The sequence below is a fragment of the Pristiophorus japonicus genome, chromosome 1 (genome assembly GCF_044704955.1).
Source record: "Pristiophorus japonicus isolate sPriJap1 chromosome 1, sPriJap1.hap1, whole genome shotgun sequence".
NCBI classification, from domain to species: Eukaryota; Metazoa; Chordata; class Chondrichthyes; family Pristiophoridae; genus Pristiophorus; species Pristiophorus japonicus.
This window is the reverse complement of record NC_091977.1, coordinates 398,704,615-398,776,703: the sequence shown is the minus strand read 5'-3', so window position 1 is coordinate 398,776,703 and position 72,089 is coordinate 398,704,615. Positions and strand designations below refer to the sequence as shown.

General features: G+C 43.7%; 1 protein-coding gene across 3 annotated transcripts; it reads right to left on the bottom strand.

The window, feature by feature from the left end:
* Positions 1-23,223: 23,223 nt before the first annotated feature.
* vcpip1 (valosin containing protein (p97)/p47 complex interacting protein 1) lies at positions 23,224-68,569 on the bottom strand. 3 transcript variants are annotated; one of them, XR_011595601.1, is made up of 5 exons: positions 65,764-68,569; positions 51,579-51,665; positions 36,648-37,598; positions 24,901-26,280; positions 23,224-23,899 (listed from the first exon to the last, which is right to left on the bottom strand). XR_011595601.1 is itself a non-coding variant. In XM_070891461.1 (4 exons), exons 1-3 carry the CDS (start codon positions 68,369-68,371, stop codon positions 36,679-36,681), a joined length of 3,615 nt encoding a protein of 1,204 aa, XP_070747562.1. In that variant the 5' UTR covers positions 68,372-68,569; the 3' UTR covers positions 23,224-26,280; positions 36,648-36,678. The 3 variants fall into 3 exon arrangements, 1 of the variants encoding a protein (XP_070747562.1); XR_011595604.1 differs by having other exon boundaries at positions 23,224-25,067; positions 26,167-26,280; XM_070891461.1 differs by having other exon boundaries at positions 23,224-26,280.
* Positions 68,570-72,089: the final 3,520 nt, after the last annotated feature.

The following is a 72,089-nucleotide window of genomic DNA, read 5'->3' as shown; positions in this document are numbered from 1 at the left end:
AAGACGTGCAAGGCAAAACAGCAAGGTCATGGCTGGGGAAGAGGACGCAGTCAGGGATACAATTCAGCCAACAAACCAGGCTTGTCACAAGATAACGACTTCATAGAAGCATTTAAGCGACTGACAATACAACAACAGAAAGTGTTACTTGGGATAGCAAAAAACGATTAGAGCCAACCCTGCCCCCCCTCCTCGCACTAATACAACAGAGGGGAGATGGGCTATATATAACTGTGAGGGTGGGCGATAGGGATGTGGACTGTCTTTTAGACACAGGGGCGGAATTAACATGCTTACCTCTACAATATGGAGACTTTTTGCCGTTGGATGGTAGGGCACGTATGGAGTTGGGGGCCATAAAATGGAAATTAAAAGGACAACACCGGTACTTATAGGGCTGGTCCACATGAACTAACCACGCCTGTCTGGATAGGCCCAGTAGATAAACCCCTTTTGGGAATGGACGTTCTAATCCAAGTAGATTCATCGTTGCATTTCGAGGATGGTCGGATGACTTGGTCAATTAGAACTTTGAAGAAAGAAGAATTGAAGGAACACCTGATATGGGCTAAAGATAAGAACGATTGTGGCCTACTCCAGATGGAGCCTGCGTCATTTACCGGGACCAAGCCTCCCTGCACTAAACAGTATCCCATCAGTCCAACTGCCATCACGGGAATCTTATCGGTTATTCAGCAATTGGAGAAACAAGGGGTGCTTATTAAAACGCATAGCTCCTCCAATAGCCCCGTGTGGCCGGTACAGAAATCTAATGAGACTTGGCATTTGACTGTTGATTATAGGAAAGCTAACCAGTGTATTGATCAAAAAGCTCCTTTGGTCACAGATCCCTCCACCATTTTTAATGCCCTCAAACCGGAACATAAATATTTCTCGGTTATAGATATGGCCAACGGATTTTGGTCGGTGCCTCTGGCACCGGAGGTTTGACAGTGGTTTGCTTTCATTGTCCAAGGACAATAGTATACTTGGACCCGGTTACCACAGGGTTTCCAGAACAGCCCTACGGTATTCCACATGGCTTTACAAAGCCATTTGCGAGAATTACCTCCCCTGTCATCCACAGTCATCCAATATGTAGACGATATCCTGCTAGCTTCAAACACGGAAGAACAGCATGAACAAGATTTACGAGCTCTGCTGGACCACCTTTTGCTGAAAGGACATAAAGCCAGCGTCGACAAAGCACAAATATCCCAAGAAGAGGTTGTATACCTGGGACAAAAGATTTCACAAGGAAAGGGAGAACTTGCCCAGGATAGAACTACAGCTATTCGGGCTGCTAAAAAAACCCACTACTATTCAGGAACTTAGGTCCTTTTTGGGATTGTGTAACTTTAACAGAAATTGGATTGACTCCTTCACACAGCTTGCTCAGCTATTGAATGATATCTTAAAGGGGAAACGTGCCTCTAAAGAAGCCATCACCCTCACTAAGGAACAGCAAGAGGCCTTCCTGAGTTTGAAAACGGCTTTGTGTTCGGCACCGGCTCTGGGAATCCCCAACAGTGGTAAGCCATTTACCCTGTTTGTCCATGAGAAAGAAGGATACATGACAGCTATACTGACACAAGAACATGGGGATTGACAAAGACCTATTGGCTATTATTCGGCAAAACTGGATGCGGTAGCCCTCGGATGGGGAAGTTGCCTAAGGGCCATGGAAGCTACATGTCGAGCGGTAATGATCACTGCAGGTCTAGTCCTCGACCAAAAGCTGATTGTCAAGTGTCCCCACAGCATACATGCTTTGCTGTCTATGAATAGAATGTCTCAGGTGACGGCAGCTAGATGGACCCGCTGGTCAGCAGTTTTGGAAGCTCCTAATCTCCATATCGCCCGGGCCAGCCCGGTTAATCCCGCAACTATGCTCCCGATGTCAGAATCGAGGGAGCAAGAGGGGGGAGAATGTGAAGTGCATGACTGCATGGAGATTTTAAAAGAAACAGAAGAAGCAGCCTTAGCAGCAGAGGAGCCTCTACATAACCCTGACCTCATCCTGTTTACAGATGTTTCCTCCTTTGTGGACAATGGTACCAGAAAAGCAGGATGGGCAGTTACAACCTTATATGAGATAGTGGCAAAAGGACGTTTACCCTCAGGAACGCCAGCACAACAGGCCGAGTTACGGGTCCTGTCAGAAGCATGTCGAATAGCAGAAGGACAGACAGCTAATGTCTACACAGATTCGCGTTATGCTTTTGGAGTCGCTCACGACTTTGGTCTGTTATGGCGGAAAAGAGGATTCCTCACTGCTGCTGGTACACCTATCCGAAATGGAAAAGAAGTCCGAGACTTACTAGAGGCCATACAATTACCTCAGGAAGTGTCGATCCTGAAGTGTAAGGCCCATGCCAAGGAAAATACCACGGATGCACAGGGAAATGCCCTAGCCGACCAGGCAGCTAAAGATGCCATTTCACAGGGTGCTCCCTCAGAAGAACCAACACAGATGTGCAGATTGAAAGCACTCAGGACTCTGACACGAGACCTTCAAACAATGCAAGGCGAGTGCTCCCGAGAGGAAAAATGGACATGGATTGAGGCAGGAATTAAGCTATGCGAAGATGGTGTCTGGAGACAAAGAGTTACCAACAAGCCAGTCGCGCCACAAGCGCTTATGCCTTTTTTAGCCCAACAGATCCACTCGTGGGGACACTTGGCCTCACAACAGATGACGGCACGGTTCCAGAAAAGCTGGTGGGGTCGGGGATTTAAAAAACACAGCCAACTGGTAGCAGACCGTTGTGTGGTCTGCCAGAAAAATAATTCTGAACCCATCACGGTAATGCCCCAATTGAGGCCCCCTGCCCCTGTCGGACCATTCCAGCATCTGCAGGTTGATGGTATATCCTTGACATGGAGGGAGAGATATATAAACATTCTTGTCATGGTCACAGATTCTCTAGATGGGTAGAAGCTGACTCAACTAAAAGAGCCACAGCCAATCACACTGCAAAGGTCTTGTGTAAGGATTACATTCCCCGATGGGGAGTCCCGAGTAGCATTGACTCAGGTGCTGTCTGCCAAGAAGTCTGTAGGTTACTGAACATTTCATGGGATTTACACTGTCCTTATCACCCACAATCATCAGGACAAGTAGAGCGAATGAATCGAACTCTGAAACAACGGCTTGCCAAATATCACCAAGAAGAAACACCATGGCCCCAGGCACTACCAATAGTGCTATGTAGCATTAGGGCAACCCTGAACAGAACTACAGGTCTAAGCCCATTTGAAATTATAACAGGAAGACCCATGTCGCTGCCAGGAACTATCGATTCACGGAAAGCTGATGGTCACTTAATGAGTGACACTCTGTTATCATACTGTCAGAACCGAACCAATGCTATTAGTTCTGTTTCCCGACAGGTATCGGCAGTTTGGGGTAATCCACCCGAAGGAGGACACGACATCATCCCGGGAATCTGGATGTAAGTGAAAAAGTTGCATAAAGAATCTTTGGGTGCCAAGTGGGAGGGACCTTACCAAGTGTTATTGACCATCCAGGCAGCTGTTAAAGTCCAAGGAAAGAAAGCCTGGATCCATGCCTCACACGTTAAACAAGCACTCGTAACTGAAGCTGAAATCTGATAAGGACAATTACTTTTTGCCAAAATGTATAAATTTACTGTACTGCTGACTATAGGTATTCTAGGCATTTGCCTACTTCTTACTAGCTGACCCTCTGCACCAAAGGGAAATAGTAGAGTACCCAGGGAATTACATGTAAATACATTTTTATATATGTCATACATTTATGCCAAACAAAGTAACATTTCTAGTTGTTGGGTGTGTGCGCATATTCCTATTCACTCAAAAGGGAGGGATTCCCTTGAGGCCAGTTCCCTTGAATATCTCGGAAATAGCTGAGTGGATAATTAATCAAAACAAAACAGGCAATGTGTTTCAGGATATGGAAAACTGGGCACGTAAATGGAAGTCAGCAGGTTACAATCTGACTACCTTTGAAGGGGGGTACCAACCGTGCTACAATAATTCCAAACGGCCCCCATTTTTTGTAATCACTAATACAACAGGGGTAGGAAGACCCGGGGGAATCAGTCTGTCTGATTAGAAACATCAAAGGAGGCCAAAATATGGGATATAGTAACTGCTCCTGGAATTATAATATAATCAAGCCACAGAACCGTCCAAACTGGGGTGATGTGGGTGTCCTTAACGTAATGGGGATTCTGAATAAAACAGATGGAAAAGCCTGGACAGGCCCCGGAGTGTTGCTGACAAAGAAACAGCGAACATTCATTGCCTATAATGGCATCTATTGGGTGTGTGGCCACAAGGCCTACCCTTGGCTGCCCCAGAATTGGACGGGATCCTGCTATTTAGCCTACATTGTGCCATATATGTATCATATAAAGTCACTGTCGGAACATCTACACCGTCCTAAGAGAGCTATCACAGAAACAGAGAGGTTCTTTGCCATTCTGATCCCCGGGTATGGGACCGCCAAACTGGCAAGGGAATCCATTAACATGGCATCCGTTGGGAACGGGTAGCCAATGATACTTCAGAGGCCCTAGCTAAAATCAATGCAGAAATGGTAGCAATCCGCACAGTAGCCCTACAGAATAGACTGGCCCTTGACTACATCCTGGCTGAAGAGAGGTACTTGCGCCCTACTCAGAACTGAGTGTTGCACATATATCCCAGATAGCTCCAAAGAAATTACCCACTTAACGGAGCATATCCAAAAGGAGGTAGAAAAACTTAAGCAACCCCCATCATTCACTTTGTGGAGCGGAGCCACCGGATGGCTAGGTTCAATAGGAACTTCATTGGTGGAAGGTTTAATTCTATTCGTTGTAATTATTTTACTTTTATATTGTTTGTTTATGTTGATTAAATGTTGGTGCAGGTCCCAGCAGACCATCTGTACGTGGCACAGGGGTATGTTATGCGTAAGGGAAAGTTGTTTACTGGTTGAATTAAGATATTGATTTGGATTAAATTGGAATGAGGTTAATTAACCTACTAAAACCAGACTTCCATTGTGGCCATGATGGAATTCAGGTTGTTGTAAATTTGTGTGGAAGCTACTAGTCCGAACATGTGGCGGAACACATCAACAAATTTTAGAAGGAAACTCTATTAACATGTATGAAATTATTTTGTAGAATGTTTAACCAGTGATACCTGATGTTTTATGATTCAGTTTGTGAAAGAATCAAAGGGGGGATTGATAGAGAATTCAAACAGGCTGCAAAGTTGAGAAAACACAGACCCTTGCCTACGTGAGAGTTAGCACAATGCCTTAAGCATCAATCAACTTAACATTTCAGGACTTTTGGCACCGAGCCAATTATGGGCTAACAACATATCAATTGAGCCAATAAGGTCAAAGGGGGCGAGGTCACGATTGTAAATTGATCCAGGATAAGTACAGCCATTTTTTGCCATGTGTTTCAGAAGGACAAAGGACCTGGCATAAAGCCAGCAGTTTGTTGCAGCTGCCAGAATAAAGTTATGTTAAACTATCACTGGAGTTCGCATCTCATTGAAAATTAAGAGATCTAACAGCCTCCCACAGCTCTGACACTGATTTACCATCAAGTAGCTGTTTCCAATCCACTTTGGCCAAATCCCAACTCAGCTCCGCAAAATTGGCTTTACCCCAATTGAGAACTTTTTTTCCTGGTCCACCGTTGTCCTTTTCCAATAACTACCCTAAATCTTACTGAATTATGATCACTAGCACCAAAATGCTCTCCCACTGAAACCCCTTCTACCTGCCACTCTTCATTCCCCAAAACTGCCCCCTCCCTTGTTGGGCTTGTTTCACACTGACTAAAGAAATTCTCCTGAATGCATTTTAGGAATTCCGCACCCTCTATACCATTCACACTACCTTTTTCCAAGTTAACATTAGGGTAGTTGAAATCCCCCACTATTACAGCGCTATACTTTTTTGCACTTCGCAGCAATTTGCCCACATATTTGTTCTTCTATCTCCCTCTGACTGCTTGGGAGTCTATAGTACACTCCCAGTACTCCAAGACCCTGAGATCCTACCCCAGTACTGCCGGATTCTGGGCTTCCTTCTCAGTGTTCCCAGATCCAAGGACTGCCCAGAATGCTGCTAACTTAGGTGTCAGCCTGGGCTCAATGGCAACACTCTCACCTAAGTCAGAAAGTCATGGGCTCAAGCTCTATTCCAGGGACTTGAACTCATAATTTAGGCTAACACAAGTGCAGTACTAAGGGAGTGCTACACTGTCAGAAGTGCTGTCCTTCAGATAACCACCTCCCTTTGAGATTCAATGGCATTACCATAATCGAATTCTCCACCATCAAGATTCTGGGGGTCACCATTGATTAGAAACTTAACTGCACCAGATAAATACTGTGGCTACAAGAGCAGGTCAGGCTGGGTATTCTGCGGTGAGTGACTCACCACCTGATTCCTCAAAGCCTACATCTACAAGGCACAAGTCAGGAGTGTGATGCAACACTTTCCATTTGCCTTGAGTGCAGCTCCAACAACACTCAAGAAGCTCAATACCATCCAGGACAAAGCAGCCCGCTTGATTGGCACCCCATCCACCACCTTTATACATTCACCCCCTCCACCAACAGTGCACCATGGATGCGGTGTGTACCATCAATAAGATGCACTGCAGCAACTCGCCAAGGCTTCTTCGACAGCACCTCCCAAACCTACCATGACCTCTACCTCCTAGAAGGACATGGGCAGCAGGCGCATGGGAACATCACCATCTCCAAGTTCCCCTCCAAGTCATACACCATCCTAACTTAGAAATATATCGCCGTTCCTTCATCATTACTAAAATCCTGGAACTCCCTACCTACCAGGATTGTGGAAGTACCTTCAGCACATGGACTGCAGCGGTCACCGCCACCTTCTCAAGGGAAATTAGGGATGGGCAATCATCGTCATAGGCAGTCACTCGGAATCGAGTAAAACTTGCTTCCACTCTTAAAATGAGTCCTTAGGTGGCTGAACAGTCCAATACGAGAGCCACAGTCCCTGTCACAGGTGGGACAGATAGTCGTTGAGGGTAAGGGAGGGTGGGACAGATTTGTCGCACACTTTTTCTGCTGCCTGCGCTTGATTTCTGCATGCTCTCGGCGATGAGACTCGAGGTGCTCAGCGCTCTCCCGGATGTACTTCCTCCACTTAGGGCGGTTTTTGGCCAGGGACTCCCAGGGTGTCGGTGAGCATGTAGCATTTTATCAGGGAGGCTTTGAGGGTGTCCTTGTAACGTTTCCTCTGCCCACCTTTGGCTCATTTGCCGTGAAAGAGTTCCGAGTAGAGCGCTTGCTTTGGGAATCTCATATCTGGCATGCAGACAATGTGGCCTGTCCAGCGGAGCTGATCAAGTGTGGTCAGTGCTTCAATGCTGGGGAGGTTGGCCTGGTCGAGGACGCTAACGTTGGTACGTCTGTCCTCCCAGGGGATTTGTAGGATCTTGCGGAAACATCGTTGGTGGTATTTCTCCAGCGACTTGGTGTCTACTGTACTGTACACAACAACAATAAATGCTGGCCTTGACAGCGACACCCACACCCCATGAATGAATAATTTAAAAAAATTAGAAGCAAGCAAAAAGCTACAGAAAAAATGATAAAAGTGCTGAAAACAAATGTTTTAACGTGTGACAAAGAGCTGCAATACCCAGGTTTGAGAAGTAGTCATGACAAAATTATAATAGTGTGTGAATTGGACAGTGTGTCATACAGAAAGCATTTCTTCTTTTTTGGCAGTCTCTCAGAGTTGAGGATGACTTGCTTCCACACTAATATGAGTTCTCAGGTGACTACTGAGTCCAATGAAGGACATACAATCTCTGTAACAGGTGGGGCAGACGGGGTGCTTGGGTTGCGTGCGCTCCTTCCGCTGTTTGCGCTTGGCTTCCGTGTGCTCCGGGCGAAGAGACTTGAGATGTTTGGCGCCTTCCCGGATGCTTCTCCTCCACTTTGAGCAGTCTTGGGTCAGGGATTCCCAGGTGACGGTGGGGTTGTTGCACTTTTTCAAGGAAGCTCTGAGGCCTTGAAGCGTTTCCTGTGCCCACTTGGGACTTGCTTGCCGTGTCAGAGCTCTGAGTAGAGCGCTTGTTTTGGTATTGTTTTGGATACCGCTAGTATCAGGCATGCAGACAGTCATGTATCCTACATGGCTACTGTTGGTACTATCTTAAGGTGTGTCACCAGAGGGCACAGCAGTGGGAGATTCGTAGGTTATTTGTACAGGTGTGCCTGTCCTAGTATAAAAGGCAGGCCACCAGGTGTGATCCTCACTCTGGAGTTAACTAATAAAGGACTAAGGTCACTACAGTTCAAGTACAACACATTGCCTCGTGGAGTCATTGTGAGAGCATCTAAGGACAGAACAACTGGCGACGAGATTACGAACTTTCACGCGGAAATGGCTACCCTTGGTACGTTGCAGCAGTTCACCGATGGTGATGATTGGGCCGCCTTTGTGGCGAGGTTAGAACACATTTTTACAAGAAATGACCTGGCAGGAGACGACCCGGCCACACTGGCTGATAAGCGCAGAGCTATCCTGCTAACCAGTTGTGGGCCCAACGTCTATGGCCTCGTCAGGGACTTGCTGGCACCAGCAAAGACAACAACAAAGTTGTACAAGGAGCTCATAACCCTGATCCAAGAGCAACTCAAGCCCAAGAAGAGCATTCTCAGAGTCAGACACCGGCTCTATACCCACCGACGGCCCAAAGGCCAGGAAGTCGCTAAGTACGCCGCAGACCTCAGGAGGCTGGCGGCGCCATGCGAGTTCGGCACCCACCTCAACGAAGCGCTGCGGGACATTTTTGTCATTGGAATCGGCCATGAGGGCCTTCTTCACAAGCTACTGTCGGCGGATACCACAGTCACACTGCAGAAGGCCATTTCTGTGAGCCAGGCATTCATGACCTCGACCTGCGGCTCTAGGCAGATGTCTCACCCTCAGGACTCAAACCCGGCAGGTACTGTGCACAGAATGGCACCGTTCAGGAGCTGGACTGTAGAGCGCGAATACTCTCAGGGAAGAGAGACCCTTAACTCCGAGTCCGCCGAGGGGGGCGAATCGAGTAGCACCATGCTGGCATTGCAGAGGGAATCACAGTGCTCACCAGTGCCGTCTTAAAAACTATGTTTGCAAAGGCTGCAGCACAAAGGGCCACCTCCAGCGAATGTGTAAGAGAAATAGGACTCACTGTGTCGATGAGGAGTCCGCAGATGGCCATGAATCCAGTGTGGATTATGAATTGTTAGACAGAGAGGCAGCCCAGTTCCACGGGGAGGTACATAGCATGTTTACCTGCACCATCGAGTGTTCCCCGCTGAAGATGGAAGTCGAGATAGAGGGAAGTCCAGTCTTCATAGAAGTGGACGGGGGAGCGAGCCAGTCAGTGATGAATCAAGAAGCCTTTGAGAGGCTATGGGACAATCCGGCTGAACGACCCGAGTTGGCCCCAGTTCAGGCAAAGCTGCGCACCTACACCAATTAATTCATCCCAGTTGTTGGTAATGTGAATGTAAAGGTACTCCATGATGGCGCGGTGCACAAGTTACCTCTGTGGATTGTTGCAGGTGATGGACCAACGCTGCTCGGCAGAAGGTGGATGGACAAGATCCATTGGAAGTGGGAAGACGTCACCCCTCCAGCGATCGAATCCCTCTGCGCTCAATGGCAAAGCAAGCCCTCACCTGAGGGTGGACCCGGCCCCGGAGAGCTGACCAGCACGGTACCCGAGACACAGACCGCTCAGCACAACTGCGTGGAGATGATCCAGCAAAGACAACCTGAACGCACCTTCCAGGCTCCAGTGGCAGGACTCAGGAGGGAGAAAATCGGATCCAGAAGTGACTTCCCAACTGCAGAGGCAGAACCCAGGGAGAAGAGGATCACCGCAGTCGACATCATGGATGAAGAAAAGATGGCGCCCGAACCACTAGGTGATGCGCTGAAGACAAAGATGGCCGCGGCCAGACCACGAGGTGCAGCGCTGATGGAGCAACACGTGACACCAAACGGAGAAGCTGATTGGGATAAAGCAAGCAAGGCTCTCTTAAAGGAAGCCTGCAACCCACTACAATTAAAGGGACAGTTCCACACATTTAAGCAATATAACAGTAATTGTAAGTTATTGACTAAGGGTGTAACGGATTATGTAAAGCGTGTAACTGACCATGTAAAATGTGTAACTGATAATTGGAATTGTATACATGCAACCAGCGAGGCAAAGTCGCGCGATCGTAATCGGACCTCCAGAGTGTCCATCATAAGTAAGGAAAAGCTGTGTGATGCAGGATTCCCACTGCACGCAGCCAATGCAGTGGGAAGACACCCATCAGGTGCACACAGGTCCAGCGAGCTACCCAATGCTGTAGCCTGCGTCCCGGGGACCAGAGTCATGCACCACGAAGTGTGGCCACAAGCAGCCAACACACACGAGCTGCAGAGCAAGCGACCTCAGCAGGGCAACGGCAACAGTAGTGATATCATGCCCTGGGTCGGCTCCATCTCTCAGGCAACCGATGGCACCAACGGCCACGCGCCTGAAGGAGCAGACTGCACCAAGGCCATACCCCTAGATGTAGGGTCACCCACCACTGTTCCCCCAGAGGAAACAAGCACCAGCCAGGATTTCAAACCAAGCGACGCTCAGGCCAGCGAGTCAGCAGTTCCCTGTGCACTGCTAGACGACAGCTCCTCAGGGAGCAGCTGGGACCCAGGGCATAAAGAAAGGACGGGGGGGTTACAGACATCTGTGAACCTGCCTGACGCTAGGGACCACGGCAACAGCCCCGAGAGCAGGCTACGCGAGCCAACCGGCTTCCCACTGCCAGCACCGGGCACTGAGCCGCCACCAGACTGCAGGACACCACCCAGCAGCTCCGGAACTAGCTTGTCCTCACGCACCGGTCACCGCATCGACAAGACATCTAACGCTCTTGTCGCACCATGGAACCACACAAAAAAACCCGCAAAACCCACTTATCTGAACTTGAATGTATCATGAAAGTCAGGAGCCCCTGCCACACCAATGGGGGGGGAGGGGGTGGGGGGCGGTGGGGGGAAGAATGGAGTGGTCAGGAACACACACACACACAAACAGTAACCACCAGCATACTACGGCATCAACTACCCACCCAAGGTTGAGCTGGCCTGCCAGAAGTCTACCAGACAAAACCCATATAGAGCTAAGTCCAGAGCACAGTTAATGCAAAGGCGATTTGCACTGAGGGTTCAGGGGGGAGTGATGTCATGTATCCTACATGGCTACTGTTGGTACTATCTTAAGGTATGCCACCAGAGGGCACAGCAGTGGGAGATTTGTCGGTTACCTGCACAGGAGTGCCTGACCTAGTATAAAAGGCAGGCCACTAGGTGTAATCCTAACTCTGGAGTTAACTAATAAAGGACTAAAGTCACTACAGTTGAAGTACAACACACTGCCTCGTAGCTAAGTTCAGACATACAAAATTGACCGACCTAAAAGCGATAGGGGGACTATGAGCTCCCCCCTAATCACTAATCAAGGTTTTTTTTTGAGGACCAGAAGGTGATGATGATAGTTTTGAAAAGGGATGGGGTCAACACATAAAGATATAGAACCATTTACAATGTCAGCTGGCATGGGCCAAGAAGGTATGTTGGGTCGTCATCAGTTTAGTAGGAATGGAGTCAAGAGAGCAATCGGTGGGTCTCATGGACGAGAGGTGCTCTTTACTAAGTGGCTCATAATTCATTAAGGACAGAAACATAAATCAGTCATTCTAAAGCATTTAAGAAATAAGGTTACCAATGTCTTGAAGTCTATTTTATTTATAATATACATAGTCTTGATTCTTGTTTATAATTTGTAATTATTTTTCCCGCTGAAATTCAAAGTGAATTAACAGTAAACTACGCATTGGAGTCTATGGGCTAGAAATTTGCTGACTTTGAGACCGGTCCCGCTGTACTGCAGCACTTTGCAATCTTTCTCCATTTAAATAATAACTTGCTCTTTGATTTTTTCTGCTGAAGTGCATGACCTCACACTTTCCAACATTATACTCCATCTGCCAAATTTTTGCCGACTCACTTAGCCTGTCTATGTCCTTTTGCGGATTTTGTGTGTCCTCCTCGCACATTGCTTTTCCTTCCATCTTTGTATCGTCAGCAAACTTGGCTACGTTACACTCGGTCCCTTCCTCCAAGTCGTTAATATAGATTGTAAATAGTTGAGGTCCCAGCACTGATTCCTGTGGCACCCCACTGGTTACTAATTGCCAACCCGAGAATGAACCATTTATCCCTACTCTCTGTTTTCTGTTTATTAGCCAATCCTCTAACCACGCTAATATATTATCCCCAACCCCGTGAACTTTTATCTTGTGCAGTAACCTTTTATATGGCACTTTGTCAAATGCCTTCTGGAAGTTCAAATATACCACATCCACTGGTTTCCCTTTATCCATCCTGTTCATTACATCCTCAAAGAATTCTAACAAATTTGTCACAACACAACACAGACGATGTGGCCTGTCCATTGGAGCTGATCGAGTGTGGTCAATGCTTCGATGCTGGGGATGTTGACCTGAGCGGGAACACTGACGTTGGTGTGCCTATCCTGCCAATGGATTTGCAGGATTTTGCAGAGGCAGCGTTGGTGGTACTTCTCCAGTGCTTTGAGGTGCCTGCTATACATAGTCCATGTCTCTGAAGCATATAGGAAGGCGGGTACCACTACTGCTCTGTAGACCATGAGCTTAGTGCCGGATTTGAGGTCCGGGTCTTCAAATACTCTCTTCCTCAGACGACCGAAGGCTGCACTGGCACACTGAAGGCGGTGTTGGACTTCGTCATCAACATCTGCCCTTGTTGACAGTAGGCTCCCGAGGTATGGAAAATGGTCCACGTTGTCCAAGGCCTCATCATGGATCTTGATAATCGGGGGGCAGTATTGTGTGGCGGGGGCAGGTTGGTAGAGAACCTTTGTCCTACGGATGTTTAGTGTAAGGCCCATACTCTCGTACGCTTCAGTGAAGGTGTTGACAATGGTTTGGAGTTAGACCTCCGAGTGTGCGCAGACGCAAGTGTCGACTGCATACTGTAATTCAATGACAGAGGATGGGACGACCTTGGATCTGGACTGGAGGCGAAGGAGGTTGAACAATTTCCTGTTGTTCTGTAGATTAGCTCCACTCCAGCGGGGAGCTTATTGAGGGTGAAATGGAGCATTGCAGCAAGGAAGATCGAGAAGAGCGTTGGTGCGATGACACAGCCTTGTTTGACCCCGGTCCGCATGTGACTGGGTCTGTGGTGAATCCATTGGTCAGGATCATAGTTTGCATATCATCGTGAAGCAGCCGGAGGATGGTGACAAATTTTTGAGGGCAGCTGAATTTGAGGAGGACACTCCATAATCCCTCACGGCTTGCAGTGTCGAAGGCCTTTGTGAGGTCGAAAAAGGCCATGTACAGAGGTTGGTGCTGTTCCCTGCATTTTGCCTGAATTTGATGCACAGTGAAGATCATGAAGAGGGTACGGTTAGAATTGGTTTTCCTTACCCCTCTCTGACGATCACACCTCCCCAGGTGTGTCCTTTCCAACTCTGGCGTTAAAGTCGCCAAGGAGGATCAGCTTGTCGCCCGTTGGAACTCGGGACAGGGATTATTCAAGGCTGGAGTAGAATTCCGCATTGGTCTTGACAGTAGCTTCCTGTGTTAGGGCATACGCACTGATGATCGTAGCACACTGGTTCTGGGCTAGAGTGAGCCGAAGGGTCATGAGGCATTCGTTTATCCCACAAGGGGAGTCTCTGAGATGTCCAACTAGCTAATTTTTTATGGCGAAGCCTACTCCATGGAGGCGGCATTCTTCTTCTGGTTTAACTTTCCAGAAGAGGGTGTAACCACCACCTTGTTCCTTGAGCTGGCTTTCCCCTACCCACTGAGTCTCACTTAGGGCAGCGATGTCTATGTTAAAATGTCTGAGTTCCCGGGCAACGATAGCAGTATGTTGTTCCAGTCTGACGCTGTTGGGGTTGTCCATGAGGGTTCTGACCTTCCAGGTCCGGAATTCATTTTAAAGGGAGGAAGATGCTTGTGTGTGAATTCATTTAACGTGGGGTGGCCATTGCACATCAGTTACCACACGGGCTTGGCAGAGCAAGGTCTTGGTCCAATGGCAAGGGGATCCAAGACGACTGGAGACCAGGCTTCACTCCATGACCCTAGTACACATACACACACACACACACACATTCCTACTGTCCTCTCTCCCTAGGTTTCATAGGCCTCCCGACCTCGCTGTTGGCCAGTGCTGCACCTTCCCTGGACCCCGACCCGCTGCTGGTCCACGCTGCATCACTCCTGGTCCTTGATCTCGTTGCTGGGCTCGACCTCGCTCCTGGACCCCGACCTCGTTGCTGGGCTCGACCTCACTGCTGGGTCCCAACCTCGCTGCACCTGTCCCAGGTCCCGCTCCTTCCGACCTTGCTGCTGGGTCCCGACCTCACTGCTGGGTCCCGACCTCGCTGCACCTGTCCCAGGCCCCGTTCCTTACGACCTTGCTGCTGGGTTCCAACCTCGCTGCACCTGTCCCAGGCCCCGCTCCTTACGACCTCACTCCTGGGCCCCAACCTCGTTCCTGGGCCCCAACCTCGCTCCTCCGGACCTCGCTGCTCCTCCCAACCTCACTGCTCTTCCTGACCATTTAATGTACTATTGTTCTCTATTTTTTTTGTTTTTATGCCAAACTGGAAAGGGGGAATACAAAAGCAAAATACTGTGGATGCTGGAATCTGGAATAAAAACAGAAAATGCTGGAAATCTCAGCAGGTCAGGCAGCATCTGTGAAGAGGAAGCAGAGTTAACATTTCGGGTCGATGACCCTTTGTCTTATAGAAAGGGGGGAATTATTGCCAAATTTGCAGATTGGCCAAAATGCAGAAATCCATTTTCTTCCAGTAAAAGACATTCCTGGAACCAGAATTTTAATATTGGCAACTATGTTGGTGATTAAATTCTGTAGCTTATGTCATATATTCTGTGGAAGAGCGCAGGAGGCCATCTGCCTACTCATCTCAATCAGTTTATACAATACTAGATGCCTTCCTATCAAGGTGTAGTGAGTAATGTCAAACTTGTACGACCGTTAACCAATCCATTGGCCTTCTGGCCTAGTATCCTGGGCAGTGAAGCTCAGATACCAACCTTTCTGATAGTTCAGGTAAACATAAAAGAGACCAAAATACAAAAGCAAAATACTGTGATAGGATGTAATAGTTTTCAAGCAAGTAAAGAGGCAGGGAATTGAAATTGTTGAACAGATCATAACCTCTGCCCTCATTTTTTTGGACGGTAGCTGTTGCTCATGATTTTGATATTCCCATTTACACCTCCTCTAGGCCCATCTTTTATTTCTTTACTTGTCCCATTACCATCTCCTTTCACCTTGCATCAACATCTCTTGTCATTTAATCTCTCCTGCCTTTCAACTATCACAGACCTTCCCTTTTGTTCTTTCCTCCCTGCCTCTGTACTTGCTTGAAACCTCATACATCTCTAACCTTTTCCAGCTCTGACAAAAGGTCACCTCTGTTTCTTTCTCCACAGATGCTCTCTGTCCTGCGGATTATTTCCAGCATTTTCTGTTTTTACTATAAAAGAGAATGTCAAGAGAATAGGTAATTTTCCTAGTGTCCTGGTCAACTTGAGAACAGCCACTGCTCTCCGACAACCCAGTTACCCTTCAGTACTTCCATGGCCACACCTCAAGCCCCTGTTGCACAATTATAGAATCTTATGACACAGAAGGCTTATCGTGCCTGTGCCAGCTCTTTGAAAGAAGTATCCAATTAGTGCTACAACCCCGCTCTTTCCCCATAGCCCTGCAAATTTTTCCTTATCAAGTATATATCCAATTCCCTTTTGAAAGTTACTATTGTATCTTCTTCCACTATCCTTTCAAGCAGTGCATTCCAGATCATAACAACTCACTACAACAGTGCATTCCAGATCATAACAACTCATAAAAAAAAAAATTCCCCTCATCTCCCCTCTGTTTTTTTCCTTTTATTTATATGCATTTCAAAAGACCACGTTAGCGGATGAGGTTAATGTGGTAGATATTTCTGAACTTTTAGAAAGCTTTTGATTAAGATACCTCACACGAGGCATAGAATCATAGAAAATTACGACACAGAAGGAGGCCGTTCGGCCCATCATGTCCGTGCCGGTCGAAAATGAGCTACCCAAACTAATCCCACCTTCCAGCACTAGGTCTGTAGCCCTGTAGGTTATCACCCTTTAGGTGCATCATCCAAGTACTTTTTCAATGTGATGAGGATTTCTGCCTCTACCACCCTTTCAGGCAGTGAGTTCCAGACCCCCAATACCTTCTGGGTGAAACATTTTTTCCTCATCTCCCCTCTAATCCTTCTATCAACTACTTTAAATCTATGCCCCCTGGTTACTGACCCCATTGCTAAGGGAAACAGGTCCTTCCTGTCCACTCTATCTAGACCCCGCATAATTTTATATACCTCAATTAAATCTCCACTCAGCCTCCTCTGTTCCAAAGAAAACAACTCCAGCCTATCCAATCTTTCCTCATAGCTAAAATTTTCCAGACCTCGCAACATCTTCATAAATCTCCTTTGCATCCTCTCTAGTGCAATCACATCTTTCCTGTAATGTGGAGACCAGAACTATATGTAGTGCTCAAGCTGTGGCCTAGCTAGTGTTGTATACATAACTTCCCTGCTCTTATATTCTATGCCTCAGCTAATAAAGGAAAGCATCTATATGCCTTTTTAACTACCTTATCCACCTGTCCTGCTACCTTTAAGGATCTGTGGACATACACTCCAAAGTCCCTTTGTTCCTCCACACATCTCAGTATCCTCCCAGTTATTATGTATTCCCTTGCCTTGTTACCCCTCCCCAAATGCATTATCTCACACTTTTCCGGATTGAATTGCATTTCCACTTTTCTGCCCAACATTTCATCGATATCTTCCTGCAGTCTAAAGCTTTCCTCCTCACTATCAACTACACAGCCAATTTTTGTATTATCTGCAAATTTTGTTATCATGCCCCTTACATTTAATTCTAAATCATTAATATATACTACAAAAAGCAAGGGACTGAATACTGAGCCCTGTGGAACCCCACTGGAAATAGCCTTCCAGTCGCAAAAACAGCCGTCAACCATTACCCTTTGCTTTCTGCCACTGAGCCAATGTTGGATCCAATTTACCACTCTCCCTCAGATCCCATGGGCTTTTACTTTTTTGATCAGCCTGCCACGTGGGACCTTGTCAAAAGCCTTGCTAAAATCCATGTAGACTACATCAAACGCATTACCCTCGTTACCTCCTCAAAAAATTCAATCAAGTTAGTCAGACACAACCTTCCCGTAAGAAAACCATGCTGACTGTCCTTGATTAATCTGTGTCTTTCTAAATAAAGGTTTATACTGTCCCTCAGAATTGATTCCAATAAATTGCCCACCATTGAGGTTAAACTAACTAGCCTGTAATTAATCAATTTATCCTTCCCTCCCTTTTTAAACAATGGTACAACATTAGCAGTTCTCAAATCCTCTGGCACCACTCCTATAGACAGGGAGGATTGGAAAATGATGGTCAGAGCCTCTGCAATTTCCTCCCTTGCTTCTTTTAATAGCCTCGGATATATTTCATCTGGTCCTGGCGATTTAGCTACTTTCAAAGATGCTAAACCCCTTAATACTTCCTCTCTTACTATGTTTATCCCATCCAATATTTCACTCTTTTCCTCCTTAACTTCAACGTTGGCATCACCTGCCTCTTTTGTGAAGACAGCTGCAAAGTTTTTTATTAAGTACCTTACCCACATCCTCCGCCTCTACACATAACCATTTTGGTCCTTAATAGGCCCTACTCTTTCCGAAGTTATCCTCTTACTCTTTATGTAATTATAAAACATCTTTGAGTTTTCTTAGATACTACTTGCCAGTATTTTTTCATGCCCTTTCTTTGCTTTCCTAATTTCCTTCTGAATTTCACCCCTACATTTTCTATACTCTTCCAGGCTTTCTGCAGTATTGAGCTCTCGATATCGGATATAAGCTTCCCTTTTTGCTTTATCTTATCTTGTCATCCAAGGGGCTCTAAATTTGGCAGTTCTACCCTTTTTCTTTGTGGGAACATGTTTACCCTGAACTCCACGTATCTCCGTCATAAATGCCTCCCACTGCTCTGATGCTGATTTAGCTTCAAGTAGTTGTTTCCAGTCCACTTTTTGCTAAATGACTTCTCAACCTTGTAAAATTGGCCTTCTCCCAATTTAGAACCTTTACTCCTGTTTCATCTTTGTCGTCATCCATAATTATGCTCAAACTAACTGAATTATGATCACTACCACAAAAATGCTCTCCCACTGACACTCTTTCCACTTGCCCAGCTTCATTCCCTAAAACTAAATCCAGAACTGACTTCCCTCTTCTTGGGTTTGCTACGTATTGGCTAAAAAAAAGTTCTACGGAATGCAATTTAGGAATTCTGTGCCTTCTATACCTTTTACACTGATAATATCCCAGTTAATATTAGGGTAATTGAAAACCCGCGCTACTACTGCCCTATTGTTTTTGCACTTGTCAAAAACCTCGACAGGATTGAATCGTGTGAAATTAGTGGTAATCTGCTGTGGTAGATTGAGAATTTGCTGAATGCCCATGGACAGAAAGTTGTTGTCAATGGATTTGGATCTGCTTGTTATTGGGAAATTATTTGCGTATTTGCGAACACTACCAAGATATGGTAGGATTGTAGAGGATGCTTAACTATTGCAAACACATATTGATGTATTGGAAGAATGGGCCCATGTTTGGCAAATTATGTTTAACGTAGAAAAGTGTTGTGCTTTAAACTTGGGCGGATGAAATGCTGAATATACTTACACCCGATCAGGAGCAGAATTAAAACCAGTCGTGAAAGAAAAGAGATCTGGGTATTTTAGTGCATCATCATCATTTGCTACAGGTTCACGACCAATGCTGTGAAGACATAGCTTAAAGCAACCAGACTTCTCGGTTGTATTCACATGTCGATTCACTATAAAACAAAGCATACCATTTTGTCCTTGTTGTAGAATTTGGTTAGGTCTCAGTTAGAATACTGTGAGTGAGAAATTCCAGATTCGTGAAAAAAAGGTGGCCGCTCTTGCACCAGCTGGAGGCTGTCCCTTTGGCGGCCACCATATTCATGGGTCCCATTTGCACTGCCGGTAAAGAAACATGCTGGCGTAGTGACACTCAGTCGGCATGCAACGCCGACTGAATGGCACCTACGCCAATTTCGATCCTAACGCTCAATTTAGCGCTGGGTCCTAAGCATGCCAGGTTAGGCTGACAGACGCCGACAGAGGCAATATCTGCAGCTGTTAAAGGGACACACACATAAATCAGGTATGTTTGAATGGAAAGGTTTGGCCTTGGTTTTTGGATTTTCATCATCATCATAGGCAGTTCCTCGGAATCGAGGAAGACTTGCTTCCACTCTAAAAATGAGTCCGAAGGTGGCTGAACAGTCCAATATGAGAACCACAGTCCCTGTCACAGGTGGGACAGATAGTCATTGAGGGAAAGGGTGGGTAGGACTGGTTTGTCGCATGCTCTTTCCGCTGCTTGCGGTTGATTTCTGCGTGTTCTCAGCGATGAGACGCGAGGTGCTCAGCGCCCTCCCAGATGCACTTTCTCCACTTAGGGCAGTCTTTGGCCAGGGACTCCAGATGTCAGTGGGGATGTTGCACTTTATCAGGGAGGCTTTGAATACTAAGCAGTTCACGTCTCAGTCAACATGTTGCATGTCCACTGAGTATTTGCCGCATTTTATGCTGTCATTTCACATTTACAGCGTCCACTTGCAGGGGGAAGAGGAAGATGCAGAAGAGGGGGAAGCTGAAGACGAGGAAGCTGAAGAAGAGCAATCAGACAGAAGGATACATCCTAGACAGCCTCTATGTGGCTGGCATATCCGGATTGGAATCATCCACCTGCTGTCCAACCGGCTGGGCAGGATGCATTTTTTGGGTGTATGAAATCAGGAAGGCACAAGGGTGGAATTGTGCTGACGGGAGGGCAGGAAGCCTAGAGGTGCATACCAGAAGGAGGATAACCTACAAGGATACCCGTATCTTGTATCCTTTCAGCCCTGCCGCTGGCCAAGGGCCCGGCATGCCCCTGCCAAGAATGGCCTGCACAATCTTCTCCAAGGGGTGAGGTGATGCTAGGAATGGGTGATGTGCCTCATCATTGGTCAGATTGTTAGTAGGTGAGTGATTGGGGTCCTGCATTGAGCAGTGTGTGAGGCTAATGGTTCAGTTGGTAGGTGACAAATTTTGAAGATGCATTCACTGACCTTGACCAGTGGTCTGCGGTCATGAAGCTTCTTTGAACACTGGAGCCTGTTGGTGGGGATGATACTGCTGGCAGTGACGGCCTTGGTAATATAATCCCAGATTGTTCTTTCTAGAGAGCCTCCTGGCCCCTGTGGATAAAGGGCCAGTCTTGTAGAGTTGACCCCCTACACAAAGCTGGAGTGCTGCTTGCAAGACCCTGGGTGCCCCTTCCCTGGCTTGCTGAGCCATTTGTGGTAGTGCTGAGACAGTTTTCCATTTGTTGAGTTTAGGACGGTAATTCAACTGTAAGTGCTGAATATTGACATTTGGAACTTCTTTTACCTATTGATTATTTGTTAAAAGACAGAAAAGGTTGAAAAATGTATTGAATTTTATTTTCCCTTGCTTCAATGTGCATGGCCCTTTAAAGTTCAGAGCTTCTCTCTGCCCACAATGTATTGCGAGCTTCACAGCCTCGCACACAGACGCTAGGGGAAGCAGCAACGCAGCACTAGCACTACAAATTGGCCACCTGGATGGCATTGCACGCAATGCTAGCGCTGCATCACCCGACCACATGCCCCCCATGCCAAATTTCCTCATTTAGCATGACGGCAATTTCGGGCAGCCGTTAACGGCAGTTCAGAGAATCATAGACGTTTACAGCATGGAAGGAGGCAATTTCAGCCGATCGTGACTGCGCCGGCCAACACGACGCTATCTAGCCTAATCCCATTTTCCAGCTCTAGGTCCGTAATGCTTCCAGGTCACGGCACTTCAAGTGCACATCCAAGTACTTTTTAAATGTGGTGAGGGTTTCTGCTGCTACCACCCTTTCAGACAGTGAGTTCCAGACCCCTACAACCCTCTGCGTGAAGAAATTTCCCCTCAAATCTTCTACTAATTACTTTAAATTTATGCCCCCTAGTTGTTGACCTCTCTGCTAAGGGAAATAGGCATTTTCTATCCACTATATCTAGGCCCCTTATAATTGTATACATCTCAATGAGGTCTCCCCTCAGCCTCCTTTGTTCCAAGGAAAACAAATCCAGCCTATCCAATCTGTCCCCATAGCTAAGATTCTCCACTCTCGGCAACATCCTCATAAATCTCCTCTGTACCCTCTCCAGTGCAATCACATCCTTCCTGTAATGCAGTGACCAGAACTGCACGCAGTACTCTAGCTGTGGCCTAACCAGTATTTTATATAGTTCAAGCATGATCCCCCTGCTCTTGTATTCTATGCCTCAGCTAATAAAGGCAAGCATTCCGTATGCCTTCTTAACCACCTTATCTACCTGGCCTACTACTTTCAGGGATCTGTGGACATGCACTCCAAGGTTCCTCTGTTCCTCTACACTTCTCAGTGTCCTACCATTTAATGTGTATTCCCCTTCCTTGTTAGCCAAATGCATTACCTCACACTTCTCTGGATTAAATTCCATTTGCTCCTCTTCTGCCCACCTGACCAGTTGATTGATATCTTCCTGCAGTCCGCAGCTTTCTTCTTTATCAACCACACAGACGATGTTATCATCTGCAAACTTCTTAATCATATCCCCTGTATTCAAGTCTAGATCATTGATGTATATCACAAAAAGCAAAGGACCTAGTACTGAGCTCTGCAGAACCCCACTGGAAACATCCTTCCAATCACAAACACATCCATCAACCATCATCCTTTGCTTCCTGCCTCTGAGCCAATTTTGGATCCAACTTGCCACTTTGCCCTGGATCCCATGGGCAGTTGGCGAGGACACCGACTGCTTTCCAGGCGACAATATTTTCCGTGTGTCTATTTTGGTCTCCTCACACGTTGGGGGACATTGGAGCTCTGGAAAGGGTGCAGAGAAGGCCCACAAGATTACTATCTAGTTTAAAACATTGTCATTACTCAGATAAGCTCAAAGAACTGGGTTTGTATACTATAGAAAAGCATAGACTTAGGGAGGGATTTGATTGAGATTTATAAAATAATGAAGGGACTAGATTGTGTTATATGGACCAATTATTTCAACAGAATAGGTTAGGGAGGACTCGGGGTTACACGTACAAGTTACGCAAGGGCATAACCAGGTTGGACGTTAGGCGATTCTTCTTTTCCCAGGAAATAATGGACCAGTAGAATAGGTTGCCAGCTTTTGTGATGAAGGCTGAAAGGCTGATTTTCTGTATTTCTTCAAGGAAGGCTAGACCCATTTCTGGCTGGGGTGAGATCACCTCGTACAGGAGGTAGATTTTCTGTAATATAATTCAAGGGATCTCCTGAACTAGCTTTGATCATCTAAAGTTGCCCGAAGAATTTTCCTGTTTTTTCCCCCCCTAATTGACCTTGTTCTTGGTTCTTTGCATCTCCCAGAATATGTGTCTGTATTGGGATGCACTCGGCATCACAACTATATGGGATGGCTAAATTGACCAGTGGCTCTTTTCCTGTCTGCCATTTTCGTATGTGGCAAAATGGCACAACAAAATCAACACTGAGTTTTAGAGGTTTTAGAGGGCATGCCTCCCCAAAACGGATGCATGTTTTGAAACAAGAGCTTGGAGATATTGTTAGAAATTAATCATAATTCAAAGCAGTTTAAGCAAATCTAGTTCCTACAGATTGAACACAGAGTTTGCAATATTAAAAGTATTTTCTCTCAATGCTCAAGAGCTACATAAATGCAACTAATGTAAATGGAAGAATGGTGGTATTATCTGTGAAAGCACTGTTTGGGATGCAAAGTTGAAAATATCATCCTTTCCTCTGTAGGACCAACACATGAAGAAAGAAAATGTAAGTAAAACAGTTTGAAATGTTAAAAACATTCTTGGACAATATGGACGTGAAACATTTTAATTTATTGCACCTTCAATATATGCTCATAACTCATGCTAACAGCAAACTGGTACTTATAGAATGTACCACTTTTTTTTAATAAGCATTCAAGAAAAGAACTCCAAGTACTGTACAAGTCACTTATAGTACTGTACAATATATACTATTATAATACACAGGTGTTACATTATAGAGCAATTCATTTTAGATATTTAGTACAGCAACCACAAATATAAACAAACCAAATTTGCTGAACAATTGCCAGTGTCGTCCTGTTATCATAAATGTGTCAGTACATTTCTTATATCTATTATCAAGTGTTTTCATTTTCTTTTAAACAGGGACATTTTCTCCATTAAAAATAAACCATATATACAGTACACTATCCATACATACTCAGGGAGAGTTACTTCAACATGTTCTAATAACTGGATGGCAAACACTGCAAAAAAGTCCAGCTTTTGTGGGATATTTAACTTTAGGCCTGCTTTGCACTCTCAATTTATCTAAATTCTCATATTTTGTTTTTCGGTTATATCATTCTCTACAGAATGCTCCATCCAACAATACTTTGCATGAGTTCTGCTATTGCATTTAAAAGGATAATAAAGTTGAAAATCCCATGGAAAGATGGCAATGAATTTCAATGTACATGCTTAATGAAGTTGTCTTGTAGTCTTCACAAATTACCTAAAAACAAATTCAGAAGCAAATGAATCATTAATGCAGCTTAAGGCCCAAACTGACGGCACACAAAATTTGACATATTTTAATCAATATCTTTGTTTGAAAGCACATTCCTTTTGCATGCTAAGAATGTAAATGTTTATGAAGTGTGTAAAGTATACAGCAAGTCTCTAAGCATCTTTAAAAATGATTCAATTGCCATAACAATCATTATAAATTAAATGAAATCTGCCTATTAAAAAGCAAAATTAAGTTAATATTAAGATGAACAGACTACGATACTGGCTATTCAAAGCACAGTCTAAATGAAAAGCAGAAACTCTCAACTTTCTGTTTTCGCAAAGGGAAAATCATTGAGGTTTATTCCCAGAGAGTCTTTTTAACATTTTGTGTAATAGTGGATTTATGAATCCTTTTTATTTAAATAAGGCAGATTTAATTTTATGTAGTTTTACTGATTAAGGTTTGTGTATTCTGATTTCACATATAAGGAGTTAAAAACTACCTTATTCATACAGTGGCAATATTAGAGTTTGCATTCCAAAATCAGAAAATATTTGGTAGTTCTTCCCTTGACCATTACAACTTAGTCTTGTTAAAACTGTTCACTACACACTGCCACTGTAAAATTACCTGCTACGGTTAATAACGACTCTGCTTGACTGCAGTACTACCATTATCAGTGACTGCGCACACTACAGTATGGCATCTTTAATAGTGGAGAAATACATCCGTTTTTCTCAGAATTTTCAATCATACGAAGAGGAATATAGCGCCCAACATGTTTGATACAATTTGGTGTTTTGAGTGAAGATAAAAGAACTCAAATTGTGATTAAAAAAACACTGTAGTACTTATTTTTCTTTTACTTGCACCGTAGCTGAATATTTGTGTTATTTTCAAACTCAAGAAAAATGGATGAAGTAAGATAAGATGATGAATACTAAACAAAACTGTGAATTAAGCAACAGGAAAATAAATGTCCAGTGAATTTGATACGTTACTTTTGAAATCTGCAAAACTCTACAGTTTTGTTCTAAAGCATTGTAATTTCCAATCCCTGTCAGTTGCTGAGTGTAATGTAAAGCTTGTTGTACTTATTATCCTTTACAACAATGGATATAATCTCCAGTCTGACAACAGCCTGTGGACTCACATTGCTGGCTGACATCTGTAATGGAAAATAAAAAACACAACCAACATTTCAGACCTCAAATGTGTTCTTGTTTTTAAAAAGAGGAAATTGTGCCTTTTCTCCCTTCACTTAGCTCCAAAGTTAGATTCATTTTATGGAGTACTTTAGAGAACTGCACTGAAAGCTTTTGGATCAAAGAAAGTGATCTGTGGTGGAAGTCTGAAAAATGCTGAGCCTAAGTCCTTGGTTCTCTCCCAGAAAACAATATAATCTTTCAGTGCAACTTATTCTTTATTTCCAGGTAGCTATTAAAATTTTAGGACAGGGAGCTATTTTTTTTCAATTCTACTATATCACATATTATCAAGACCAAAAATTAAAGATCTTTACATTAGTACAGAATTTTCTAAATACTGAAATTGAACCTATGCTCAAACAAAGATGAATTGCAAGTATGGAACTGGTCAGTTTCACAGCAACTTGTATTCCACCCCTACTCAAGCACTCAGCCAAAACAATCTGCACACCATGGAAATAAACAAAGTGAAGCATCCAAATATTTTAACTGCAGGTCATTTCGTCATCACCAATTGGACTACTCTTGCACAAAGATCATAGTTTAGTTTGTCATGAAAAATTAAACTTAAAGTGAACCTCAGATCAGTTAAGAATCTCTGTGGTAAGGCAATTAATACCTTTATTTTGCATTATGACTAATCACAATAGATGACTTAGATTATTTCTGCAAAATGCTAAACCAAAAATATAAACAACTTTTATTATGCTAGACCCCAGCTCTAGCCCAAGAAGCCAGGACAGTGAAGTGTGTGTTTGGATCTTTCTGAAGAGCAATATATTTATTTTGTGTTAATGGATGTACACCATATATGACTTTATGCAACTTCACATTCCAGTATTTTATTTCTAGCACAAACGTCACCATCAACTAATATTGCTAAAATCAAATTTTGAATGCATCAGGAAAATGTATTCTAATGCGACTCATCTCTTTTTACCAAAGAGCTCTTACTGAGAGCTGCATCAACAACAAAATCTCATCCAAGCTTAAGCTAATAATTATGGTTCTGTGGACTAATTTGGGCAGTAGTAAGGCAGAAGCTATCATGTGGATCACCAACAAAAATCTTGCTATCATGCAACGCATAGGGGGATTAAATCTGATTCTGTCTTTTGAACACGATGAGCTCCTTTTGCCATGGCATGACTCTTGTACAAAGCACAGCTCTGCCTGCATGGGGGAAAAAAAATGAGACATAATTAAATTCAAATGTTGACCGTGTAAATTTATTTCCCCCCCCCCCCTCACTTTCTTCTTTCTTTTTCCAGGAATTTACAACAATACATCTTCATCTAGCCAGAGGCACTGGATGGCTGGACAACATAGTTTCACATAACTGAATATTAATGCTGCTCTCAGATTGGTCAATATGTGTACCAATTTATGTGTGGAATTATTAGTTTTTCTTTCTTCATCTGCCCCATCAATCCCCTCCTCCAATCCTGCGGACAACTGTACAGGGGCAAATGCTCTTGGGACTCAACCACAACACTTTGTGGTTGGGAATCAAATATTCAAACACTTGGGTTATCAGACTACCTGTAGAATGCCTTCTAACAAGCATTATTTCTTGTAGTTTGGCATATTATATTTACTGAAATTATTAATGTAAGAATTTGGCATATGTAGATTTAACTTAGCAATTGTGTTTCAAGAATAATGGATAGCTGGTAGTGTGTTACAAGGCTGCAACAGAGAATGAACAGAGACAAGTGGAGATTAGTTTTGAATATCATGTGAACGATAACCACAAATATTTGTTGCATCTTTGAACATACTGACTGTCGTATTTAAAATTTTTTTACTGGCTTACACCCTCCTAACATTACAAGGTTTCCCATTTTAATTTGTATCGGGGAGCAGTGGCCGGAGGAGGAGCAGCGGCGGCCTATAAAGGCCCAGCGGCAGTTGGGGAGGAGCTGGCTGCAGCAGGGTCAAAAGTAAGAAAGAAGTAAAAAGTAATTGAAGGGTGACGTCACAGCCAAGAGGGTAAGTGATTGGCTGGTTGAGTGGTGAGTAGTTTTCTTTTTCTTTATCGTTTTTCTTGTTCTTAGCAGTAATGAAACCTTTGGCATTGTTGCCAAATTAAGTAATTTAAGGGTTAAGTCATGGCAGGAGAGCCCAGACCCATGTCATGCTCCTCCTGTGCTTTGTGGGAAATCAGGGACACGACTACTATGTGTGCAGGAAGTGTATCCAGCTTCAGCTCCTGACAGACCGTATTGCGGCACTTGAACTGCGCATGGATTCACTCTGGAGCATCGGCGATGCTGAGGATGTCGTGAATAGCACGTTTAGTGAGTTGGTCATAGAAACATAGAAAATAGGTGCAGGAGCAGGCCATTCAGCCCTTCTAGCCTGCACCGCCATTCAATGAGTTCATGGCTGAACATGAAACTTCAGTACCCCCTTCCTGCTTTCTCGCCATAACCCTTGATCCCCCGAGTAGTAAGGACTTCATCTAACTCCCTTTTGAATATATTTAGTGAATTGGCCTCAACTACTTTCTGTGGTAGAGAATTCCACAGGTTCACCACTCTCTGGGTGAAGAAGTTTCTCCTCATCTCGGTCCTAAATGGCTTACCCCTTATCCTCAGACTGTGACCCCTGGTTCTGGACTTCCCCAACATTGGGAACATTCTTTCTGCATCTAACCTGTCTAAACCCGTCAGAATTTTAAACGTTTCTATGAGGTCCCCTCTCATTCTTCTGAACTCCAGTGAATACAAGCCCAGTTGATCCAATCTTTCTTGATAGATCAGTCCCGCCATCCCGGGAATCAGTCTGGTGAACCTTCGCTGCACTCCCTCAATAGCAAGAATGTCCTTCCTCAAGTTAGGAGACCAAAACTGTACACAATACTCCAGGTGTGGCCTCACCAAGGCCCTGTACAACTGTAGCAACACCTCCCTGCCCCTGTATTCAAATCCCCTCGCTATGAAGGCCAACATGCCATTTGCTTTCTTAACCGCCTGCTGTACCTGCATGCCAACCTTCAATGACTGATGTACCATGACACCCAGGTCTCGTTGCACCTTCCCTTTTCCTAATCTGTCACCATTCAGATAATAGTCTTTCTCTCTGTTTTTACCACCAAAGTGGATAACCTCACATTTATCCACATTATACTTCATCTGCCATGCATTTGCCCACTCACCTAACCTATCCAAGTCACTCTGCAGCCTAATAGCATCCTCCTCGCAGCTCACACTGCCACCCAACTTAGTATCATCCGCAAATTTGGAGATACTGCATTTAATCCCCTCGTCTAAATCATTAATGTACAATGTAAACAGCTGGGGCCCCAGCACAGAACCTTGCGGCACTCCACTAGTCACTGCCTGCCATTCTGAAAAGTACCCGTTTACTCCTACTCTTTGCTTCCTGTCTGACAACCAGTTCTCAATCCACGTCAGCACACTACCCCCAATCCCATGTGCTTTAACTTTGCACATTAATCTCTTGTGTGGGACCTTGTCGAAAGCCTTCTGAAAGTCCAAATATACCACATCAACTGGTTCTCCTTTGTCCACTTTACTGGAAACATCCTCAAAAAATTCCAGAAGATTTGTCAAGCATGATTTCCCTTTCACAAATCCATGCTGACTTGGACCTATCATGTCACCATTTTCCAGATGCACTGCTATGACATCCTTAATAATTGATTCCATCATTTTACCCACTACTGAGGTCAGGCTGACCGGTCTATAATTCCCTGTTTTATCTCTCCCTCCTTTTTTAAAAAGTGGGGTTACATTGGCTACCCTCCACTCCATAGGAACTGATCCAGAGTCAATGGAATGTTGGAAAATGACTGTCAATGCATCCGCTATTTCCAAGGCCACCTCCTTAAGTACTCTAGGATGCAGTCCATCAGGCCCTGGGGATTTATCGGCCTTCAATCCCATCAATTTCCCCAACACAATTTCCCGACTAATAAAGATTTCCCTCAGTTCCCCCTCCTTACTAGACCCTCTGACCCCTTTTATATCCGGAAGATTGTTTGTATCCTCCTTAGTGAATACCGAACCAAAGTACTTGTTCAATTGGTCCGCCATTTCTTTGTTCCCCGTTATGACTTCCCCTGATTCTGACTGCAGGGGACCTACGTTTGTCTTCACCAACCTTTTTCTCTTTACATACCTATAGAAACTTTTGCAATCCGCCTTAATGTTCCCTGCAAGCTTCTTCTTGTACTCCATTTTCCCTGTCCTAATCAAACCCTTTGTCCTCCTCTGCTGAGTTCTAAATTTCTCCCAGTCCCCAGGTTCGCTGCTATTTCTGGCCAATTTGTATGCCACTTCCTTGGCTTTAATACTATCCCTGATTTCCCTAGATAGCCACGGTTGAGCCACCTTCCCCTTTTTATTTTTACGCCAGACAGGAATGTACAATTGTTGTACTTCATCCATGCGGTCTCTAAATGTCTGCCATTGCCCATCCACAGTCAACCCCCTAAGTATCATTCGCCAATCTATCCTAGCCAATTCACGCCTCATACCTTCAAAGTTACCCTTCTTTAAGTTCTGGACCATGGTCTCTGAAATTACTGTTTCATTCTCCATCCTAATGCAGAATTCCACCATATTATGGTCACTCTTCCCCAAGGGGCCTCGCACAATGAGATTGTTAATTAATCCTCTCTCATTACACAACACCCAGTCTAAGATGGCCTCCCCCCTAGTTGGTTCCTCAACCACCACAGGTAAAGGTTACACAGGCAGATAGGGAATGGGTGACCATCAGGAAGAGCAGTGGAAGGAAGGTAGTGCAGGGGTCCCCTGCGGTCATCTCCCTCCAAAACAGATATACCACCTTGGGTACTGTTGGGGGAGATGGCCAATCAGGGGAAGGCAGCAGCAGCCAAGTTCATGGCACCATTGGTGGCTCTACTGTGCAGGAGGGCAGGAAAAAGATGAGAGAGCTATAGTGGTAGGGGATTCTACTGTAAGGGGAATAGATAGGCGTTTCTGCGGCCGCAAACGAGACTCCAGGATGGTATGGTGCCTCCCTGGCGCAAGGGTCAAGGATGTCTCGAGTGGCTGCAGGTCATTCTGGAGGGGAAGGGTGAATAGCCAGTTGTCGTGTTGCATATAGGTACCAACAATATAGGTAAAAAGCAGCAGGAGGTCCTACAAGCTGAATTTAGGGAGCTAAGAGTTAAATTAAAAAGTAGGACCTCAATCTCAGGATTGATACCAGTGCCACGTGCTAGTCAGAGTAGGAAAAGCAGGATAGTCAGGATGAATTCGTGGCTTGAGGAATGATGCAAGAGGGAGAGATTCGAATTCCTGGGACATTGGAACTGGATTTGGGGGAGGTGGAACCAGTACAAACAGGACGGTCTGCACCTGGACAGGACTGGAATCACTGTCCTAGGGGGAGTGTTTGCTTGTGCTGTTGGGGAGGATTTAAACTAATAGGGCAGGGTGATGGGAAGCTGTTGTAGGAGGTAGGCACCTTTAGAATATACCAGAATACTAGGCATTAGGCACCTGCTAGATATATCTAAACGCATATAAGTTTAAAGTGGACACACACATAAAATGGCTGCCCAGGCATGATGGGAAATCAGGTAGTCAAGCTGTGAACTGTTGAATGTTCAATGACCAAGCAATAACCCTGTGAGGCCCACTGTAGGAATGCCTGGGATGCGGGAAGACAGAGATAAGAAGGAAACCATCTCCTGTGAACAAGGTCATAAACCAATTAATTCCCCAGGAAGAAAGATAAGAGGGAAACCATCTCCTGTAAACAAGGTTATAAACCAATTATTTCTCCCAGATGAAAGAACTAGGGAGAGAACCTATAAAGTCATCGATCAGCCCAAGCTGACAATAACCGAACATATGGTTCCCTGGATACTAGGGGAATTCTATTGGGTTAAAAGAACCTATATGTAATCTATAATCGTTGTGATTGGCTTGTGTCCAGCCGTGATGGGCTGTGTAGCTGTAGTAAACTGTTTTGTAACTGTTGTGAAACATATAAAGGTGCATGTAACCCTTTGTTCGGAGGAGAGAAACCTGGATACGGTCCTGAGTTTTTCCTCCCCGCTGAGCGTAATAAAAGCCGCATCAGCATTGGAACCGACTCTGAGTGTTGAGTGATTCTTCTGAGAAAACACTAACGCTAACAGAAGCTATGCAGGGAGACAGAGGAAAGTAAAATGGAGTCAGAAGCAAAAGGTATAAAGGAGATAAGGAAAAGTGCAGGGCAGAAAAATCAAAGGCAAAAATCAAAAAGGGCCACATTACAACATAATTCTAAAAGGACAAAGAGTGTTTAAAAAAAACAAGCTTGAAGGCTCTGTGTCTCAATGCGAGGAGCATTCATAATAAGGTGGATGAATTAACTGCGCAGATAGCTGTTAACGGATATGATATAATTGGGATTACGGAGACATGGCTCCAGGGTGACCGAGGCTGGGAACTCAACATCCAAGGGTATTCAATATTCAGGAAAGATAGACCGAAAGGAAAAGGAGGTGGGGTAGCGGTGCTGGTTAAAGAGGAGATTAACGCAATAGTAAGGAAGGACATTAGCGTGGATGAGGTGGAATCTGTATGGGTAGAGCTGCGGAACACCAAAGAGCCTAAAACGCTAGTGGGAGTTGTGTTCAGACCACCAAACAGTCATAGTGAGGTTGGGGATGGCATCAAACAGGAAATTAGGGATGCATGCAATAAAGGTACAGCAGTTATCATGGGTGACTTGAATCTACACATAGATTGGGCTAAACAAACTGGTAGCAATACGGTGGAGGAGGATTTCCTGGAGTGCAGAAGGAATAGTTTTCTAGACCAATATGTCGAGGAACCAACTAGAGAGCTGGCCATCCTAGACTGGGTGTTGTGTAATGAGAGAGGATTAATTAGCAATCTTGTTGTGCCTTGGAGAAGAGTGGCCATAATATGGTAGAATTCTTCATTAAGATGGAAAGTGACACAGTTAATTCAAAGACTAGAGTCCTAAACTTAAAGAAAGGTAACTTTGATGGTATGAGATGTGAATGGCGAATGCTACTTAAAGGGTTGAGGGTGGATAGGCAATGGCAGACATTTAAAGATCATATGGATGAACTTCAACAATTGTATATCCTTGTCTGGCGTAAAAATAAAACGGGGACGGTGGCTCAACTGTGGCTTAAAAGGGAAATTAGGGATAGTGTTAAATCCAAGGAAGAGCCATATAAAGTGGCCAAAAAAAGCAGCAAGCCTGAGGACTGGGAGAAATTTAGAATTCAGCAGAGGAGGATAAAGGATTTAATTCGGAGGGGGAAAATAGAATATGAGAGTAAGCTTGCAGGGAACATAAAAACTGACTGCAATAGCTTCTACAGATACGTGAAGAGAAAAAGATTAGTGAAGACAAATGTGGGTCCCTTACAGTCAGAATCAGGTGAATTTGTAATGGGGAACAAAGAAATGGCAGGCCAATTGAACAAATACTTTGGTTCTGTCTTCACAAAGGAAGACACAAATAACCTTCCGGAAATACTAGGGAACCGAGAGTCGAGCGAGGAGGAGGAACTAAAGGAAATCCTTATTGGTCAGCAAATTGTGTTAGGGAAATTGATGGGATTGAGAGCCGATAAATCCCCAGGGCCTGATAGTCTGCATCCCAGAGTACTTAAGGAAGTGGCCCTAGAAATAGTGGATGCGCTGGTGGTCATTTTCCAACATTCTATAGACTCTGGATCAGTTCCAATGGACTGGAGGGTAGTTAATATAACCCCACTTTTTAAAAAAGGAGGGAGAGAGAAAATAAGGAATTATAGACCGGTCACTCTGACATTGGTGGTGGGGAAAATGTTGGAATCAATTACTAAAGATGTAATAGCAGCGCATTTGGAAAGCAGTGACAGGATCGGTCCAAGTCAGCATGGATTTATGAAAGGGAAATCATGCTTGACAAACCTTCGAGAATTTTTTGAGGATGTAACTAGTAGAGTGGACAAGGGGGAGCCAGTGGATGTGGTGCATTTGGACTTTGAAAAGGCTTTTGACAAGATCCCACACAAGAGATTAGTGTGCAAAATTAAAGCACATGGTATTGGGGGTAATGTACTGACGTGGATAGAGAACTGGTTGGCAGGCAGGAAACAAAGAGTAGGAATAAACGGGTCCTTTTCAGAATGACAGGCAATGACTAGTGGGGTAACACAAGGTTCAGTGCTGGGACCCCAGCTATTTACAATATACATTAATGATTTAGACGAAGGAATTGAATGTAATATCCCCAAGTTTGCAGATGACACTAAGCTGGGTACAGTGTGAGCTGTGAGGAGAATGCAAAGAGGCTGCAGGGTGACTTGGACAGGTTAGGTGAATGGGCAAATATATGGCAGATGCGGTATAATGTAGTTAAATGTGAGGTTATCCACTTTGGTGGTAAAAACAGGAAGGCAGATTATTATCCGAATGGTGACAGATTAGTAAAAGGGGAGGTGCAACGAGACTTGGGTGTCATGGTACATCAGTCATTCAAAGTTGGCATACAGGTACAGCAGGCGGTGAAGAAGGCAAATGGCATGTTGGCCTTCATAACAAGAGGATTTGAGTATAAGAGCAGGGTGGTCTTGCTACAGTTGTACAGGGCCTTGGTGAGGCCACACTTTGAATATTGTGTACAGGTTCGGTCTCCTAATCGGAGGAAGGACATTCTTGCTATTGAGGGAGTGCAGCGAAGATTCACCAGATTGATTCCCGGGATGACAGGACTGACATATGAAGAAAGACTGGACCGACTAGGCTTATATTCAATGGAATTTAGAAGAATGAGAGGCGATCTCATAGAAACATATAAAATTGACGGGATTGGACAGGTTAGATGCAGCAGGAATGTTCTCAATGTTGGGGAAGTCCAGAACCAGGGGTCACAGTCTAAGGATACGGGGTAAGCCATTTAGGACCGAGATGAGGAGAAACTTCTTCACTCAGAAAGTTGTAAGCATGTGGAATTCTCTACCGCAGAAAGTTATTGAGGCCAGTTCGTTAGATATATTCAAAAGGGAGTTAGATGTGGCCCTTATGGCTAAAGGAATCAAGGGGTATGCAGAGAAAGCAGGAATGAGGTACTGAAGTGCATGATCAGCCATGATCATATTGAATGGTGGTGCAGGCTCGAAGGGCCGAATGGCCTATTCCTGCACCTATTTTCTATGATTCTGTGTCTTGCTTAAAGTGTTAGAAAACCTAATGGAAAAAAGTGCAAGATTACTGTTCTACACTAGGGATTTAGTTGCCTTAGCTAATCGGAAGAATATGTATTATTTAAAATGTAATTATCTCTTTTGCAGGGTTAGAATATTTTTGCATACAATTCCATATGAAAAAATACAGACTGGTGTGTACTACTAGAGCAATAATACATTGAAGGTTCACAAGATATAGTAAACCAATTTAGAGGCTTACACACACCATGTAACTACTGAAATGTGTTTAACTCTTTCAACAACAATCTCTCCCCACTATTATACAAGCACATCAAATTAGAGTTGTAGACAGTTGTGCCTTATTTTAAATGAACTGTTATTTCCCCTAAGTTTGTGGCTTCTTAAAATCTTATGTGATATGAATTGAAACACTATTGTTCCATGGGCCTTAACTGAATTAGGTTTATTTCACCGTATGTTCAAAGGAATGGCATCATCTGCATGTTGATAACAAATACATTTGCATTGTTCTCACCCCAACCTCATGGACTCAATTTTCCCCAGTGATTTGCGCCGTTTTTTTGGAGCAGGCTGCTTTTTTTGGCCTAAGTTAAAAAAACAGATTCCCCAATCAATTTGCACCAGCGTAACTCAGTTAGTTACGAATTTTTTAGGTAAGTTTTATTTTCAGCCAAAGGGGGCGTAACCTGCCACCCGCGTCAATTCTGGCCATTCAGGTAAGTTTGGCCAGCTGAGAGTTACTCCAGTTCTGCTTAGGCCAGTGTATGTGGCCTCTGCAGAAAAACCTTCTGGAGAGTTAAAGAAATCGTTGCAGAGAAGGAAATCGGCACAGATAAGTGCAGCAGATGCCTGGACCGCAGCAGCAGGAAAGGTAAGAGGGGGAGTAAGAGGTGGGGGGGGCGGAAGAGAGGTGGGGAGAGGGAGAGGAGGTGGTGGTAAGCCTTCCGGGTGTAGTTAAGTGTGGGGACTGGGAGGGAGGAGGCCATTCGACCTGGGATAGGGGCAGGGGAGCGGACCGGGAAGCCAGTCGGCCGGGCTAGGGGCAGGAGGGCGCACCAGCAAGCCTTTCGGCTTGGCTAGGGGCGGTTGAGCAGACCAGGAGACCACTCGGCCAGGGCTAGGGGCGAGGGAGTGCACAGGCAAGCCCTTCTGCCAGGGCTGGGGCGGGAGAGCACACCGGCAAGCCCTTTGGCCTGGGCTAGGGGTGGGAGAGGCTTTAATAATTGGAGGTAAGTTGCTGCAATATATTTTAATGTGCCTTTAAATTGAGGCAATGTATTTAATGTGTTTCTAAATTGATGCAATGTGTTTTAATGTATTGGGAGCTGGCTGTATGTTTCACTTTGCAGCTTCAGCTCACATTGTGTCCCTGGTTACCGTGGCAACCCGATCTTTTTGGCGCAGATCAAGTTTCCACCCCCAAAACTAAGGACACGTTAGGCCGCGCCAAAATGAAGAAATCCAACGGGGAAACTTGGAACATTTTTTTGGCGTACATGGGCCCCAAAAAAACGGGGCTACTCTTCAAGTACGCCAAAAAAAAGCTTTGGGGAAAATTGAGCCCCATGTATCTAATAAATGTTATTAAAAAAATTTACATTTGCACGTATTTCCCGTCTACAAAGCCTGACTTCCTGTTGTCCCATTTTTGTAACACTTTTTGTGCCAACCTGTTGCCATTATAAATTCTATGTCTATATTTATAATAGGTTTTGTCTATGTAAACTCATATTTGAAATCTTACCTGTGTCAACTTTTCTAATGACAAATTCCTATGTCCATATTTATAAGGGAAACTGCCTCGGTAAATTTGTGTTTATACCCTCCCACCACTGGCACAATTGGACCTCAGATTTGCATCTCCCAGTTTCTCAATCTGTACTGCAGAGAAACTCCTATGCTCCAACCAATTCTATTTCTCTCTACTTCACAATATACATTTTGCTAATAATAATTATAAAAGTGATATACAAAAATAAAGACAGAATACATGTTTAAAATGACAACTGAGTTACATCTCTGTGCCCTGGTCCAATTACCCCTCACTCTCCAACCTGAAGACTTCACGTGAAGACTACATTTGGTTTTGACTCCCTGTGTGCACTGCGATGGGAGATTGACTAATATGTCTAATATTTCCAAAATAACCAGCTACATTGTACCAGATTTTTAAATTCACATTTTCCTACATGCATCTCCTTCAGCTTACAGAATAAGCTTGTGAAGGACAGATATTTCTAAATAGTTGTTCCAAAAATAGTCTGTCATTCATTCATTTCATTCCTTTTATCTTTCCCACAGTGAAATGTTCTGCAGTTGTAAAGAACTTACAATAGCTTGGGTATGTTTTCAGACTTACCAAGCTTCATAGTATCCAATTGTATATGAAGTCAAGAGTGATCCATAGGTTCAATTGTCCCCTCTATTTCCTGACTATCCATTTCTTCAAGGTCTTCGTTCAAAAGGTTTCCATCGTGTGTGTTGCTTGATGGCATGGATGGATTTGATAACAATTCCACACCAACAGCTGTTGTTTCCATGCCCAAATTCTCATTGTCACCTGCTTGTGGAGTGACTGACAGTGGCTCCAGTGCATCAGTTTGAAGGCTTTCAGTTCTCATTATTAATTGGACTGAGGAAGTTGCAGAGTGTACTTTTGTTTCAGGAACATCACTAGGTATTGATTGTTCTGCATTTTGATCCCTCAAGTGTTTATCCATGGAGGCTTGAATGGAAGATACCATCTCTTGCAACTTCTTACGTTGTGCTTCAATTAAATTGGGGTCAAGTTGCCTACCGTCTCGCATTGTTACAAAACCAGGTGCCATTCGTATTAGCTGACTATCCCCACTGCTGGACTTGGGTGGGGAAGCTCCTTGCTTGGGACTAGACTTGCCAACACCATAATTAAGATCTGTTCCCGAAGAACTACCAATGCTTTGTTTCCTAGGCACCTGCATTTCCCTGCTATGCCTCTGCTCCAACTGTGGGCTACTCGAAGCAGTCCCAAGGGAATGGCCTTTTCCTTGGAAAGCTGTGACATTTGGCATTTGTTCAGACTTTTTTCGGACCACTCCTCCACTGCCAAGTTTCATCCCTCCATGTGAAGAGGGACTTCCTTCTCTACTTCTTGACCCTCCCTCAGACCGTAATTGACTTAAGGCCTCTTTGATCAGATTGTCAATGTCAGGACCAATGGTGATGTGCCCTGCTGGATCAATGCACAATTCCAGCCTATCGTCTGTTCCATTGTATACAAATGTCTTCCCAGGAAGATGGGGAAGAGTGAAGTGCTTGCCATCTGCTAAACCTGCATATAAGAATGAACACCAAGAACAAAATATTAGAATTAGTTGATACAGTTTAAAACAACCTAGTACTTGTGATCTCCATTTCAAAAAATTCATTGCCCTGTAATAAGAACATAAGAATTAGGAGCAGGAGTAAGCCGCACAACCCCTCAAGCCTGCTCCGCCATTCAATAAGATCATGGCTGATCTTCAACCTCAACTCCACTTTCCCGCCCGATCTTCATATCCCTTGATTCCCCTAGAGTCCAAAAATCCATCTACCTCAGTCTTGAATATATTCAACGATTCAGCATCCATATGGTACGCTTTTTGTGTCTTCTACCGTGAAGATAGAAACAAAATATTTGTATAAAGTCTCTGTCAGTTCCTTACTCCCCATTATAATTTCTCCTCTCTCAGCCTGTAAGGGACCAATGTTTACTTTTGCTACTCTCTTCCTTTTTACATACCTGTAGAAGCTCTTACAATCTGTTTTTATATTTTTTGCTCATTTACTCTCATTCTATTTTTTCCCTTATCAATTCATCCTTTGCTGGTTTCTAAAGCTGTTCCAATCGTCAGGCTTACTACTATTCTTCGCAACATTATAAGTCTTTTCTTTTAATCTAATACTATCCTTAACTTCTTCAGTTAGCCACGGATGGATCATTCAAGAAAACTGTAATTTCACTGGTAGTAATAAATTTTCACGTGTGTGTTTCACTGGAGTATCTCTATAAAGATTCAAAATCCTGTTTTTTCAAAAAATAAACATGGGGGAGAGCACTAGCTACAACTGATTAATCAATGTTAATAGATCTGCAATAGGCTACAGGTTACTATAACCATTTAAATAGTCATTCAATCACCAAATTTAACTGGCATGCCAGCCAAATACTCAAGGCGGCACCCTGGTACGGCCCTCATCACCGCTCCCTTAATTCTAAGGGAGGCAGATTTAAATGTTTATGGCTGACAACTGGGTTAGCCATTCAATGCTAGATCTGATTGGACCACATAAAGCACTATCGGGTCCTGCTCTCCTCTGCCAAAACTGCTCACTATTCCAGGATCATCCTGGAATGCAAAGATAAACACCAGCTCCTCTTCACCACAAACCGGCTTCTTAAAGCCCTCCTCCACCCTCACCTCAAACAAGTGCGAGGAGCTCATGGATTTCTTTGTCACTAAGATGAGATCATCCGTTCCACAACACGTGCCTCACGGTTGTTATTTGTATATTTAGTGCCTAATTGCCATGTTTCATAGAACGTTATATTCAGCCCATTAAATCTGTGCTGATGTTTTTTCTTCTAGTCACCTCGTCTAATCATACTCTTCTGTTCACTTCCGTACCATTTAATAGGCCCTTTTAATTCCATTTTAAATTCATTTATGGGCTCTGAAAGAAAGAATATGTATTTATATAGTGCTTTTTATGAACACAGGATGTCTCAAGACACTTATCAGCCGATGAAATACTTTTTTGAAATGTAGACACTGTTGTAATTTAGGAATCTGCTTCAACAATGGTTTGTGGAAGTGAATTCCATATTCCAACTACCCTCTGTGCAAAGATTTCTTTTTAACCAACCAGGGACAAGTGTGACACAAATTGTTGCAATGCACGCTGGATATACTAGGAGAGGAGCAAAAACGACAATTCCCGTGACTCACACACACAGAGTGTGTTACTGGAAGCTGTAACTCCCCATCCCACATTAAGGGCCCAAGTTTCCACATGATTTGCGCCTGATTTTTTAGGAGCAACTGGTGGAGAACGGACTATCTTAGAAATCGCAATTCTCCACATTTTTTTTTCTGCAGTTCCAGTCAGGTAGAACAGTTTCACTTTGGAACAGAATTTTTTCTTCAAAAGGGGGCGTGTCCGGCCACTGATGCCTGATTTCAAAGTTTCCACAGTGAAAACGTACTCCAAACTAACTTAGAATGGAGCAAGTGAAGATTTTTGTAGAACTGAAAAAACCTGTTCTACACATTAAAAAATCAGGCGCAGGTTACAAATTAGGCGTCCAGAACGAGGTGGGGGGGGGAGGGAGGGGGAAGGGAAGTCATTAAATTCTACAATAAATCCTTATTTATACTTATACAAATATTATACAAATAAATCCAACCTGAATAAAAATTTATAAGCAAAGAAAAGATTAAATAAACCATCTTCCTACCTGTGTGAAAGTGCTTCAGCCAGGGAGAATGCTGCAGGAAGCCTCACAAGTTGAGGCAGGCGTTCGTTCCGGCAGGGGGGGGGAGGAGGCAGCCGTTCGTTCCCTCGGAGGGGGGGGGAGGAAGGAGGCAGCTGTTCGTTCCCGCGGGGGGGAGGGAGGGAGGGAAACGGCTGCCTCAACTTTGAGGCTTCCTGCAGCCTTCTCACTGCTGCAAGAAGCCTCAGTGCTGATGGCCATGTGCTTTTATTAAAAAATGTTCAAAAATTAAACAGCTACAAAGAACTACAAAAATGGCCGAGTGCCAATGTTTCCTTCACACTGCGCGTGCGCGAACGCTCTAACGCGCATGCGCAGGGTTGCCGGCAAGAAAAAAACAAATTTAAATGGTACCCGCCCCCTCCCACTTACAAAATCGGCGCGAGTGGTAGGCTCCGCCCCCTGGGCAGCGCACCAAGCAGACATGGAGCTGCAGGGCACTCCAGAATTGCGCGTTTTTTTTCCGGCGCCGTTTTCGGCACGAAAAACAGGCGCCCCGCTCGGAGGGGCGCCCGTTTTTTATCGTGTGGAAACTTGGGCCCCAAGAGTTGTAACCCAAGAGAAAGAGAAGTCATGCTCCTGTCCTGCGGGGGCAGGGGGAAGAGAGAGGGAGAAAATGGAAGTGAAAGAGAAAAAGTAGGGGGACAGACACTGGGGCTGGGGGGGGGGGGGGGGGGGGGAGGAGAAAACCAGGGGGGGGGGGCGGGGAAGGGGGTTTCATGCCGGGGGGGGGGGGTGCACGCAGGGGAGGGGGGGCGGCGAGTTCACGCGGGGACAAGAAGTGCACACACGGGAGTGGAGGAGTGCGCGCGCAGGGAAGGATGGGTGGGGGAGTGCACGTGCGGAAAGGGGGAGGGGGAAAGAGTGCACGCACACAGGGGAGGGGGGAGTGCACATGCAGGACAGGGAGAAAGGACGTGCGGGGGAGGGGAGATATGCACGCGTGGGGGGAGGGACTAGGAGGCCCCCACGGGGAGAAGGATGCGCGGGGGAAGGGGGGAGCGAGCAGGCCAGGGGGAGGGGGGGGGCGAGCACAGGCCCGGGGGGAGGGGGTGGGGGTGCGAGCGCAGGCCCGAGGGGGGGGGGGGTGGAGAGCACGTGAGGAGGGGGAGGAGTGCACGGGTAGAGGGGAGGAGATCACGGGCGGGGTGAGGGGGGGGGAAGGGACGCGCGGTGGGATGGGGGGGTGGTTGCACGCTCGGCGGGGGGAGTGCACATGTAGGGGAGGGAGGGGAGGGGAGGGGAGGGGTCGCACGGCGTTGGTGGGGAGCAGAGAGTGCACGCGCGGGGGGTGGGAGGGGGAGGGAGGGAGAGCACGCCCGGGGGGAGGGCAGGAGTGCACGCGCACGGGAGGAGAAGGGGACGCGCGGGAGGAGGGTGGAGGGGGCGCGCGGGGGGAGGGGAAGGGGCTGCGTGCGTGCAGGGGAAGGGAGAGGAGGAGTTGTGCGGCGGGGGTGGGGAGCAGGGAGTGCACGCAAGGGGGGAGGGGACGCGCGAGGGGAGGGGGTGCAGGGGGCGAAGGTGGCACGCGCGGGGTGGAGAGGTGGCGCACGGGGCAGGGGCCGGCGCGGGGGGGGGGGCCCGCGCGGGGCAGGGGAGGGGGGGACCCCCCGTGCAGGGGAGGGGAGTGGCGCACGCGCGGGGCAGGGGAGGGGGAGGATCCTCAGGCTTACTACTCTTTTTGGCAACATTATAAGCCTGTTCCTTTGATCTTATACTATTTTTAAACTTCTCTTGTTAGCCACGGTTGGATCACTTTTCCTGTGGGGTTTTTGTGTCTTAAAGGAATGTATTTTTGTTATAAATTATATATTAATTCTTTAAATGCTATCCATTGCTTGTCTACTGTCATACTTTTTAATGTAGTTTCCCAATCTACTTTAGCCAACTCTCCCCTCATACGTACATAGTTTGCTTTGTTTAGATTTTAGACCCGAGTTTTGGATTTAACTAAATCATTTTCAAACTCAATATATAATTCTATTATATTATGGTCAATCTTCCCAAAAGTCCCTTTATGACAAGGTTATTAATTGACCCTTTCTCATTTACAGTACTAAATCTGAAATAGCCTGTTCCCTAGTTGATTCCTCAACATACTGATCGAGAAAACTACCTTGTATACATTCCATGAATTTGTCCTGCACATCATTACTGCAAATTTAGTTTGTCCAGTCTATATGTAAATTGAAATCCGCAATGATTACTGTATTACCCTTGTCACATGCGTCTCTAATTTCCTGATTTATACTCTGCACTACTTTGCCACTACTGTTTGGGAGCCTGTGAACAACTCCCACCAATGTTTTCTGCCCCTTGCTGTTTCTTCGCTCTGAAAATCAAGATGTAGAATCAGTTTGGATGGAGCAAAGATCCTTTCTCTCTACTGTCTTTATCCCACCCTTTATTATCAGGGCTACCCTTCCTCCTTTTCCATTTTGCCTATCTCTTCTAAAAATTAAGTATCCTGGAATATTTAGTTCCCAACCGTGGCCACTTTGCAACCACACCTCCGTAATGGCTATTAGATTGAACCTATTAATTTCTATCTGCGCTATTAATTCAACTATTTTGTTGCAAATGCTTTGCGCATTCAAATATAGTGCCTTTAGCTTTGACTTATTTCTATTTCTCACTGATTTCACCTTGGTCACTGATGCCTTATTACCTTTGTTACTCTCTCTGACCCTTACTGACACACTCTGCTTATTTTTTACCCAAAACTCTACTCTGCTCTAGAGCTTTGACATTTCTCTTGCTGCTTTTAAATTTACTCTTTCCTGAATCCTTCCTCCTCGTGCCCCCTCGTTAGTTTAAAGCCCTGTCTACTACCCTAGGTATTCGGTTCATCAGGACATTGGTTCCAGCCTGGTTTAAGTGGAACCCATCCCAACAGAACAGCTCCCGCTTTCCCCAGTACTGGTGCCAGTGCCCCATGAACTGAAACCCCTTCCTCCCACATCACTCTGAGCCATGCATTTAAATCTCTAATCTGTTTGTCCCTACACCAATTTGCGCATGGCTCAGGCAACAATCCAGAGATTATTACCTTTGAGGTTCTGCTTTTTAATTTGGATCTTAATGCCTCAAACTCCCTCAGCAGAACCTTATTCCTGGTTCTACCTATGTTGTTGGTTCCTATGTGGGTCACAACAACTGGATCCTCCCCCTCCCACTCCAAGTTCTTCTCCAGCCGCTTGGTGATATCCTTAACCCTGGCATCGGACAGGTAACACACCTCCGGAATTCCTGGTCATGGCGACAGAGAACAGTATCCCCCTGACTATACTGTCGCTTACCACTACCACATTCCTTTTTACTACCCCCACTTGAACGGCCTCCTATGCCATGGTCAATTTGTCCATCTTTCCTGCAGTCCTTGTTCTCATCCATACAAGCAGCAAGTACCTCATACCTGTTGGACAAGGTCAAGGGCTGAGGCTCCTCTATCACTATATCCTGCGTCCCCGTACTTTCCTGACTCGCAATCACACCCTCCCGTCCCTGATAATTGACAAACTCTAAAATACTGCTTAACCCAAGGGGTGTGAATGCCTTCTGGACCAAAATGTCCAGATAACCATCCCCCTTCCTGGTGCATCACAGTGTCTGTAACTCGGACTCCAGCTCAACAACTCTGAGCCGAAGTTCCTCGAGCTGCAGGCACTTACCACAGCTGTGCTTGCTCAGGATCTCATTGGTCTCCACCAACTCCCACATGCTGCAGTTACGACACAGCACCTACACTGCAATCTCTATCAACCTTATTTTATTGATTGTAATTAGGTACAGTATTTACTCAAACAATTATTTTTACTTTTAATTTGTAGTTTTAATTAGTTAATTTAAGTTATTAATTCAATAAAGTTAGAGTAGTTAATACTCTCTCAGTTCTGAATTTAATCCACTTACCTAACCTAGAGAGCAAAAGAGTTGTAATACTCACCAACCAATTACCTACCTGCTGTCCTGTGACATCACTCCTTGTTTTTTTAAAGTCACCTCTCAGCTCTCTTTACCCACCTCTGCTCCTGCTGCCTCCGCTCCCACTCAGATCCGCCTGTGTTCTGAGCCTTCTGTTCTTAGCTCTTTATGCTACCGCCACTCCCACTCAGGTCCACAAGTGTTGAATTGTTTTATCTTCTCCTCTCTCCTTTAATTGGTAGGTTTTCTTGACTAATTATTTAGAATTGCTTGTTTTCCCAAGTCTTTACTGGTTTCTCATTTGTAGTTTTCCAGCCACTTCCTTTATTTTTGATTTGAGCATTTCCTAACTCTTCCATTCCGATTTGCTGCTGTTTTACTTTGAGCCAAAGTGTGATGGCTGGAGTGCGACAGGAATTAACGGTATTGCTTACAGGAAATAAATGTGAGGCTGTACGTACTATATACACAAGATTGTTAATATAAAATGTAAGTAGAGGTTAAAAGGTCAAAAGCTTTGATTTAAATAGGCGACCATGGAAGTTAAAACCAGAATGGCAAAATTGAAATATTTTAAATCATTTAAGGACTGCAAAATATATAAAATCAAATTAAAAAATACTGAAAGCATCAGCATGGTAAAAACAAAAACCCATAATTTTCAAAACCATTACACCATGAAAGCAACCCATTTGAGCACAAAAAGTCTCTGCCAGAATTAGGTTATATGTATCAAATAAACAAAAGAGTAAAATCAATCAACATTGGCACCTATTGCACGACATCCATCAAATAACTGATTTATGAAACTAAATAGGAGTCGTAAGAGTTTTATCAGCTTTTATAAATTATAATATCTCGCTGCTTCAAATATGGCAGAATTTTCCAATAACTATGTTGAAAAATGGCAGATAAGACAATGAACAATGAGAAACACAGACAGGAGATGCGCAGAGTAAAAAAACAGCCTTATTCTCACAAGTAAAGGGGTGCAGCAAAAGCTCGACTGCCTTGGATGGGTAGAGAAATTCAAATTAAGATTAAACTTAAAAAAGAATATACCAAATCTGGAACTAATTACATACCTGAAAATCAAACAGAAAATAGAAAATATAATCTAAATTGTATTATTTTGAGAATGAGCACGAGCAGAGAGATCTGGGGGTGCATATACCAAATCTTTGAAGGTGGCAGGGCAAGTTGATAAGGTGGTTAAGAAAGCATATGGGATACTTGGCTTTGTAAATAGGGGCATTGAATATAAAACAAGGAAGTTATGTACAATTCTGGGTATCACACTTTAGGAAGGATGTCAAGATCTTGGAGAGGATGCAAAAGAGGTTTACCAGGATATCAGGGATGATGCATTTCAGTTATGTGGAGTGATTGGAGAAGCTGGGATTGTTCTCCTTCGAGCAGAGAAGATTAAGGGGAGATATTATTAGGAGGTGTTCAACATTAGGAGGAGTTTTAATAGAGCAAGTAGGGAGAAACTGTTTTCTCTGGCAACTGGGTCAGTAACCAGAGGTTATACATTTAAAATAACTTGCAAAAGAACTAGAAGGGAAACGAGCAATGTTCCCTCCAATTGTTTTTTTTTAGGTGCACGGTCCCTTTAAATTTGCTGCGGCACCTTTTCCAGCGTTATAGCTGATGAGCAGCCTGTGCAGGACCTCGTGATGCCTGCACGGACACGCAGCTTAGACAGAATGTTGGAAGTGTAGGGAACTTTTTCCACACAGAGGGTTGTTGAGATCTGGAATGCACTACATGAAAGTAGAACTTTCAAAGGCAATCGGACATGCACTTGAAAAGGGTTAATTTGTAGGGTTATGGGGAAAAAGCTGGGGTATGGGACTAAATTGGACAGCTCTTTCAAAGTGCCGGCACAGGCCTCCTTTTGTACTGCAAGATTCTATGATTCTAAGTTTAGAAATGTTTAAAAAGGGACAAAGAAATAACTCCGATTACAATAGACCAGTCAGCCTAACACTGGGTAAGCATCTAGAAGCCATACTATAGGATAAAATGAATGTGCACTGGAAAGACATGGGCTAATTAAAAACAGACAGCACAGATTTATAGAAGGAAAACTGTATTTGACAAATTTTAAAATGAGTGAGGAAATAACATTGTATTGATAATGGAAATGCTCTTATGAATATAGGTTTTCAAATGGTGCCGCACAGGAGGCTAGTTGATAAAATTACAATACATGGTATTCAAGAGAATATGGCACCATGGTTGGTGTAATGTCTGTAAGCTTGTAATGTTTGTAGCTCCACACTGTGGATGTGGACGTATTGTGTACTGCAACTGCATAGTTAATAATAAACAGAACCAGGCAGATTTCCGGAGGTTTCCGAGAGAGCTGCCTGCCATGTTAGGAAGCTGTGTGTGCTTGTACTCTGTGAATATAGCACATTTGGCGATGAGATGGGATTGTTCAGATGATTTAAAGCTTAAATTTTGTTGGTGAAGGATTCAGCCAGCCGACAGAGAGACTTTGGAAGTTTCTATCTTTGGAAAAAACAACAAAAAATCTGAGGTAAAATACAGCACACGGCGTGAACAGCTGGAAATTAAAATTGCAGGTGTATTGGGGCATTTGGGGGAATATAGACACGACCGGGAACATTTTAAAGTGTATGTGGATCGGCTAGAAATGTATTTCACTGCAAATAACATAATCGAAGTTCCAGACAATGCAGTCCAGAACCGGGCTGTGTTGGAACATAAGAAAGCGATCTTCTTATCGGAGGCAGGTCCGACATTATACGAAACCCTTATAAATCTGCTTGTGCCTGACGAGCCAAAGGACACAACGCTTAAAGAGATGTTAATGAAGCTGGAGCAGCACTATAACCCCAAACCGTTAGAAATTGCTGAAAGCTATTGTTTTGGGATCCAGAATCAAAAGACTGATGAATGTATCAGTGATTACATTGTAGCATTAAAAAAGCTATCAACGCACTGTAATTTTGTAAACTTTCAAAACCGAGCATTACGGGATCGTTTTATTTGTGGGGTGAAAAATGATGCGATCAGAAGGAAGTTATTAACGACGGATGACTTGACTTTTGAGATTACTTGTCAGACAGCGAGGTCGATGGGCATGGCCGAACAATATTTCCGAGAATAAAATAATGATTACGGTCGTCAGTCAACCGAGGTAAATCACCTGCAGGTTCAAAGTAAAAGACGGGCATGGCCGAAAGTCTCAGAAACTGGAAATTCTAACAGAGCATCGAAATCGTGCTATAGGTGCCTGGGACAACACATTGCTCAAAGTTGTCCATACGTGAGGGCAGAGTGTTTCTTCTGCAGAAAGACTGGGCATCTTGCGAAGGCATGCCGACTGAAGGGTAAACCAGCTTTTAAAGCTACGAGTAGAAATCCCAAGAGACTACATAGCATGGAAGAACAACAACAGGTCGAGGAGATGTTAGAGTTACACGTCATCAGGAGCACGAGGTTAACGGACAGCGATTCGGAAAGCATCAAAATCCACATGGATGTTGTGGGATTCAAGATACCAATGGAAATTGACACGGGTGCATCCGTGAGTATAGTACCGGAGTCACTATATCGTGACAAATTGCGTGATTTTCAACTGGAGAAATCCAAGATAGAGCTGCGAGGCTACTCGGGAGAGAAAATTCCTGTAGTAGGCCGTATCATCGTACCGGTGAAATATAAAGATCAATTTCAGAACTTGCCTCTAATAGTAATGAAAGGAGACAAGTCTGCCTTACTCGGAAGAAATTGGTTGAGCTCACTGAAGCTGGACTGGAGTAAGATTTTCTGTGTGGAAGCGAGATTTTCATCAACGGATGAGGTTATCAAGTATCCGAAGGTGTTCTGCGAAACGGGCAGTCCGATCCAAGGCTTCAAGGCGAGTGTCAGGATACAGAAGGACGCTAGATCGGTTTACTACAAGCCACGTTCCGTACCATATGCACGCAAGGAGAAAGTTGAGCAAGAACTCAAAAGACATTATTTGTAAGATAGATCGATGTAATTGGGCTACACCCATTTTTGTTGTACCCAAGTCCGATGGTAAAGCAAGATTGTGTGGTGATTATAAAGTAACCGTAAACCAGATTCTAGAGGGTAATATCCCCAATACATTGCCGAATATAGAAGATTTGTTCACAACACTGACAGGTGGTCAAATCTTCTCAAAAATGGATCTTACGAATGCTTACTTACAGCTTGAACTAGATAAGGAGTCCAAGTCATGTTTATAAATACTCATCTAGGCCTATATCAATTTAATAGGCTACCGTTTGGAGTGTCTTCCGCCCCTGCCATATTCCAAAGGGTGATGAACTAGATTTTGCAAGGTATTAAAGGGGTAGTATGTTATTTGGATGACATACTAATTTCAGCACCAAATAGGCAAATTCATAATTACATATTGAATGAAGTCCTCAAACGGCTAGAGAAGCACAGAGTACGAGTGTCTGCTCGTAAGTATGAGTTATTTAAAAACTCAGTGGAGTACTTAGGGTACAGAGTAGACAAAGATGGTTTACATCCAACCATGGAAAAATTGGATGCAATTAGAAATGCACCCACTCTCAGGAATGTCACTGAACTTCGTTCATTCTTGGGTCTTTTGAACTATTATGGGAAGTTCCTACCAAATTTGGCTACAGTATTACATCCACTGAATAAACTTTTGTAAAAACAGGTCCATTGGAAGTGGTCAAAAGAATGCGATACAGCATTCAAGGAGTGTAAAAGCAAATTGGTAGAGAGCACCATGTTAGTTCACTATGACATATCTAAGGAGATTAAACTAGCATGTAATGCCTCTCCGTATGGAGTTGGGGCAGTAATCTCTCATGTATTAAGTAGTGGGGAGGAGAAACCAATTGCTTTTGCTTCACGCACTCTCAGTGCCAGTGAGAGTAATTATGCGCAAATTGAAGGTGAAGGTTTGGCATTAATTTTTGGGGTGAAGAAGTTTCACAAATACTTGTATGGTCATAAGTTTACCATCGTTACGGACCATAAGTCCCTCACAGCAATCCTCCATCCAAAGTCCCCAGTTCCAACATTAGCTGCAGCCCGAATGCAGAGATTGGTTTTGATTTTGTCAGCATATACATATGATATTGAATACAGACGATCAGCTGATCACAGTAATGCTGATGCAATGTCCAGATTGCCTTCCCCATCACAAGTTACACCCGATAGGGAAGAAGTGTTTTATTTTTCATACATTGATGAACTGCCAGTCACAGCTGAAGAGATTGGTAGAGCAATCAAACATGACCCAGTTATGTCAAAGGTGTATGAGTATATTGCCAGTGGATGGCCAAACCAGGTAACAGATAAAGATACACATCCATTCTTCATTCGTAAGAATGAATTATCAGTCGATAAAGATTATATCATGTGGGGTGCAAGAGTGGTTATACCAAATAAATTCAGGTCCAAATTATTAGGAGACCTCCATGGCCAGGTCTTGATAAAGATATAGAGTACATCGTGAGTCAGTGTACGACATGTCAATCAGTAAGCAAGCAACCACCACCAGTACCATTACAGCCATGGAAATGGCCTACCAGGGTGTGGCAAAGGCTACATATTGATTTTGCTAAGTTAGAAGGACAACAATTGTTCATTGTGATTGATTGCCATTCGAAGTGGGTTGAGGTGTTTCCAATGTGGAAAATAACAAGTAAAACATTGAATATTTTGCAAAAATTATTTTCTTCATTTGGCCTCCCTGAAGAGATTGTTTCGGATAATGGACCACAATTTCGTTCAGAATAATTTGCACAATTCACGAGCAAAAATGGTGTGAAACATACCAAGGTTCCACCATACCATCCTGCTTCAAATGGTGCAGCAGAGCGCACTGTACAAATTGTAAAACGTGCCCTCATAAAACAAATGTTAGATCCAAATCCAAGGAAACGACAGTTGTCATTGGATCACAAATTGGCTAATTTTTTGATTACATATCGAAATACTCCTCATACAACTACTGGTAGAACACCAGCAGAGTTGTTTCTCAAACGACAGCCACGAACCAGATTCTCGTTGTTAAAACCAAATTTGGCACAGTCCGTAGAAGAGACACAATTAAGACAGAAAGAGAATCATGATAGAGGTAGAGTAAAAGAGAGAAGTGTGAAATTAAACCAGAAGGTGAGAGTGAAGAACCATCACCATAAATGGTTAAAGTGGTTACTAGGAAGAGTGGTGAAGATATGTGGTCCTCGCACATATTTGGTAAAGATGTTTGATAATGGACAGGTTAGGTTTGTTCATATTGATCATATTTTACCTACAGACATGGAAGGAGTTGAAGGTGGAAATGATTCAATTATTTCTGACTCATCAGATAGTTTTGATACACCAGTAGCAAATCCTAAATCCAACGTACTGGAAACAAATCCAGGAGAGAATCAGAATGAAAGTCTGAGTCCGAGTCAGGAAAACAAAGAGCCTGAAGTTAGAGTGAGTTCAAATGAAAATCAGGAAAACGTTCCTCAGGATGAACCTCGAATGAGTGTGAAATCGACACCATGTTTGGAAGGTTCTGTTCGAGAGCGAAGGTATCCTCTTCGAAACAGAAAACAAGTGGTAAAGTTAAATTAGTAAATATGGAAAAAAAAAGTTTATATGCTGTGTTATGTATAAACATGAAAGTTATGTATGATGTTTGTTATGATGGCTTCTTCATTAAGGAGGGAGAAGTGTAATGTCTGTAAGCTTGTAGCTCCACGATGTGGACGTATTGTGTACAGCAACTGCATAGTTAATAATAAACAGAACCAGGCAGATTTCCGGAGGCTTCCGAGAGAACTGCCTGCCATGTAGGAAGTTGTGTGTGCTGTGCTCTGTGAATATATCACAGTAGGATGTTTGTTAAAGGACAAAAATAGATACTAGTGATTAATGGATGTTTTTTCAGACTGGAGGGATGTGAACAGTGGTGACCCCCTCAAGGAGTCTACAACATTTGTAGACAGCATAAAAATAGGAAGCAGGATTATCTGTGAGGAGGACTGTATGTGCCTTCCAGTTGTGCCCAGTTTGGAGTGGCCTACTTCAGGAAGATCGTGGAGGCAGTGCAAAAGAAAAGAAATGATCTGTTTCTGTACTGTCAGTTTACAAAAGTGTCGCACCAATGCTAAGCTACACTAGAATTAATTACATTTATCTTTTTATTCACCAGCAAACAGGTTAATGATGCTCATCTGATTGTGTTATGTGTCCATTAAAGTAGCAAGCTTTAAACATCCATTTAGATGATTGCTCAGTTGATAAAGTATTATACTGGTTATTCCTAATATATATTTTGATTGCCTAAGTGGCAGCTATAAGGTTCCCCAATGACTCCGGTGTGAAAACACCCTACTAAACTATCCTCCAATCATAAAATTGAACTATATTATGATTTTTTTCAATTTAAAAAAGCTGTGCTTGAATTTAGTTTAATGAACTATCAAGAAATTGCTTTCATTAAGGGAACATAAATTAAATGAGGAAATGGGCCGTGTATTATTGCTATGGACTAGAGCTCTAACATTCAAAGCTATCAGGTAGAATACAAATTCAATCTTATACACCTCTCAGTACCCAATCTGAGTTGAAAGTCTCCGTGTGAAGACTGTGGCATTTCTTTGCAGATGGAAGCGCAAAAAAAATAAATTGGATGGGGACATTCAGCCACGTGGAACATCATATCTCCAAGCAGCTAGCCAAATGTGGTGCTGGTAGAGCAGACATTTTGGCAGCAGAGATTCATGTCCAGGTATATTAATGATAACTTAGACTTGGAAAAATTATGAGGATACATAGTGATGAAAACTGCAACATGATTCGCCTTACCCACATCTTTCTTCATTGTGTTATAGAACACTCCACCTTGTTCAAATAAGTGTGGTAGCTTCTTTGCATATGACCAAACATCTTCTCCTAAACAATGCAAAAAAGAAAATATATATTTATAGTTCCAAACATCTGATCAACTTTACCATTTATGGAAAGAAAATTGTAATAATTACTTATCTCACTATTATCTGAATACAGAATATATTATTGAATACAACAACCATAATTTCAATTGAAATCAAGCTTTCTTAAAACAAAATTAATTAATATTTTTCATTCTTTACATTCAGTCTTAATCCTATGCATAGCACTAAAAAGTTAGATTGGTAACCCAATCCCAAGCTTCATCAAAGTTGCACTTTAACCAACAACAAGAAAGCATGCAAGGAATAATTTGAGGTTACTTGTCCTGAAATGTTACCTCAAGATGTGGAACTGCCTCACTTGAGCAACTTGGCTATGGCTGTTTCAATAACCTTAAATCAAAATTAAACTGGAAATGTGAGTCATGTTTCTTTTGTCACATTATAACTGAGGCTGTGGACAGGTGAAAAGTGCCATATCCCAGTAACAGAAGAGCCACAAGATGCTAGATGGCCATTCTGATCCATAATAGCACAATTTTCAATAGTGTAAAATAAATTCACATTAGGTTTGTGCACAAAATGCTTTAATTGTTGCTTATAAGCTATCATAAATAATTTGTTTCTTTTGAAAATAAATAAAGCAATATAATTGTAACCTAATGTTTTACTAATATCTTTAGTTGTCAGTTCCACGGGTACAGTGTCTTCTGGTACTAAATTCCAGTGCCATTATTTATATGCGAGCCTCGACAGGGTACCCGATTGCTGGATGCCATAGATGTGTGTCATCAATTTTGTGCCTTTACAATTTGTATTCCCCCTTCAGGCTTTCGTACATTTTGTTCTTTCCCGCCAATACAAGTGAAACAATGTTGGCTACACTTATTACTTATTTTACGTAACTACTTGTTTTCACACAGAATTTAAAAGCAGGGGTGTTCTAGTTGACTTTGAGAGTACTGTGTCAGCTTTTGCTTGTTTTCTAGATTGGCATGTATGCATCTATTCAAGGGATAGGTTATGTGAGGTGAGCCACAAAGGTGAGTATTATACTTTCAAAGCAATCCAAAGGCAATATTGAGAAGATTGGTAAAAGTTCTCTCAAATTCATATTGGCTAGCAAAGGTGGACAACACCATAAAATAAATTCCTTAAATAAAGTGCGTGGAGAGGAATTTAAATGAAACTGAAAATGCTGGAACAACTCAGCAGGTCAGGCAGCATCTGTGGAAAGAGAAACAGAATTAACATTTCAAATCGATGACCTTACGTCAGAACTGGAAAAAATTAGAGATGTAACAGATTTTAAGCAAGTACAGAGGCTGGGAAGGGGAGAAAAGAACAAAAGGGAAGGTTTGTGATAAGGTGGAAGGCAGGAAGAATTAAAATGACAAAAGGGATGATGTTTGCAAGGCAAAAGATGCTAATGGGACAAGTAAAGAGGATTCTACAGGAGATGTAAATGGGAATCTTCTTCATCTTAGGCAGTCTCCCGGAGTCGAGGATGACTTGCTTCCACACTAAAATGAGTTCGAAGGTGACTGATGAGACCAATGCGAGATCTACAGTCTGTCACGTGGGGCAGATGGTGGTTGGAGGGATGAGTGGATGGGGTACTTGATTTGTCGTACGCTCCCTTTCACTGTTTGTACTTGGCTTCCGTGTGCTCCTGGTGAAGAGACTCAAGTGTTCGGCGCCTTCTCGGATGCTTCTCCTCCACTTTGAGCGGTCTTGGACCAGGGATTCCCAAGTCGGTGGGGATGTTACATTTTTTTAAAGGAGGCTTTGAGGGTGTCCTTGATGCGTTTTCCCTGCCCTCCTGGGACTCGCCTGCCGTGATGTAGCTCGGAGTAGAGTGCTTGTTTCGGGAGTCTAGTATGGGGCATGCGGACAATATGGCCCACCCATCGAAGCTGGTCAAGCGTGGTCAGTGCTTCGATGCTGGGGATGTTGGCCTGAGAGAGAACGCTGACTTTGGGGCGCCTATCCTACCAATGAATTTGCAGGATGTTGCGGAGGCAGCGTTGGTGGTACTTCTCCAGTGCTTTGAGGTGCCTACTGTACATAGTCCATGTCTCTGAAGCGTATAGGAAGGTGGGTATCACTACTGCTCTGTAGACCATGAGCTTGGTGTCAGGTTTGAGATCTTGGTCTTCGAACGCTCTTTTCCTCAGGCGGCCGAAGGCTGCACTGGCACACTGAAGGTGGTGTTGGACTTTGTCATCGATGTCTGTCCTTGCTGATAGTAGGTTCCCAAGTCAAGACCACCTACGGCCCAAGCACTCAAGGTCCTATTCCACTAAAAGTGGAGAGGTGCTCATCAAGGACAGAGAGACAGTCAGTGCCCGCTGGTAGGAGCATTTCGAGGATCTCCTCAACCAAGACTGTCTTTGACCTGAGTGTCCTCGACTCCATCACACAGCATGCTACCCATTACCACATCGGCACAATCCCAGCCTGGCATGAGGTTGAAAAGACCATCCGACAGCTGAAAAACAAGGCCTTAGGAGCAGATAGAATCCACACTGAAGTACTAAAGCATAACAGAGAAGAACGCTTGGCGCGAATGCACGATCTCATCTCTCTTATCTGGAAGGAGAACAGCATGCCAGGGGATCTCAGAGATGCCATAATCATGACCATCTTCAAGAAAGGCAACAAGTCCGACTGTGGTAATTAGAGGAATTTCCTGCTGTCTGCCACAGGGAAAATCATCGCAAGAATCCTCCTCAATCGTCTGCTCCCAGTGGCTGAAGAGCTCCTCCCAGAGTCGCAATACGGATTCCGTCCACTAAGGGGCACAACGGATATGATCTTCACCGCACGACAAATCCAAGAAAAATGTAGGGAGCAGCATTACATGGTTTCCTTTGACTTCACAAAGGCCTTCGACTCTGTCAACCGTGAGGGATTATGGAGTGTCCTCCCCAAATTCGGCCGTCTTCAAAGATTTGTCACCTTCCTCCACCTGCTTCACGACGACATGCAAGCCATGATTCTTATCAACGGATCCACCACAGACCCAAAACAAGTGCAGACCGGGGTCAAGCAAGGCTGTGTCATTGCACCAATGCTCTTCTCAATCTTCCTTGCTGTGATGCTTTATCTCACTTGTAACAAGATCCTCGCTGGAGTGGAGTTAATCTACAGGACAAGCGGGAAATTGTTCAACCTCCGACGTCTCTGGACCAGATCCAAGGCTGCTCCAACCTCAGTCATTGAATTACAATATGCAGATGATGCTTGCGTTTGTGCACTCAGAGTCCGAACTCCAAACCATCGTTGACACCTTCACTGAAGCGTGCAAGAATCTGGGCCTTACATAAAACATCAGTAAGATAAAGGTTCTTTACTTCCTGCTTCCCGATTATCAAGATCCATGACGAGATGTGGGACAATGTGGACCACTTCCCATACCATGGGAGCCTGCTATCAAATGGGAATAGCAGAATCATCAATAGCTGCTGTCTGAAAAAATGGGGGCAGAGATTATGAGCTGAAATTATTGATCTCGATGTTGAGTCCAGAAGGCTGTAAAGTGCCTAATCGAAGAGGTGTTGTTCCTTGAGCTTACATTGAGCTTGATTGGAACAGTGTAAGAGGCCGAAGACAGAAGTCAGAGTGGCGCGGAGACAGGCGAACGGAAGCACAGGGTCACCCATGCGGACTGAACGGAGGTGTTTCGCAAAGTGGGCAGCCAATCTGCGGTGGACTCCCCAATGAAGAGGAGCCTGCATCATGAGCAGCGAATACAGTATACTAGATTGAAAGAAGTACAAGTAAATTGCTGTTTCACCTGGAAGGAGTGTTTGAGGCTCAGGACAATGGGAAGGGAGGAGGTAAAAGGGCAGGAGTTGGAAGGAGAGGGGCTGTTAGGGGCGATTGAGGAGTGACCAGGGTGTTGCAGAGGGAACAGTCTCTTCAGAATGCTGAAAGGAGGGGAGGGGAAGATGTGTTTGGTGGTAGGATCATGCTGGAGGTGGCTGTAATGGTGGAGGATGATCCATTGAATGTGGAGGATGGTGGGGTGGAAGATGAGGATGAGGGGAACCCTATCATGGTTCTGGGAGGGAAGGGAAGGGGTGAGAGCAGAAATGCAGGAAATGGAAGAGACACAGTTGAGTGCCCTGTCAACCACGGTGGAGGGGAATCCTCGGTTGATGAATAAAGACATATCAGAAGCACTGTTATTGACGGTGGCATTGTCAGAACAAATGCGACGGAGACAGAGAAACTGGAAGAATGGGAGAGAGACCTTACAGGAAATAGGGTGGGAGGAAGTGTAGTCAATATTTAGTACACAGTGGGCTTATAGTGGATATTCATTGATAGCCTATCTCCAGAAATGGAGACAGAGAAATCGAGGAAGGGAAGGAAAGAGTCAGAGATGGACGATGTGAAGGCGAGGGAAGGGTGGAAATTGGAAGCAACGTTGATGAAATTTTCCATACCAGTGCTTGTTTACTTGTCCCATTACCATCTCCTTTTGCCTTGCACATTTTCCCTTTTGTCATTTCATCTCACCTGCCTTCCAAACTATTGCAGACCTTCCTTTTCGTTCTTTCCTCACGTCCCCTTTCCCTGCCTCTATACTTGCTTAAAACCTGCTAAATCTATAATTTTTTCCAGTTCTGATGAAAGGTCATCGACCTGAAACGTTAATTCTATTTCTCTCTCTACAGATGCTGCCTGACCTGCTGAGTAGTTCCAGCATTTTCAATTTTTATTTCAAATTCCAGTATCCACAATACTTTGCTTTTGTATTTACATCAAACTGTTCAGCTTAACTGAAACAGAACAGCCTCGTTTTAGCTGTTGGTTCCTTTTGTACTTTAAACCCTAACTCTAATCAGATCTCACTTGCCCCACAAAATGGTTTCTTCACAAATGTACATAGAATTGTGCAATATTTTCACGCCTGCAGTTATACTACCCAATTGGTATCCACACCATGCTTTATTGCCCTGTTAGTAACAAGATCACCTACTGAAGAGGATGCTGCTCACTATTACTAATTACTAACACATATTTTCCCATTTTGAAGACCTGTTGTTTTATATTATAATTGTTATGTCTTAGATGCTCTGATCATGACTCCACGAGGCAATGTGTTGTACTTGAACTGTGGTGGCCTTAGTCCTTTATTGATAACTCCAGAGTGAGGATCACACCTGGTGGCCTACCTTTTATACTAGGCCTGGCACACCTGTACAGGTAACCTACAAGTCTCCCACTGCGGTGCCCTCTAGTGTGGCACACCTTGTAATAGTACAAGCAGTAACCATGGAGGATACCTGACATCACTCTCCCCCAAGCCTTTAGTGCAAATCGCCTCTGCATTGACTGTGCTCTGGGTTAATTGGGAAATGATTCAAGGAACTCCAGCAGTAACTTTAATTTCGATGTAAACATGCAAGTCAAGTTAAATTATGAATATGTTGTGACATTAGCTGCTACTGCAAAAAAGTAGAAGTGTTTGCATAGTGAGAGCTGGGTGCAGAAGATCTTTGTATGTAGTTCAAGCATAGGTTATTGCAAGTTCTTAATATGCGAGGGTGTGTTTAATATGTGCTTGGTAATTCTTAATAAATACCTTTAACTGAAGAACAGGAATCTGATTGAGACTTTACATATACATAACAGAAGTTAAATTCCAATGGTAAAATACCAATGTTCCCTCTCGTCAGCTGTGGCTTGGTGGTCGCACTCTCACCTGAGTCAGAAGGTTGTGGGTTCAAATTCCACTCCAGGGACTTGAGCACAAATTCTAGGCCGATACTCCAGTGCACTTGTAAAAATTCGGCGAAAACATACTTTTGGACTTTAAGTTTTGGAACTTGGCTGTTACTGCAGAAGGACAGACAGCTGACACGGGACAGGTCCAAACATGTCCCACAGGAATACACATCAGGTGGACGAGGAATCAATGGCTGAAATGGTTGATGGACGGACCTTTTGTCATGCAATCAGTGAGAGATCAACAAGATTGGACGGTTCTCAGGGCACAAAGAAAGCTATTCGACTACACAGACTCATCAGAGTCTTATCGAGGAAACAGCCAGTAAGAAAGGAACAGGCCGAGGTAATTGATTTTGTTCTTTCAGTTGTACTGCCTCAGGCGAAAGAACAGTTGAATTTTTGGTGTGAGAAGAAGCATTTTGCAGGCATAAGAGTGGCAGTTTGCACCTATCTCTCTCTCTCCTCTTCTACGCTTACTCGCTTCATTCAACGCACAAGGATTGAGCACTCCGTCTGGGACAGAGAGAAGAAACACCATCTACGAACAAAGGGAGCCTCGCTGCTTCAACTGGGAAGCTGACCTTGAGACTGGACTTGAATATCTCAGATTGGTACAGAACCAGAAGATACGCCTCATCGGGAGAAGCAGCGAGTAAGCTAGAGAGGTAATTCGTGAGCGTTTATACCAGCCCATGCATCTTTATAACCATCACCTAGTGTGAAAGGATCGTAAGTGTACGCACATTTCTGTTGAACAGATTTCGGAGGTGCACTTTTGAATCCGAGCAGGGGTGTTTTAGACATGGGTACTTCGCGTTAGGGGCCTGTTCAGACTGGCCAGAATTGTGTGTTGTACTGTGTTTGTTTGTTTTACACGACCAGGGTGTGTTTTACTGAGTGTAGGTGTGTGCTTTAACTTGAATAAAAACATTGTGACGGTTGAGACCGAAAGATCTGGCTATAACTGTGTATTTCTGTTCACCACTATAATTCCTGTGCCTACGACTGTTGTAAGCGGGGTGATTCAAAACCATCAAGTGCAAAACCACTTACACACTGCACTGGCTGAAGTGTTCTATTTCGGATGAGACGTTAAACCAAGGTCCCATCTGCCTCTCACATGAACATTAAAGATACCATGGCACTATTTTGAAGAAAAGCAGGGAGTTCTCCTTGCATTAATATAGTGCCTTTAAAGTAGTAAAACGTCCCAAGGTGCTTCATAGGAGCGTTATCAAACAAATTTTGACATTGAACCACATAAGGAAATATTAGGACAAATAAACAAAAGTTTAGTGAAAGAAGTAGGTTTTAAGGAGCATCATAAAGGAGCAGGTGTAGCAAGGCGGAGAGGTTTAGGGAGAGAATTCCAGAGCTTAGGGCCTAGGCAGCTGAAAGAACGGCCATCAATGGTGGGGCGAAGGAAGTCAGGAATGCGCAAGAGGCCAGAATTGAAAAAGCGCAGAAATCTCGGAGGGTTGTAAGGTAGGAGGAGGTTATGGAGATGGGATGGGATAGGGAGAGGCCATGGAGGGATTTGAAAACAAGGATGAGAATCTTTTTTAAATCAAGGCATTGCCGACTGGAAGCCAATGTAGGTCAGCGAGCACAAGTGTGAATAGTGAACGGAACTTGGTGCGAGTTAGGATACGGTAGCAGAGTTTTAGATGAGCTCAAATTTACGAAGGGTGGAAGGTGGAAGGTGGAAGGCCGGCCAGGAGAGCGTTGGAGTAGTCAAGACTAGAGGTAATAAAAACATCCAGACAGAAATTTCAGATAATGTAAATTATGTATAATTCCAGAAGAGTTTCTATAGGTACATAAAAAAGAAAAGAGTGGCTAAAGTAAATGTTGGTCCCTTGGAGGATGAGACTGGGAAATTAATAATGGGGAACAAGGAAATGACAGAGACTTTGAACAACTATTATGTATCAGTCTTCACGGTAGAAGACACTAAAAACATCCTAATAGTGGATAATCAAGGGGCTATAGGGAGGGAGGAACTTAATACAATCACTATCACTAAAGTAGTAGTACTCAGTAAAATAATGGGACTAAAGGCGGACAAGTTCCCTGGACCTGATGGCTTGCATCCTCGGGTCTCAATAGAAGTAGCTGCAGAGATAGTGGATGCATTGGTTGTTATCTACCAAAATTCTCGAATCTGGGGAGGTCCCAGTGGATTGGAAAACCGCAAGTGTAATGCCCCTATTTAAAAAAGGAGACAGACAGACAGAAAGAAAGCAGGAAACTATAGACCAGTTAGCCTAACATCTGTTATTGGGAAAATGCTGGAGTCCATTATTAAGGAAGCAGTAGCAGGACATTTGGAAAAGCAAAATTCAATCAAGCAGAGTCAGCATGGTATTATGAAAGGGAAATCATGTTTGACAAATTTGCTGGAGTTCTTTGAGGATGTAACGAGCAGGGTGGATAAGGGGGAACCAGTGGATGTGGTGTATTTGGATTTCCAGAAGGCATTCGATAAGGTGCCACATAAACGGTTACTGCAAGGTAAATGTTCATGGGGTTGGGGGAATATATTAGCATGGATAGAGGATTGGCTAACAGAAAACAGAGAGTCAGGATAAATGGGTCATTTTCCGGTTGGCAAACAGTAACTAGTGGGGTGCCGCAGGGATCGGTGCAGGGTTCTCAACTATTTACAATCTATATTAATGACTTGGATAAAGGGACCGAGGGTAATGTAGCCAAGTTTGCTGATGATACAAAGATGGACGGGGAAGCAAATTCTGAGAGGACACAAAAAAATCTGCAAAGGGATATAGACAGGCTAAGGAAGTGGGCAAAAATTTGGCAGATGGAGTATAATGTGGGAAAATGTGAGATTATCCACTTTGGCATAAAAAATAGAAAAGCAAATTAGAATTTAAATGGAGAAAAATTGCAAAGTGCTGCAGTACAGAGGGAAACACAAAAAGTTAGTATGCAGGTACAGCAAGTAATCAGGAAGGCAAATGGAATATTGGCCTTTATTGCAAGGGGGATAGAGTATAAAATAGAGAAGTCCTGCTACAACTGTACAGGGTATTGGTGATGCCACACCTAGAGTACTGCGTATAGTTTTGGTCTCCATATTTAAGGAAGGATATATTTGCATTGGAGGCTGTTCAGAGAAGGTCCACTAGGTTGGTTCCGGAGATGAGGGGTTTGACTTATGAAGATTGAGTAGGTTGGGCCTGTACTCATTGGAGTTTAGAAGAATGAGAGGTGATCTTATCGAAACATATTAAGATAATGAGGGGGCTCAACAATGCGAATGCAGAGAGGGTATTTCCACTCATAGAAGAAACTAAAACTAGGGGGCATAGTCTCAGAATAAGGGGTCGGCCATTTAAAACTGAGACGAGGAGGAATTACTTCTCTCAGTGGGTTGTAAATCTGTGGAATTCTCTTCCCCAGAGAGCTGTTGTTGTTGGGTCATTGAATATATTTAAGTCGGAGATAGACAGATTTTTGAGTGATAGGGGAATAAAGGGTTATGGGGTGCAGGCAGGGAAGTGAAGCTGAGTCCATGATCAGATCAGCCATGATCTTATTAAATGGCGGAGCAGGCTTGAGGGGTCAAATGACCTGCTCCTAGTTCTTATGTTCTTAAGACAATATCTGGTGCAAGACCACAGTCGGGTTATTCAATATAATGGGGATTACATTTTTTCTCCAAGGACAAAATATTTTAGCTTCATGCTAAATTATCTTTTTCAAATGAAAGTATTTACTTCCTCTGCTGCTATTGTAGAATATGTTTGAGATTGCAAAATTCTATGAAATTTAAATCAATACTAGGTGACTGATTTCATATCATATTATTATTTGTTGTATAAGCAAAGACACTAAGTAATGTGCCTTGAGTAATAATGTACCAATCAGTGTAGCTATTACATGAAATGATACAAGATAACTTAGAATTTAAACTTTTCAGTATTAGCCATTTTTTAAAAACAAATAGATATTCAGAAATGTTCACACATTTTGCTAATATAAATTCAGTAATAAAGCAAAAACAAGACCAATAATATAATTATTCAGGAAGCACTGGGACTTTTGATAGTAAAACAAAAAACCAAGAGAACATTTCTACAAATCTTTGCTGTGCTATAGAAAAGTTAATTTTTACATATTCTCAATTTTCAGTACCTCTGCTATGATGTCTGCATCCCTCTCTAGTTATGTTGCAATGACATGGACAGCTAAAATGTGTCCATTTTAATGATTCCATTACCCACAAGGCTGTGCTGAATATCAAGTTGCATTAGTCAAAACTTGGAAAAAAAATTGTAAATTTTACATTTAAATTATTAAATTATTTTATTATTAATTTTCTTTTCCAAACGGTAGCTATTGCAATTTAATCATTGGAACACGCACACATAAAAGGGAATTGGACTATAAGAAATTAGCTGGTCATTAATTTTCTTTGAAAAAAGGCAGATAAAAATGACGAGATAACATAAGTATAGCAAAGGAATGCCGCTCTGCATTTCAAAAAATAAATATACTTTTTGATACACAACTCCCTGGAGCTGGTACAGGCACAAAGGGCCAAACGGCCTCTTTCTATGCTTATGATTCTATGAAATCAATCAACGTTCTCACTGTTTTCAGCCAGTATCCTTATTGATTCTGGTAAGTACTGTATATACAAATAAAAATAAAATCTACAACAAAACAATTATAAGGAAACAAACACACAAAGGGATTACAACATTCTGAAATAAAATCACTAAGCTTATCCATAAATTAACATTATAAATGCCTGTAAGAAATTTCTCCTACATTTTTTAAATATTCGCTTCTGGGATGTGGGCGTTGCTGACAAGGCCAGCATTTATTGCCCATCCCTAATTGCCCTCGAGAAGGTGGTGGTGAGCCACCTTCTTGAACCGCTGCAATCCTTGTGGTGAAGGTACTCCCACAGTGCAGTTAGGGAGGGTGTTCCAGTATTTTGACCCAGCGACGATGAAGGAATGGCGATATATTTCCAAGTCAGGATGGTGTGTGAATTGGAGGGAACTTGCAGGTGATGGTGTTCGAATGTGCCTACTGTCCTTGTCCTTCCACATAAGAACATAAGAATATAAGAAATAGGAGGAGTAGGCCATTTGGCCCCACGAGCTTGCTCCGCCATTCAATAAGATCATGGCTGATCTGATCTTTGGCTCAGCTCCACTTCCCTGCCCGCTCCCCATAACCCTTTACTCCCTTATAGTTCAAAAATCTGTCTATCTCCACCTTAAATATATTCAATGACCGTGCCTCCACAGCTCTCTGGGGCAGAGAATTCCACAGATTTACAACCTGCTGAGAGAAGAAATTCCTCCTCATCTGAGTTTTAAATGGGCGACCCCTTATTCTTAAACTATGCCCCCTAGTTCTAGATTCTCCGACGAGTGGAAACATCCTCTCTGTATCTACCTTGTCGAGCCCCCTCAGTATCTTATAGATTTCAATAAATCACCTCTCATTCTTCTAAACGCCAATGAGTATAGGCCCAACCCTTCTTCATAAGTCAATCTCTTCACCTCAGGAATCAATCTCGTGAACCTTCTCTGAACTGACTCCAATGCAAGTATATTCCTCCTTAAATAAGGAGACCAAAACTGTACGCAGTACTCTAGGTATGGTCTCACCAATGCCCTGTGCAGTTGTAGCAGGACTTCCCTGCTTTTATACTCCATCCCCCTTGCAATAAAGGCCAACACTCCATTTGCCTTCCTGATTACTTGCTGTACTTGAATACTAACCTTTTGTGTTTCATGCACAAGGACCCCAGGTCCCTAAGTACTGCAGCATTTTGTAATCTCTCTCCATTTAAATAATAATTTGCTTTTTTATTTTTCCTGCTAAGGTGGATAACCTCATACTTTCCCACATTATACTCTGTCTGCCAAATGTCTGCCCACTCACTTAGCCTGTCTATATCCCTTTGCAGATTCTTTGTGTCCTCCTCACAAACTTGCTTTCCCCCCCATCTTTGTATCATCAGCAAACTTGGCTACATTACACTCGGTCCCTTCATCCCAGTCATTAATATAGATTGTAAATAGTTGAGAGGCCCCTACACCGATCCCTATGGCACCCCACTAGTTACTGTTTCCCAGCCGGAAAATGATCAATTTATCCCGACACTCTGTTTTCTGTTAGACAATCTTCTATCCATGCTAATATATTACCCCCAACCTTGTGAGCTCATATCTTGTGCAGTAACCTTTTATGTGGCACCTTATCGAATGTCTTCTGAAAATACAAATAAACCACATCCACTGGTTCCTCCTATGCACCCTGTTCATTACATCCTCAAAGAACTCCAACAAATTTGTCAAACATGATTTCCCTTTCATAAAACCATGCTGACTCAAATGTCCTGCTACTGCTTCCTTAATAATGGACTCCAGCGTTTTCCCAACGACAGATGTTAGGCTAACCGGCCTATAATTTCCTGCTTTGTCTCCCTCCTTTTTTTAAAATAGAGGCATTACATTTGCGGTTTTCCAATCCGCTGGGATCTCTCCAGAATCCAGCGAATTTTGGTAGATTGCAAACAATGTATCCACTGCAGCCACTTATTTTAAGACCCTAGGATGCAGGACATCAGGTCCAGGGGACTTGTTCACCTTTAGTCCCCTTATTTTAGAGTACTTTTTGTTTAGCGATAGTGATTGTTTTAAGTTCTCCCCTCCCAATAGCCCCTTGATTATCTATTATTAGGATATTTTGAGTGTCTCTACCATGAAGACCGAAACAAAATATTTGTTCAAAGTCTCTGCCATTTCCCTGTTCCCCATTATTAATTCCCCAGTCTCATCCTCTAAGGGACCAATGTTTACTTTAGCTATTCTCTTCCTTTTTATATACCTGTTTTTATATTACTATCTGTTTTTATATTTCTTGCTAGTTTACTCTCATAATCCATCTTCTGTCTCTATTATTTTTTTAGTCATCCTTTGCTAGTTTTTAAAAATTGCCCAGTCCTCTAGCCTCCCACTAATCTTGGCAACATTATTTTCAATGTGATACCATCCTTTACTTCGTTAGTTATCCCTTCTCTTAAAAGTCTTTCCTTCTCACTGGAATATATTTTTGTTGAGTGTTATAAAATATCTCCTTAAATGTCTGCCACTGCTTATCAACCGTCTTACACTTTAATCTATTTTCCCAGTCCACTTTAGCCAACTCTGTCTTCATACCTTTGTAATCCCCTTTATTTAAGATCAGGACACTGGTTTGAGACCCAACTTTCTCACCCTCAAACTGAATTTGAAATTCTTCCATGCTATGATCACTCTTCCTAAGAGGATCGTTTACTATGAGATCATTAATTAATCCAGACTCGTTACACATTACCAGATCTAAAATAGTCTATTTAGTTTATTTTAAAAGTTAAAAGTTAAAAAATTTAAATAAATTTTTATCTAATTACTAATTCAAATTCTACCCCACTGCTTACACAAAATTAATTTTACCTCAAAAGCTACCCACTGATCAGCATGATAATTTCCACAAAGAAAGAAGTTTTTAAAAAATTCACAAGAAACAAGGTTCACTTGCATTAATCATGACTCAACTGAAAATTCAGATGATTGGTTGTATTCATCATCAAAAGATGGTAATATTTGTTAATCCACATACAGAAATTTAGTTTTCCTAATCACGTTTGAATTTATATGATATTTTCTATGTTTCTATGTTTCTATAACAGTCAAACGCAAAGACAGCATAAACGTATTAAGCTCTAGAACATAAAAGTGAATATATCCCTTATCCTGTCAACACACATCTAGTGTCAATATTTTTCATAAGACCAAATTGCTACAGTACCATGATGCAGTTTATTCTACTGTCCCAATGCTTTTCACATCACATAGCCTAATTAAATCAAATAACAGCTGGCTGGAGTGACTTGAGCACTCCAACATAGCCTGGGACTGATTACAACAACTGCTCGAGCTTCACTCTTGCTGCTTATAACATCATCAGAACCCCCCCACCCCCACTCACTCACACAAATTGTGTTGCAGCCTTGCAGCACGGTCTATGCCAACTCTTAAAATTAATATGGATTGTAAGTGCACCAATACCTGTTTCAGGATATTGATAGCGTTAAAAAAAAAAGGACCGAATGAATGAGTCAATCATTAAATGCTAACCTTACATTATCTTTCACTTTCAGGTGTTGATTAAAGTATAGTTGTATACATTTCCAGCATTTTCTGTTTTTACTTCAAATTTCCACTTTTTTTTTCTTTTTATACCTACCAGTTATGGGACACTATCATAAAAATATGCCTAGTTAAATGAATTGAAATGAACAAAAATAAGATAACGTAACTTCTCACCCATTAAGGTTGCTAGAAGGCAGAGGGAAGACATTTCAAGATCAATGTGGTCTTGCATATCCTTAACAGAAGCTCTACCAGATGCTTCAGGTTCTTCGGTTTTCCAGGAATGAGCTGCAGATGTTGAAGCAGCGGGCACAGGTTCCTTGCTGTCCTTCAGAATCTCCACAGAAACACGATCACCATGCTGCAGGGACAAAACCTCGTTCTCCCATCCCACTTTAGGAGGATGCAGTTCCTTTGGAGGAAAGCCATACCGTATGCATTGCAAACGTGGAGGAAGGTTAAATTCTTTAGCTATACTTTCTTGAAATTCAGAAAATGTTACGGATGCTTGAAGTGACAGTGTTGCCTGTCGCCCATCACTAGTGGTTACTCTAATCTTTTTTTCCTTGGTAGCTGATGGGGAATAAGGGGACTTAGTGGGAGTCGCTGGGGCAGATGAGGAGCCATCTTTAACAATTCCAGAAGAAGATGGTTGGCCTGGTCCCTTCTGATCCTGTCGTAATTGGTCAGTTTTCCGCTTTTGCACAATAGCTGCATGGTCAGTAATATTCTGCTGAATGCCTCGTTCAGTTTTACTCATGTTCAGTTCTTCTTTATGCAGAGTCTTTGATTTCTGACCCATTAAAATAATTTTGGTAGGTAAATGTGGCTCTGATATTGGCTCATCTTGCAAGTCACCAACTCTACGACTATGTGCACCTTCAACAGTGACTGGAGTATAGTCATCAGGATTCTTTTTGGCCGTATGATGTAATATGGTGTTAACAACTTTCTGAATCAAGATTTCACTTCCAAATTCACCAGGAAAATGCTTGGTGACAAGCTTCATAGCAACATCATAAACATTGCTGTTTAGAGCCACTTCACTTTCATATTGAAACCAATAAACAGTTTCTCGCACCACCCTTCCATTCCATTCCAAAGTTATTGGGAATGCTTCAGGTAAGTTATCATATTCCTTTCCTTCCCAGTAATGCTTGTAGCCACAGCCACATTTGCCTCCAGCAGATCTGGCATTAGTTCGATCTCCATCTAAGTACACAACAGAACCATCCCCTTTAACATGGCGCATGGAAGTACCATGACACCAGTTGCAGGACGTTAAGTGACTCAAATTATAGTCTGGCACCAGTACATCTTCTTTAGGGTCATATGAGCACACCAGATGGTGAACTGGAAAGCTGTAATTTTTGTCTGGCTTCAGTTGACCGTGGGTGCTTGTAGCTAAGTTGTACAACTTTCCTCCTGGAGCTAGCCACTCTGTAGGCACATGAAGCTCTGAAAGAGCACCGCAAATCAAACATTTCTGTAAACGAGTTTCAATTACAGCCTTCTTTGCAGCTTCAGTAACATCCTCAGGGTGTATTCCAATTACCCCTGTCCTTCTGTATATATATTGATGAACATCTGCTACCAGAGAAGGATGGATGTCATGCTTCTCCAAGAAAATTTCTTCCATCGCAGCAACTAGCCTCTGCAAGTACTTGTCCTGCAAACTTCGGTCACCTCCTAATAGACAGCTGTCATCTTCAAACTGTATGTACTTCCTAATAAGCTCCTGTGGGACACCCCAGGCTTTAGGCAACAGTTTCAAAGGAAGCCTTGGTAAAGGACCCCTTTTTATTCCAACCAAAGGTATATAATGGTTGCGCCCTGAACTGCTCCATGCAATGCAAATAGGTTTATTAAGCTGTCCATCCTTTCCCTGACATTTTTCTTCAGGAACTAATCCTGGGAGAAATGTAGCTGAATAATCACCACAACTTCTCATTCCACTCAGAGAATCTAGCAAAATGATTGGACGATGTAATACATTGGCCAGACCAAATATATGAATATTACGTAGACCCAAAGGTACTCCTTCAGGAGGGACAAACAAAGGGTCACACTCATTGATGATATCCTCCCATTCTGCTGCATCAATGAAGTCATGGAATAATGCCTTGTAACGATCAAGGTTTACTTTAAAATGCTGTTTAAGATTTTCACGCAAAGCATGCCAAAAAAGCTCTCTGCCCACCAAAGCCCTGGACACAGCATGAACTAAACAATGACCATCACCATCAACATGAACTGGGATCAAACATTCTTGATTACTATTCGCCTTCTTAATCTCCTCCAGAGTATCATGGAGATATAACAGACTCCCTGAACGGTCTTTCCCATAGCCCATAGTTCCAATGTGCTCTGGATCAATAAGGAAAGCTCTATCACCCAACAAGGCACAATCAAACATTTCCCCTTGGTTCATCTCTCTCAAGAGTTTGGCCTTCCCAGTTTGTTTATCCATGCCATACCGGGTCAGGATAGGAGACAGCAGCTTACAGTGGTAATTGGACAGTCCCATTACTTTCACCATTTCCGTGCCCTTTTTGGGGGCCGTGACTCCCAGCAAAGCATTCCTCAGCAGGTTGTGCAGTACCACGTCTGGGTCGGTGACCTCTTCTACATTGAGCAGGTTTCTTTGTTCGTGGCGCTGGCCGCATTCGGTGCATTCTATACTGACTCCATAGGCTGGGAAAAACAACCGAGCCTGGCACTTGGGATCCGGACACGTACCCGATAGAATACGTTTGTCTTTTTTCTTCGATCCTTGCAACATTGTTTCATTGATTATTCTTGGTTATAGTAAAATCAGTCTGTATATTTTTAATCGTTAATGCTCACAGTGCCATAGTCAGTCACTAAGAAGAGAGGCTGTTCCTGTCAGTAATGTTCTTTACTAGGAGGTGAAACGCGGAAGTACTCAGTTTCCTTCTCTTTCTCCTTCCACTCACAGTTTCCGTTATCAAACGAAACGAAACAAGTCTCCTTTACTGAAGGCAGGACAGCGGCGAGGATGGAAGGAGTGCAGACACGCATGCGCTGACAGCGCGATGCACCTCGGGGATCGTAGTTTTTCGTTGAGCGCATTGCCGTTGGTAGTGCGGAGGGAATGAGGAGCTCCTGAACTACGATTCCCGGCGGGCATTGAAGGTGGCAACAGACTTGCCCACCGAGCGGAGGACTCGGACTGCTGGACAAGCGAAAGGTGTGCTGGGAATAGAGGTGATGGTTAGGTCACGCTTGTTTTTTTTGCTTTTGATGTTGTAATTTTGAAAGTCAGCGATAATGGAAATTGTGTGTTTCCTTGATCCTATGACTTAACCCAATTAAAATGATTTTGAACATTATTTTCCTGGCAAGTTCCACTTTACGATATGATGCCCTTAGCTTGTGCTTATGTAATGTAGCCTTTCAAATGTGTTTTTCCCCTTGTATTGGGAGGACATGAACGAGCTGGTTCGGTGCAGTTGTCAGTTTAGAATGAGCTGTCAGGCCTGCTGCATGGTTACTGAGGAGAAGCGGATGTCATAGTTACCCGTCATTGTCCTGATTTGATGATGTTTAACGTCTTTCTCGGCGTGCGTGCGAAGGACTCGCCGACGATGTCACAGTTTATCGTACCCTGTTGCGATTTGATGACGCCATCGCAATGTTATTCTCTGTTGTTTAATCAGAGCACTGAAGGTATCAGGGTTAACTATATATGAGTGAGAGTTGAGAAAGCTCAGTTCCACACCTTTTGCAAAAACAGATTTCATGTCATATTGGTGAATGCAGTATATATTTAGAAAATCTGTAAACTTTGGAAATCTGAAATAAATACAGAAAATGAGGAAGGGTTAATTAATAAGCTTGTAGTAAAGGAAAGAGTAACCATAATATGATAGAATTTCATATTAAGTTTGAAAGTGATTTAGTTAAATTGGAAACTAGGGTCCTAAATCCAAACAAAGCAAACTAGGAATGAGATGCAAGTTGGCGAAGGTAGATTGGGAAACTACATTAAAAGGTATGACTGTAGACAAGCAATGGCTAGTATTTAAATAATTACACACAATTTACAACAAATATACATTCCTTTAAGGCACTAAAACGCCACAGGAAATGTTGTCCAGCCATGGCTAACAAGAGAAGTTAAAGATAGTATTAGATCAAAGGAAGAGGCTTTCAAATGTGTTTTTCCCCTTGTATTGTGAGGACATGAACGAGCTGGTTCGGTGCAATTGTCCGATCCGATCCATCATCGACATTAACATAGCCCTAAAGCAGAAGCAGTGCCACAAAAAAGTCAATGCTGGGGCACTTAAAGACCCAGCTAAGAGAGCCCTATACAGCCAGGGCCTCACAACTAACCTGGCATGCCTTGATGACCCTGAAATGCTAAATGCCCACAGCGCTTGGTTTGCCCTCCAGGCCTCCATAATCAGTGCCTGGTAAACACCAGGACTGGTTTGTTGAAAATAATCAGGAAATCCAAGAACTAATACATCGCAAGCGCAGAGCATTTCTGACCCTCAAGCAACAACCCAACTTGGGAGTAGCAAAGCAACATTACAGGCGGCTCAAGGCTGAGGTCCAATAAAAAACCTGGGACCTAAAGAACAGGTGGTGCATGAAGAAAGCACAGAAGATACAACAACTGGCCGACAGCCATGATGTGTGAGGATTCTTCATCGCAGTCAAGGCCACCTACAGTCCAAACTCCCAAGGTCCCACCCCACTGCTAGCCAAGAATGGGGAAACACTCATCAAGGACACCGAGGCAGTCAGGGCCTGCTGGAAGGAGCACTTCAAAGATCTCCTCAAACGAGACTCTGCCTTTGACTCGAGTGTTCTCGACTCCATCCCGCAGCATGCGACCTGCCACCACCACAGTGAAACCCCAACGTTGCACGAGGTAGGAAAAGCCATAAAACAGCTCGAGAACAGCAAGGCTATGGGAGCAGATGGAATCCCTGCTGAGGTGCTAAAGTATGGCGGAGAGGCGCTGTTGGCGCGGATACATGACCTCATCTCATCTGAAAGGAGGAGAGCATGCCGGGAGATCTCAGAGATGCAGTGATTGTGACCATCTTTAAAAAAGGTGACAAGTCCGACTGCGACAATTACAGGAGAATTTCCCTGCTAGCAGCCACTGGGAAAGTTATTGCTAGAGTCCTCCTCAACTGTCTTCTCCCTGTGGCTGAGGAGCTCCTCTCGGAGTCACAGTGCGGATTTCGTCCCCTACGGGGCACAATGGACATGGCCTTTGCAGCGCGACAGCTGCAGGAAAAATGCAGGGATCTGCGCCAGCCCTTATACATGGCCTTTTTCGACCTTACAAAGGCCTTTGACACGGTCAACTGCGACGGTCTATGGAGCGTCCTCCTCTGTTTAGGATGCCTCAAAGGTTTGTCAACATCCTTTGCCTGCTCCACAACGACATGCAGGCCGTGATCCTTACCAACAGATCCACTGCAGACCCAATCCACATCCAGACTGGGGTCAAACGGCTGCATCATCGCTCCAACCCTTTTCTCAATCTTCCTCGCTGCCATGCTCCACCTCACAATCAACAAACTCCCCGCCGGAGTGGAACTAAACTACAGAACCAGTGGGAAGCTGTTTTACTTTCGCCGCCTCCAGGCCAGATCCAAGATTACCCCAACCTTTGTCATTGAGCTACAGTACCCGCCTGCGTCTGCGCACCTTCTGAGGCTGAACTCCAGGATATAATCGACGTATTTACTGAGGCTTACGAAAGCATAGGCCTTACGCTAAACATCCGTAAGACAAAGGTCCTCCACCAACCTGTCCTCGCCGCAAAGCACTGCCCCCCAGTCATCAAGATCCACGGCGCTGCCCTGGACAACGTAGACCCTTTCCCATACCTCGGGAGCCTTTTATCAACAAGGGCAGACATTGATGAAGAGATTCAACACCACCTCTGTAATGCATGAAGAAAAAGTCAGACTGAATACTGTGAGCTCAAAGTAAAGTGTAACCTTAGCCTTTTATTGCAGGTCTCCAGAGTGCCTCTTTAACCTGTGAGGCCTCCTTAAATACCTGTGCTCCCAAGGGATTATGGGATCCCTTGGGACTCCAGTGGATGAGCCATCTGGTGGCTGTACAGAATCTATACAAGCTTACATATATAACAACACATCCCCCAACCCCACACCGCCCCGCTCCCCCAAAGTCAACAATGTAACTATTTACAAGATGAGTCGATCTGGGGCCCTTGCCCTGGTTGATCGTCTGAGGGAAAATGCTGTATTAGTGAATCATCTGTTGGACCCTCGCTGGGCTGCAGTGTAGCTGGCCTTTCTGGGCTGCCTGGTGTGGTGAATCCTGCTGGGCTGTTGTGGATGATGGGTTCTGCTTCGTGGTCAACCGCAGTGCCGGTTGCCACTGGTGTGTATGTTGGGGGGTCAAAGAAGGTAGGGTCCAAAGTGGGTTGGTCAGGATAGTCCATGAATCTGAGTTTGATTTGGTCCAAGTGTTTCCGGTGAATG

Excerpts from the sequence above, each read along its gene's own strand:
- vcpip1 (XM_070891461.1), bottom strand. The coding sequence starts at position 68,371 with ATGTTGCAAGGATCGAAGAAAAAAGACAAACGTATTCTATCGGGTACG. Across the intron at positions 51,666-65,763 it reads CCTTCTAGCAACCTTAATGG|GAGAAGATGTTTGGTCATAT; the intron begins GTGAGAAGTTAC and ends TGCATTGTTTAG. Across the intron at positions 37,599-51,578 it reads CACAATGAAGAAAGATGTGG|GTTTAGCAGATGGCAAGCAC; the intron begins GTAAGGCGAATC and ends TCTTATATGCAG.